The sequence below is a fragment of the Asparagus officinalis genome, chromosome 9 (genome assembly GCF_001876935.1).
Source record: "Asparagus officinalis chromosome 9, Aspof.V1, whole genome shotgun sequence".
Lineage (NCBI taxonomy): Eukaryota > Viridiplantae > Streptophyta > Magnoliopsida > Asparagales > Asparagaceae > Asparagus > Asparagus officinalis.
This window is the reverse complement of record NC_033802.1, coordinates 18,346,347-18,418,435: the sequence shown is the minus strand read 5'-3', so window position 1 is coordinate 18,418,435 and position 72,089 is coordinate 18,346,347. Positions and strand designations below refer to the sequence as shown.

The 72,089-nt window shown below is 38.3% G+C and overlaps 2 protein-coding genes across 3 annotated transcripts; one reads left to right on the top strand and one right to left on the bottom strand.

Annotated features, from left to right (window-relative positions):
• On the top strand, positions 20,912-28,316 carry LOC109823996 (bromodomain-containing protein 2-like). 2 transcript variants are annotated; one of them, XM_020390486.1, is made up of 9 exons: positions 20,912-21,358; positions 21,701-21,749; positions 21,857-21,935; positions 22,023-22,068; positions 22,157-22,255; positions 25,349-25,417; positions 25,511-25,823; positions 25,940-26,097; positions 27,455-28,316. In XM_020390486.1, exons 1-9 carry the CDS (start codon positions 20,993-20,995, stop codon positions 28,094-28,096), a joined length of 1,821 nt encoding a protein of 606 aa, XP_020246075.1. In that variant the 5' UTR covers positions 20,912-20,992; the 3' UTR covers positions 28,097-28,316. The 2 variants fall into 2 exon arrangements, with proteins under 2 accessions (XP_020246075.1, XP_020246074.1); XM_020390485.1 differs by having other exon boundaries at positions 21,698-21,749.
• On the bottom strand, positions 28,866-52,408 carry LOC109823254. The gene is given in 15 exon segments (XM_020389538.1): positions 28,866-29,319; positions 29,322-29,364; positions 29,602-29,672; positions 29,675-29,701; positions 29,704-29,824; positions 29,827-29,868; positions 29,871-29,891; positions 29,894-29,955; positions 49,009-49,086; positions 49,205-49,283; positions 50,333-50,554; positions 51,487-51,494; positions 51,850-52,023; positions 52,129-52,224; positions 52,305-52,408. Coding segments are annotated over 15 exon segments (1,257 nt in total). The 5' UTR covers positions 52,339-52,408; the 3' UTR covers positions 28,866-29,140.

The following is a 72,089-nucleotide window of genomic DNA, read 5'->3' as shown; positions in this document are numbered from 1 at the left end:
TCTTGTACTCTTTGGAGTATTGAGGAACAGTTTATACTCTTGTACTCTTTGGAGTATTGAGGAACAGTTTATACTCTTGTACTCTTTGGAGTATTGAGGAACAGTTTATACTCTTGTACTCTTTGGAGTATTGAGGAACAGTTTATACTCTTGTACTCTTTGGAGTATTGAGGAACAGTTTATACTCTTGTACTCTTTGGAGTATTGAGGAACAGTTTATACTCTTGTACTCTTTGGAGTATTGAGGAACAGTTTATACTCTTGTACTCTTTGGAGTATTGAGGAACAGTTTATACTCTTGTACTCTTTGGAGTATTGAGGAACAGTTTATACTCTTGTACTCTTTGGAGTATTGAGGAACAGTTTATACTCTTGTACTCTTTGGAGTATTGAGGAACAGTTTATACTCTTGTACTCTTTGGAGTATTGAGGAACAGTTTATACTCTTGTACTCTTTGGAGTATTGAGGAACAGTTTATACTCTTGTACTCTTTGGAGTATTGAGGAACAGTTTATACTCTTGTACTCTTTGGAGTATTGAGGAACAGTTTATACTCTTGTACTCTTTGGAGTATTGAGGAACAGTTTATACTCTTGTACTCTTTGGAGTATTGAGGAACAGTTTATACTCTTGTACTCTTTGGAGTATTGAGGAACAGTTTATACTCTTGTACTCTTTGGAGTATTGAGGAACAGTTTATACTCTTGTACTCTTTGGAGTATTGAGGAACAGTTTATACTCTTGTACTCTTTGGAGTATTGAGGAACAGTTTATACTCTTGTACTCTTTGGAGTATTGAGGAACAGTTTATACTCTTGTACTCTTTGGAGTATTGAGGAACAGTTTATACTCTTGTACTCTTTGGAGTATTGAGGAACAGTTTATACTCTTGTACTCTTTGGAGTATTGAGGAACAGTTTATACTCTTGTACTCTTTGGAGTATTGAGGAACAGTTTATACTCTTGTACTCTTTGGAGTATTGAGGAACAGTTTATACTCTTGTACTCTTTGGAGTATTGAGGAACAGTTTATACTCTTGTACTCTTTGGAGTATTGAGGAACAGTTTATACTCTTGTACTCTTTGGAGTATTGAGGAACAGTTTATACTCTTGTACTCTTTGGAGTATTGAGGAACAGTTTATACTCTTGTACTCTTTGGAGTATTGAGGAACAGTTTATACTCTTGTACTCTTTGGAGTATTGAGGAACAGTTTATACTCTTGTACTCTTTGGAGTATTGAGGAACAGTTTATACTCTTGTACTCTTTGGAGTATTGAGGAACAGTTTATACTCTTGTACTCTTTGGAGTATTGAGGAACAGTTTATACTCTTGTACTCTTTGGAGTATTGAGGAACAGTTTATACTCTTGTACTCTTTGGAGTATTGAGGAACAGTTTATACTCTTGTACTCTTTGGAGTATTGAGGAACAGTTTATACTCTTGTACTCTTTGGAGTATTGAGGAACAGTTTATACTCTTGTACTCTTTGGAGTATTGAGGAACAGTTTATACTCTTGTACTCTTTGGAGTATTGAGGAACAGTTTATACTCTTGTACTCTTTGGAGTATTGAGGAACAGTTTATACTCTTGTACTCTTTGGAGTATTGAGGAACAGTTTATACTCTTGTACTCTTTGGAGTATTGAGGAACAGTTTATACTCTTGTACTCTTTGGAGTATTGAGGAACAGTTTATACTCTTGTACTCTTTGGAGTATTGAGGAACAGTTTATACTCTTGTACTCTTTGGAGTATTGAGGAACAGTTTATACTCTTGTACTCTTTGGAGTATTGAGGAACAGTTTATACTCTTGTACTCTTTGGAGTATTGAGGAACAGTTTATACTCTTGTACTCTTTGGAGTATTGAGGAACAGTTTATACTCTTGTACTCTTTGGAGTATTGAGGAACAGTTTATACTCTTGTACTCTTTGGAGTATTGAGGAACAGTTTATACTCTTGTACTCTTTGGAGTATTGAGGAACAGTTTATACTCTTGTACTCTTTGGAGTATTGAGGAACAGTTTATACTCTTGTACTCTTTGGAGTATTGAGGAACAGTTTATACTCTTGTACTCTTTGGAGTATTGAGGAACAGTTTATACTCTTGTACTCTTTGGAGTATTGAGGAACAGTTTATACTCTTGTACTCTTTGGAGTATTGAGGAACAGTTTATACTCTTGTACTCTTTGGAGTATTGAGGAACAGTTTATACTCTTGTACTCTTTGGAGTATTGAGGAACAGTTTATACTCTTGTACTCTTTGGAGTATTGAGGAACAGTTTATACTCTTGTACTCTTTGGAGTATTGAGGAACAGTTTATACTCTTGTACTCTTTGGAGTATTGAGGAACAGTTTATACTCTTGTACTCTTTGGAGTATTGAGGAACAGTTTATACTCTTGTACTCTTTGGAGTATTGAGGAACAGTTTATACTCTTGTACTCTTTGGAGTATTGAGGAACAGTTTATACTCTTGTACTCTTTGGAGTATTGAGGAACAGTTTATACTCTTGTACTCTTTGGAGTATTGAGGAACAGTTTATACTCTTGTACTCTTTGGAGTATTGAGGAACAGTTTATACTCTTGTACTCTTTGGAGTATTGAGGAACAGTTTATACTCTTGTACTCTTTGGAGTATTGAGGAACAGTTTATACTCTTGTACTCTTTGGAGTATTGAGGAACAGTTTATACTCTTGTACTCTTTGGAGTATTGAGGAACAGTTTATACTCTTGTACTCTTTGGAGTATTGAGGAACAGTTTATACTCTTGTACTCTTTGGAGTATTGAGGAACAGTTTATACTCTTGTACTCTTTGGAGTATTGAGGAACAGTTTATACTCTTGTACTCTTTGGAGTATTGAGGAACAGTTTATACTCTTGTACTCTTTGGAGTATTGAGGAACAGTTTATACTCTTGTACTCTTTGGAGTATTGAGGAACAGTTTATACTCTTGTACTCTTTGGAGTATTGAGGAACAGTTTATACTCTTGTACTCTTTGGAGTATTGAGGAACAGTTTATACTCTTGTACTCTTTGGAGTATTGAGGAACAGTTTATACTCTTGTACTCTTTGGAGTATTGAGGAACAGTTTATACTCTTGTACTCTTTGGAGTATTGAGGAACAGTTTATACTCTTGTACTCTTTGGAGTATTGAGGAACAGTTTATACTCTTGTACTCTTTGGAGTATTGAGGAACAGTTTATACTCTTGTACTCTTTGGAGTATTGAGGAACAGTTTATACTCTTGTACTCTTTGGAGTATTGAGGAACAGTTTATACTCTTGTACTCTTTGGAGTATTGAGGAACAGTTTATACTCTTGTACTCTTTGGAGTATTGAGGAACAGTTTATACTCTTGTACTCTTTGGAGTATTGAGGAACAGTTTATACTCTTGTACTCTTTGGAGTATTGAGGAACAGTTTATACTCTTGTACTCTTTGGAGTATTGAGGAACAGTTTATACTCTTGTACTCTTTGGAGTATTGAGGAACAGTTTATACTCTTGTACTCTTTGGAGTATTGAGGAACAGTTTATACTCTTGTACTCTTTGGAGTATTGAGGAACAGTTTATACTCTTGTACTCTTTGGAGTATTGAGGAACAGTTTATACTCTTGTACTCTTTGGAGTATTGAGGAACAGTTTATACTCTTGTACTCTTTGGAGTATTGAGGAACAGTTTATACTCTTGTACTCTTTGGAGTATTGAGGAACAGTTTATACTCTTGTACTCTTTGGAGTATTGAGGAACAGTTTATACTCTTGTACTCTTTGGAGTATTGAGGAACAGTTTATACTCTTGTACTCTTTGGAGTATTGAGGAACAGTTTATACTCTTGTACTCTTTGGAGTATTGAGGAACAGTTTATACTCTTGTACTCTTTGGAGTATTGAGGAACAGTTTATACTCTTGTACTCTTTGGAGTATTGAGGAACAGTTTATACTCTTGTACTCTTTGGAGTATTGAGGAACAGTTTATACTCTTGTACTCTTTGGAGTATTGAGGAACAGTTTATACTCTTGTACTCTTTGGAGTATTGAGGAACAGTTTATACTCTTGTACTCTTTGGAGTATTGAGGAACAGTTTATACTCTTGTACTCTTTGGAGTATTGAGGAACAGTTTATACTCTTGTACTCTTTGGAGTATTGAGGAACAGTTTATACTCTTGTACTCTTTGGAGTATTGAGGAACAGTTTATACTCTTGTACTCTTTGGAGTATTGAGGAACAGTTTATACTCTTGTACTCTTTGGAGTATTGAGGAACAGTTTATACTCTTGTACTCTTTGGAGTATTGAGGAACAGTTTATACTCTTGTACTCTTTGGAGTATTGAGGAACAGTTTATACTCTTGTACTCTTTGGAGTATTGAGGAACAGTTTATACTCTTGTACTCTTTGGAGTATTGAGGAACAGTTTATACTCTTGTACTCTTTGGAGTATTGAGGAACAGTTTATACTCTTGTACTCTTTGGAGTATTGAGGAACAGTTTATACTCTTGTACTCTTTGGAGTATTGAGGAACAGTTTATACTCTTGTACTCTTTGGAGTATTGAGGAACAGTTTATACTCTTGTACTCTTTGGAGTATTGAGGAACAGTTTATACTCTTGTACTCTTTGGAGTATTGAGGAACAGTTTATACTCTTGTACTCTTTGGAGTATTGAGGAACAGTTTATACTCTTGTACTCTTTGGAGTATTGAGGAACAGTTTATACTCTTGTACTCTTTGGAGTATTGAGGAACAGTTTATACTCTTGTACTCTTTGGAGTATTGAGGAACAGTTTATACTCTTGTACTCTTTGGAGTATTGAGGAACAGTTTATACTCTTGTACTCTTTGGAGTATTGAGGAACAGTTTATACTCTTGTACTCTTTGGAGTATTGAGGAACAGTTTATACTCTTGTACTCTTTGGAGTATTGAGGAACAGTTTATACTCTTGTACTCTTTGGAGTATTGAGGAACAGTTTATACTCTTGTACTCTTTGGAGTATTGAGGAACAGTTTATACTCTTGTACTCTTTGGAGTATTGAGGAACAGTTTATACTCTTGTACTCTTTGGAGTATTGAGGAACAGTTTATACTCTTGTACTCTTTGGAGTATTGAGGAACAGTTTATACTCTTGTACTCTTTGGAGTATTGAGGAACAGTTTATACTCTTGTACTCTTTGGAGTATTGAGGAACAGTTTATACTCTTGTACTCTTTGGAGTATTGAGGAACAGTTTATACTCTTGTACTCTTTGGAGTATTGAGGAACAGTTTATACTCTTGTACTCTTTGGAGTATTGAGGAACAGTTTATACTCTTGTACTCTTTGGAGTATTGAGGAACAGTTTATACTCTTGTACTCTTTGGAGTATTGAGGAACAGTTTATACTCTTGTACTCTTTGGAGTATTGAGGAACAGTTTATACTCTTGTACTCTTTGGAGTATTGAGGAACAGTTTATACTCTTGTACTCTTTGGAGTATTGAGGAACAGTTTATACTCTTGTACTCTTTGGAGTATTGAGGAACAGTTTATACTCTTGTACTCTTTGGAGTATTGAGGAACAGTTTATACTCTTGTACTCTTTGGAGTATTGAGGAACAGTTTATACTCTTGTACTCTTTGGAGTATTGAGGAACAGTTTATACTCTTGTACTCTTTGGAGTATTGAGGAACAGTTTATACTCTTGTACTCTTTGGAGTATTGAGGAACAGTTTATACTCTTGTACTCTTTGGAGTATTGAGGAACAGTTTATACTCTTGTACTCTTTGGAGTATTGAGGAACAGTTTATACTCTTGTACTCTTTGGAGTATTGAGGAACAGTTTATACTCTTGTACTCTTTGGAGTATTGAGGAACAGTTTATACTCTTGTACTCTTTGGAGTATTGAGGAACAGTTTATACTCTTGTACTCTTTGGAGTATTGAGGAACAGTTTATACTCTTGTACTCTTTGGAGTATTGAGGAACAGTTTATACTCTTGTACTCTTTGGAGTATTGAGGAACAGTTTATACTCTTGTACTCTTTGGAGTATTGCCGTTTTCAATCGGCTTACCCTAGCGTTATAACGCCGGCTTCAACCAAGGTCTGAATGTTATTCTTGAGTGCAAAGCATTCCTTGGTGGGGTGGAGGATCCTTCTGTGGTACTCGCAGTACGTTGGATCCGCAGAATCGCCATCTTCCTCTTGATGCGTGATGGGCGGGAGTTTGATTTTGTTGTTTTCGAGAAGGGTCTCGAAAATAGCTGGAACGTCTTCGTCTTTGAACGAGTACTCGTTTTGGAGCTCCTCGTCTGAATTCTCCTGTTGTTCCCAGGACTGCTGTTGTGACGTTTGATCATCGTCAATAACTGCTGCAGGTACGTCCTCTTCATCATGAGGTACGAGATCCGAATCCAGAGGATTAACCATCGGTTGGTTTCTCTCGACCTTCCGCCTTCTGATGAAGCGTTCAGCCTGTTCTCCTCGAGCCTTCAACTCTTTCCAGGTATTGAGCGGCTCTATTCCCATCACGTCCAAGATGTTAATGGACAAGTTGTTCTGACAAGTCTGCAAGAGGAATTCCTCCGTGACGGGATCCCTGCAGTTCATTGCCTGATTGCGGAAGCGTTTGATGAAGGTATCTACCGACTCTCCGCCTTTTTGTTTCTCGTCGAAGAGTGTCCTGATCGACACCTCGGTGTCATCATCGAAGAAATGGGCGAGAAACATGCTTTCCAAGTCCTCCCAGCTGTTGATGCTTCCGGGCTTGAGACGGCGGTACCAATTGAAGGCGGGCCCGCGGAGGGGGCCAACGAATGACCGAACCATCAAAGGCTCGTTGCCCGAGATTACTCCCAAGTGAGACTTGAAGTAGATCAGATGTTGAGTGGGCGAGCCCTTTCCGTTGAACGGCGTGAAGTTGATCAGGTTGAACTTCGCCGGATACGGGATCGAATCCCACTTTCTCGGGTAAGGACACGGAATGCCGGTCCTCTTCACCTCCCGAACAGACATCAGGGCTTCGATTTTTCTTTCGAGCTCCTTTATCTTTTCGGCCTCACCCATATCCTGTTTTGGATAAGTTTCGAGAGGAATCATACGGCCACCCCCAGTGTTGTCACTACTGGTGGGTCCACCCCCAGCGCCCACCCCCAGTGTTGTCATTACTGGTGGGTCCACCCCCAGTGTTGTTATTTTTAGTGGGGCCACCCCCAGTATTCTTGGGCGGTGCGTCGGCCATGACGATTTCGACCACCTCCGGATTGCTGCCAACTGCGGCGTTCTGGATGCGATGGCTGGATTCCACTAGCTGATTTGACAAAGCTCGGATTCGTTGGTCGTGCATTTGTCTCATCTCTTGCATAGCCATTTCCATTTCGAACTTGAAGATTTCCTTCTGCTTAGCCAGGGCCTCTTCAATGATTTTGGCTATCTGTTCGGTGTTGGCCATGCACACCTCTCGAGCTTGCCCTATGCTAGGAGTTGTGTCGTCGGAGGCGAGCGCGGAATGAGAATCCGAGAACTCATCATCGGAATGGACTCCTTCATGGACCCCACGGGAATTGTCATATCCGACTGTTTCTAGCCGAAGCTGAGCTATTCCCGAATCGACCCTGTTTCCTGAAGAGAAATTAGGGTCGGAACCACCTGAAATGATTGGGGATTTTCCCTTGTTGACCATGTTGATAGCTAGGAGTTCATCATCTCGATCAACCGATCCTCTTTGGTGGGAATGCCTTGATTTGGGCTCCGTCATTCCGTCGGAAATTCCCTCGAATATCGAGACCCTCTGCGGAGCGGTCTTGGGGCAGCTACAGGCTGATAATACTGCCCTGATGAGTTTGGTACATGGACAGTGAGAATCCGCTTCCCGGGTGTTTCTCTTTCGAGATTCATCCACACCCCCAGCTTGATAGTACAACTCACTGACTTTGCAGTCGGAGTAACCTATCGGCTGCTCACAGGGGTTCTCAGGTATAACGCGTTCGTCTGTCCGACGCGTCTTCTTCTGAGTAAACATTGCCTTGTTGGCCTTTGCAAGAGTCGCACGTTTGGAATCACTCCTTTGTGAGGGTGAAACCTTAACGGGCTCTTGGTCCTTTGCACGCACCGCCGAGCTGGTTGTTGCAGAGATCGATTTGTTAGGAGATTTGTTAGGAGGTCGTGTACAACCCCCAGTCTGAATGTTGGCTCGAAGCTCCTTCAACGATCCCCAGCTTTCCTTGACAAGCGCTTTTCCTCGATTCTCGGGTAGAGCATCGATACGGTTGTTCAGAGGATTCCTAGACTTGGGGAAATCCACACTGCGGTGGGGCTTTACCGAAGGTTCGGGACCTGAAATGGACGAAGGTTGGAGAGCAATATTACCTGCTTTTACCTTAGGCGTTGATTCGGCCTTTGGCATCCAAACTCGTTCGGACCTCGGCGATCTCTTAACGGCCTCTCCCTGGACCAGGGCTCGGGCATGCGTACGCAAGGCGCGGCGCTTCTGGACTCGCTCCTCGAGAGTAGAACGGGTTCTTTTGACATGAACCCATTTGTTCGTTTCTGCTTCGGAGGAGGGGCTGGTTGTTTGCCGTGGTTGCTCCTGGCGTTGCCTGGATTTTAGATCTACGTTATAGCGGATCCCATCCATCGGCTCCAAAGCCTCGGCCAGCTGTCGAGCAAGACGTTGACGCTGTCTTTGTCGTGCTCTCTTTGATAATGCCGGAGCGTCTTCAGAAGCCATCTCCTCGGCGGAAGAGGAGTCCGGATCTGCGATCTCGACCACGTTGGACGAAGCCTCGGCCAGCTGTCGAGCAAGACGTTGACGTTGTCTTTGTCGTGCTCTCTTTGATAATGCCGGAGCGTCTTCAGAAGTCATCTCCTCGGCGGAAGAGGAGTCCGGATCTGCGATCTCGACCAGGTTGGACGACGTGGGGACGTCGCGTGGTGCAAGTGCAGAGGCGGCAACGGGGTCTTGGATTTTTGAACCGAAGGACCTGCAATCATTTATGAAAGAGGTTACCTTTCTGTACCCGTTTGGAGAGGCGGATCTGGAGGAGGAGGAAGAGAGGCCTTCTTTGAACCGTTGTTGATCGAGCTCGTGTTCTTCATTCGCCCCGATCTTGAGTGCTGGTTGCGTCACGACGGCGTCGGTTGCGATGCCGTTGGCTCCCACTGTGGTCGCCAGTCTGTTTGCGGAAAAAGTTGCTGTATTCATTGCTGCATTCATTACAACTTCAATCGTTACAATGAAATAAAAAGATAGCCTTTTTATAAGACCGGTACACAATGAAAACAAAATAGATACAACTCTTTTCAAACAAACGCAAGATCTGTTTGTCATCTCTTGCTTGCGTGGGTCTTTTGCCTGTGACGGGGATGTTGATATCCGTGGACCACCGGGGCACTCAGATCTGGTCCGAGAAAATCGGGCAGAGTTTCGTCTATCCGCGGGGGGATTTTAGAAACTCTGAACTTCGTCGATCTGCGTGAGATCTAGAAGTTTATAGCTCCTATCTCGGATAATCGAGATATTCGCTCTACTTAGTATCACCGCTAAGGGGCAACACTAAGGAAAATAGAAAGGGGAATGAAGAAGGAGGCTCCTTTGCTGCAGAAGGCTCGCTCACTCCTCGATCCGGCAGGGCTTCGCCGCTCTCTTAGAAAACCCCGACTCCTTCCTCCGGCAGGGCTTCGCCGCTCCTCTCTGGAATTTCAGATCTCAAAGGCTAGAGCTCTAGATCTGAAATTCCTCTCCCAAAACCAAGGCCAAGAGAATGGAGGCCCTAGGGGCCTATTTATAGGAAAAGCAAGGGGTAGGGGGCTGGTTGAGGACACCCCTAGGGGGGTGTCTCGGCTCCAAAACCGAGACACCCCTTGGGGTGTCTCGGCCATGGCCGAGACACCCCCAAGGGGTGTCTCGGTTTTGGAGCCGAGACACCCCCCTAGGGGTGTCCTCAACCAGCCCCCTACCCCTCTCCTTTTCCTATAAATAGGCCCCTAGGGCCTCCATTCTCTAGGCCTTGGTTTTGGGAGAGAAATTTCAGATCTAGAGCTTTAGCCTTTGAGATCTGAAATTCCAGAGAGGAGCGGCGAAGCCCTGCCGGAGGAAGGAGTCGGGGTTCTCTAAGAGAGCGGCGAAGCCCTGCCGGATAACTCTGCCCGATTTTATCGGACCAGATCTGAGTGCCCCGGTGGTCCACGGATATCAACATCCCCGTCACAGGCAAAAGACCCACGCAAGCAAGAGATGACAAACAGATCTTGCGTTTGTTTGAAAAGAGTTGTATCTATTTTGTTTTCATTGTGTACCGGTCTTATAAAAAGGCTATCTTTTTATTTCATTGTAACGATTGAAGTTGTAATGAATGCAGCAATGAATACAGCAACTTTTTCCGCAAACAAGCTGGCGACCACAGTGGGAGCCAACGGCATCGCAACCGACGCCGTCGTGACGCAACCAGCACTCAAGATCGGGGTGAATGAAGAACACGAGCTCGATCAACAACGGTTCAAAGAAGGCCTCTCTTCCTCCTCCTCCAGATCCGCCTCTCCAAACGGGTACAGAAAGGTAACCTCTTTCATAAATGATTGCAGGTCCTTCGGTTCAAAAATCCAAGACCCCGTTGCCGCCTCTGCACTTGCACCACGCGACGTCCCCACGTCGTCCAACCTGGTCGAGATCGCAGATCCGGATTCCTCTTCCGCCGAGGAGATGACTTCTGAAGACGCTCCGGCATTATCAAAGAGAGCACGACAAAGACAGCGTCAACGTCTTGCTCGACAGCTGGCCGAAGCTTTGGAGCCGATGGATGGGATCCGCTATAACGTAGATCTAAAATCCAGGCAACGCCAGGAGCAACCACGGCAAACAACCAGCCCCTCCTCCGAAGCAGAAACAAACAAATGGGTTCATGTCAAAAGAACCCGTTCTACTCTCGAGGAGCGAATCCAGAAGCGCCGCGCCTTGCGTGCGCATGCCCGAGCCCTGGTCCAAAAAGCACGAGAAATGCTAAAGGGAGAGGCCGTTAAGAGATCGCCGAGGTCCGAACGAGTTTGGATGCCAAAGGCCGAATCAACGCCTAAGGTAAAAGCAGGTAATATTGCTCTCCAACCTTCGTCCATTTCAGGTCCCGAACCTTCGGTAAAGCCCCACCTCAGCGTGGATCTCCCCAAATTCAAGAATCCTCTGAACAACCGTATCGGTGCTCTACCCGAGAATCGAGGAAAAGCGCTTGTCAAGGAAAGCTGGGGATCGTTGAAGGAGCTTCGAGCCAACATCCAGACTGGGGGTCGTACACGACCTCCTAACAAATCGAACTCTGCAACAACCAGCTCGGCGGTGCGTGCAAAGGACCAAGAGCCCGTTAAGGTTTCACCCTCACAAAGGAGTGATTCCAAACGTGCGACTCTTGCAGAGGCCAACAAGGCAATGTCTACTCAGAAGAAGACGCGTCGAACAAACGAACGCGTTATACCTGAGAACCCATGTGAGCAGCCGATAGGTTACTCCGACGGCAACGTCGATGAGTTGTACTATCGGGCTGGGGGTGCGGATGAATCTCGAAAGAGAAACACCCGGGAAGCGGATTCTCACTGTCCGTGTACCAAAATTATCAGGGCAGTATTATCAGCCTGTAGCTGCCCCAAGACCGCTCCACAGAGGGTCTCGATATCCGAGGGAATCTCCGATGGAACGACAAAGCCCAAATCAAGGCGTTCACACCAAAGAGGATCAATTGCTCGAGATGACGAACCCCTAGAAGTGACTATCAACATGGTCAACAAGGGAAAATCCCCAATCATTTCAAGTGATTCCGACCCTAATTCCTCTCCAGGAAGCAGGGTCAATTCGGGAACAGCTCAGATAGTATGGCTAACCCGATTCAAATGGTGATCGGTAAAGGCACATCAAACCCGTTGATAGCTGAGGATTTGCTAAAAATCCTAAGAGAAATCGAAGGCACTTGCTTCGCCAACAATTTCTTCATTCAAAGTATTCCAGACCACACGCGAGCCGGTTTAGGTCTGAAAACTTTGAAGGGGGTCTTGTAGACGGTAAAAAATACCTCTATGGGTCTACAGGAAATTTGCCTACGAGAAGAGTTCGCACGCCCAGTTCTCTGGCACGGACCTAAACCGCGTAGACGTCGACTGTACTCAAGTCCAGGTTCGCCTAACGGTCGACTCGCCAGCATGAGTCAGGGTCGATCAGGATGGCGGAAATTCGCTCTTCGCTCAACTCGCCTGCCCGAGTTCGGAGTCGAATCCGCCAGCAAGCCCCAAAACCGTCAGTACAGCTGGGTATCCACTACCCCACGTGCTGAGATGGACCTTCCCATCTCTCTCGACCCGAAGGGAGAGAGAGCACAGTACCCCAGGACCGTCAAACGGCCGCTCGCAGTGCGCACAGTGCGAAGGGACTGGACAGGTGTCGAGTCAACCTGAGCATTCATAAATGCGACTCACCTCGGATGTCTGAGCCAAGAGCTGGATCCGCCGGCACTCGGCAAGCTGGCTAGACCCACTCGAGTACTGTACACCTACTTCACCGCCTCTCCTGACCGGAAAGGAGAAAGCACCGTGCTCAAAGCACGCCGGGCGGTCACGCACAGTACAAGTGATCGGACAGACACTTCATCGATCTGCGAACTCATAAATGCGGTTCATTAATGCTGGTCAAATCCACTCGGATAGCAGTCATTCGTTGCCTCACACACAAGATGGGCCTTCCCATCGTAGGTGACAGGACATAGAGCACAATCCCTGGAATGACCATTCATGGTATCGAGGAACGGCGAGACGTCTCTGAAGAGGATATGGTCACATCCCACAATTCAAGGAGAATTCGAGCTGTCCTTCTTTCATTTAAAAGCCCCTTCCAGCACGATGGAAGAGAGGTCGCAAAACTTGGAGAAAAAAGAGTTGAGACCAAGCTGTTAGCAAATCCTTGCATTACAGCACTGCTGCCTAGTTCCGAGCTCCGATCGCCGACGAACTAAGCAGACCCGAACTCCATTGCCCCGAGCTTCTACTGCGAACTGAAGCTCTCCAGCAACCTCATTCAAACGGTCCAAGGGAAGCAGACTCGACCCGAGCATCGAGCGAAGCGTCCAATAGCCACCTAAAGTCCCCACACAAAACAAAGAGGGCCTTCCCTCTGCTTCTGTTGTAAACATTTGATTTATTAGTTTGTAATAAGCTTTCTTATAAATACAAACGAAACTCCTTTCTTCGGAAGAATCAAATTTTCACCCTACATTGATCAGGTTGAACTTCGCCGGTTACGGGATCGAATCCCACTCTTTCGGGTAAGGACACGGAATGCCGGTCTTCTTCACCTCTCGAGCAGACATCAGGGCGTCAATTTTTCTTTCGAGATCCTTCATCTTTTCGGCCTCATCTATATCCTGTTTTGGACAATTTTCGAGAGGAATGATACGGTCACCCCCAGTGTTATCATTATTGGTGGGTCCACCCCCCAGCGTCGTTATTTTTAGTGGGGCCACCCCCAGGATTTTTGGGCGGTGCGTCGGCCATGATGATTTCGTCCACTTCTGGATCGCTGTCAACTACGGCGTTCTGGGTGCGACGGCTGGATTCAACTAGTTGATTTGACAAAGCTCGGATTTGTTGGTCGTGCATTTGTCTCATCTCCTGCATAGCCATTTCCATTTCGATTTTGAATGCTTCTTTCTGCTTGGCTAGAGCATCCTCAATGATTTTGGCTATTTGCTCGGTGTTGACCATGAACACTTCTCGAGCTTGCCCTATGCTAGACGTTGTATCGTCGGAGGCGAGTGCGGAATAAGAATCTGAGAGTTCGTCATCGGAATGGATTCCTTCATGGACCCCATAGTGATCGTTATATCCGACGGCTTCTGGCTGAAGCTGAGCTATTCCCGAATTGACTCTGCTTCCTGGAGAGAAATTAGGGTCGGAACCACTTGAAACAATTGGAGATTTTCCCTTGTTGACCATGTTGATGGTAACTTCTAGGGGTTCATCCTCTCGAGCAACCGATCCTCTTTGGTGGAAACGCCTTGATTTGGGCTTTGTCGTTCCATCGGAGATTCTCTCGAATATCGAGACCCTCTGCGGAGCGGTCTTGGGGCAGCTACACGTTGATAATACTGCCCTGATAAGTTTGGTACACGGACAGTGAGAGTCCGCTTCCCGGGTACTTCTCTTTCGAGATTTATTCGTACCCCCAGCCTGATAGTACAACTCATCGACGTTGCGGTCGGAGTAACCTATCGGCTGTTTACATAGATCCTCAGGTATAACGCGTTCGTCTGTCCGACACGTTTTCCTCTGAGTAATCATTGCCTTGTTGGCGCCTGCAAGAGTCGCACGTTTGGAATCACACCTTCGTGAGGGTGAAACCTTAACGGGCTCCTGATTTTCTGCATGCACCGCCAGAATCACACCTTCGTGAGGGTGAAACCTTAACGGGCTCCTGATTTTCTGCATGCACCGCCAAGCGGGCCTTTGTAGAAATCCATTTGTTAGGAGGTCGCGTACGACCCCCAGTCCGGATGTTGGCTCGAAGCTCTTTCAACGATCTCCAGCTTTCCTTAACAAGCGCTTTTCCTCGATCCTCGGGTAGAGCAGCGATACGATCCTTCAGAGGAGTCCTAAACTTGGGGAAATCCACGCCGCGGTAGGGCTTTAACGGAGGTTCGGGATCTGAAGTTGATGAAGGCCGGAGAGTAATGTCGCCTGCTTTTGCCTTAGGCGCTGATTTGGCTTTTGGCACCCAAACTTGTTTGGATCTCGGCGATCTCTTAACTGCCTTTTCCTTTTGCATTTCTTGTGTTTTTCTCACAAGGGTCCGGGCATGCGTCCACAAGGCGCGGCGCTTCTGGATTCGCTCCTCGAGAGTAGAACGGGTTCTTTTGACACGAACCCATTTGTTCGTTTCTGTCTTGGAGAAGGAGTTGGTTGTCCGCCGTTGTTGTTCCCGGCGTTGCTTGGATTTTAGATCCACATCATAGCGGATCCCGTCCATTGGCTCCAAAGCCTTGGCTAACTGACGAGCAAGGCGTTGACGCCGTCTTTGGCGTGCTCTCTTTGATAATGCTGGAGCGTCTTCAGAAGCCATCTCCTCGGCGGGGGAGAAGTCCGGATCTGCGGTCGCGGGGACGTCACGTGGTGCAAGTGCAGCGATGGCAAGGGGATCTTGGGTCTTTGAGCCGAGGGTCCCGCGAACGTTTCTGGAAGAGGATGCCTTCCTGCGCCTGTTCGGAGAGGCGGATCTGGAGGAGGAGGAAGAGAGGTACTCTTCAAACTTTTGCTGATCGAACTCGTATTCGATCTCTTCATTCACCCGGATCTTGAATGCCGGTTGCGTCACGATGGCCTCGGCAGCGAGGCCGTTGGCTCCCACTGTGGTCGCCAGCTTGTTTGCGGGAAAAGTTGTTGTATTCATTGCTGTGTTCATTACAACTTCAGTCGTTACAATGAAACAAAAAGATTGCCTTTTTATAAGACTCTTACACAATGAAAACAAAAAAAAAAGTTACAACTCTCGTCCAAACAAATGCAGAGATCGTTTATCGGTCTTCTGCTTGCGTGGGTCTTTTGCCTGTGACGGGGATGTCAGTATCCGTGGACCACCTGGCACTCAGATCTGTTCCGGAAAATCGGACAGAGCTTCGTCGATCCGCATGAGATCTAGAAGCCTGAAGCGTCTATCTCGGCTAAAACGAGATATCTGCTCTTCTTAGTGATTACCGGCGAAGGGTAATACTAAGGAAAGGGGGGAATGGGTGATGAAGAATCTGATGAAGACCTCTCCTCCTCGGTTGAATCGCTCGACCACTCTTCACTGCAGCAGGGCTTCGCCAAGCTCTCCAAAAATCCAGCCTTCAAAAATGAGGCCCAAAGGGGGCTATTTATAGGCAATGGGGGGCACCTAGGGTGCCTAGACACCCCTTGGTGTCTCGGATTGGCCGAGACACCCTTGGGGTGTCTCGGCTTGGTCGAGACACCCTTGGGGTGTCTCGGCTTGGTCGAGACACCCCTGGGGTGTCTAGGCTTTTCCTAGACACCCCCGGGGTATTTCGACTTCCCGAGACTCCGTTTGAGGTGTATTCGATTGTTTTCCCCGTAAATTCTCCGTCCGAACTCGGATTTGAGTGATTCCAAGTGCGTTGGATGCTTGACGAAGAGTTCGATCCGCTCTGGTGGTTGGATTGTCTGTAGAGTGATCGAGGCATGAAGGGCGTCGTCCTTTTTGTGAACACCGCCGGGTTCCCGATTGGCCCGGGTCTTCGTTGTTCCGAAATCCTATCAGCTCACGTAGTTCGTCGATTCACTTCAATCGTTCATCGACGTCAATTGGACTCCTGTGGATTAGATAGTGACGTTTATCGTCGCTCTTTAACACTGAACCGTTCGTGGAGACCTATAGGCAATTTTCGATACCTACAGTTATTTAGTTTAATTAATTTGTCTAAGTAAGCTAATTTTAGTTTAATTTTGTTTAATTTTAATTAACTTTAATTTAATTTTGTTCAATTTTAGTTTAATTATGTTGACAAACACTAAAGCCTCATGACATGAATTATGTTCTTACATCATTTTTATATTCTTTATTGTTGAATTTAGTTTAAAATTCATTAATTATAATGTAAAAAATATCTGATTCATGATAGTCCATCACTCCTAATTATGATGTAAAAACTATAAGTATGTGTGATTATTTAAGTTTGTGATGTGAAAATATGTGAAATAATTTTTCTTTTAAAAATAGAGTGCTATATAACACATTATAATTTTTAATAATGTGTTATAATCCAATTTAGGTGAATGAAAAAAATAACATTATCCCTAGACTTCCGTCCAATAATTACATCTAATTTTTTGCACTTATAATATAAGATAGACGACTCATATTTGGGTAGGAGACGAAGTTTTCTCCCGTAAATGATCGTTTATTTTATATTATATGGATAAAGATTGGTACTGAAATTCGTAATTATTGGATCTGTCTTTCTCGGACGGGCTAGGAATATAGTAGTGCATACATCAAATTTTGTATATTTTCATTCTTAAAAGTTTGGCAGCATGTATTCGCTGTTCTCAGTGTACAATAAGCGTATGTTGTTTTGTATTTCGGACGTTTACTGATACGCATATAACATCTGCACAGTGTACATGGAGAATAACGGGTAGGTGTTGTCGAACTTTTCCAGAAACAAAAATATACAAAGTATACGGAGTTGGGTGTAAGCACTACTATATTCTTAATGGATAAGAGACTTCCTATGACAGCCGTTAGATTGGTGTAATTAGTTTCTACGTACGTTTTAGATATATTTTATGTAGAAAAATATTTATATTGTTAAATGATAAATGAACGTATGTTTGATGTGTGTTGTATGTATAAGATCGTCATGAATATACTAGTAGTTGTGATATTAATTGTAGTTAATAATTATATATAATTTAAAGATAAGGATAATTCATGACAAATCATGGATAGATATCTCACGGCTTTATAGATTTCGTGACACACGATACAAGGAGGGATGTAGTGTCTTCATGTGTTATGCTGAAATGAATCCGAGGAATTTAAGAAGCGGTGCTATGTATTATCCTTGTTGTAGGTGTAGGAATATGAAGATGCTGAATAGAAATGATATACATATCCACCTAATAAAATCAAGTTTTGATGAAAAATATAAATATTGGTCATATCATGGGGAAGGTATCACTGAAGATGAGAATCCAAATGTACGTGTTGGTACGTCCGGTGGCCTACAGATAGATGACACAGAAACAATATTGAATGATATTTTTCCTCGACTTACAGAATATGATGTTAATGATAATGTCGAGGATGATACCAGAGATAAAAGTGAAGATGATATCGAAGTTGAAGTTGAAAAGGTAGATGTCGAAAGTGCCAAAAATACTGATGATATGCATTCCTCCACAGAAATAAAGCGAATAATGGAGATACTAGAAGATAGTGAAAAGGACTTATATGAGGGATGTACTGAGTACTCCAGATTTTTATTTATGGTGAAACTCCTACATATTAAGACACTTAGCGGTATGTCATATAATTATTTTTCGAATGCTTCTTGATTTTCTTCGGACGATAATTCCTAGACGAGAGAATATCATACCCCAAACAACTTATCAAGCTGAGAAGATTGTCTCCGTTTCGGGTCTTGATTATAATAAGATTGATGCATGTCCGAATAATTGTATTTTGTACCACAAAGCTAATAAAGACCTTCACCAGGGTGTTAGAGCTTCACCAGGGATAAGCATAAGATCACCCACAACATCCTCCACACCATCTACAACAATGAGAGCAGCCCCAAGTAGTTTCCAAACTATATCATTTGTCCTACGTATCTCTGCGTATTTGCTTCACAAGATTGGCCCAGAGCTGCATATTCAGGTGACTAACGAGATGAGAAATATAGCAAGGAGGGCCAACTCGATGGGAGATGTCATGGCTTACGTTGTAGAATATTTAGGCGGTGTGATTCCCTATAGCGTGTATGGTGGTATCATACAGCTCATAAGCATTGGTGTCGATAATTCAGGTGTTAGACAGAGCAACGCTCAGGTATCTTATTTTTCTGTATATTTATAAAATTATTTTTGTTTAATATGTTATCAAATATCACATAATTATTATTCAATTGGACCATTATACCGGAGATATTAGAGGGAGCAACACCTGTCCTCGTTCGAGGAATAGAGATGCTGCCGACAATGACGATAACTGAGTTTTTTTTATAATGTAATAAACAATTTTTTATTTGTTATAGCACTCTACTTTTATTTATGTCGTGTACTCTATCTTATTCATGTGTATTGCTAGTGTATATGTTGTTGGATGTATATATTAGACGGAATTGTTGGAATTGTATTTTGGATTGGATGGTTGGAACTGTATTTTGGATTGGATAGTTAGATTTGATTATATTTGGTTATGGATGGACTTGTTATGAATTTTGATTATATTTGGCTGGATGTAAATATATGTGTATAATGTAATTGTAATTAAATGTACAGGGAATTGATAATTTTAAATAAATTTTTTGTTAAAAAATAGCTACCTAGACACAATAATTGTCTAGGTTGACCCAACCTAGACGGAATTCCGTCTAGGTTGCAACCTAGACGGAATTAGGTTGCTTTCCGTTTAGTTTGGTCAATCTAGACATAATTTCGTCTTGTTTGAATCAACCTAGACGGTTCAATCTAGACGAAACTCTGTCTAGATTTCTCAAACTAAACGGGAAATGAAGCAACCTAGATGGAAAATTCCGTCTAGTTTGACCGTTTTTCTACTAATGTACCTAGCAAAATCTACCACTATGGACTATTAGCTTCTGTAACTATCATAATTTGTTTCAAATTAATCCCTTCAATTGATATTTTTATTCTTGAGTGGAGTGACTAATTTCAAAGCAAATCAAAATTGAGGAACCTAATAGCACTTTCCATGATTTAGTGGCTAATTTTAAACTAGTTGAAGAATTGAGGGATGTAGTAGCAATTTTCATACTTTGAGGGGTTAGTTTCAAAATATGAAAGTTTTTTAGGGACTAATATCGAAATCCCCCTTTTTTAAAAAAGGGTTATTTAGATATGAGTCCCTCAAATATTTAATAATGTCATATTAGCCCCTCAAATCTTAATAATTGCTCATTAGTCCTTCAAATTCAAGTGTTATTATTTGGTCCCTCAGCGGATGTTTTTTTTGAAGGGTTATTCGCAATTTGACACTCTAAAGTTTGCACCTTTTTAAACGTTGATATTCTAAAGTTTTTTGACACTTTGACACCTTAAAGTTTCATCATTTTTAACTTTGATACCCAATCATATTTTGACAGTTTGAACCCCAAAGATTCCATATGTTTTAACTTGGGTGCATCAAAGTTTACTTTTTTAACTTCGTATCGAAAGTAAGAAACATCACAATCCATAAGGGGCATTTTTTAAATTCACAGAAAACAATATTCGAATCTACGAAGGGATAACCTCGAATCCACATAGTAATATAAAAGAGAATTTTATTCTGCTAAAATAGAAAACAAACTAGATTTCCTACTAGGACAAAAATAGAAATAATAAAAATATCCTTAAAATACTCCCTAAGACTGAGGAAACAAATTAGAATGAAAATGGATTTGTTTCCTAATCAAAACAAACTCTAGAATATTATCCAAAATAATAAATAACCGACAAAAAGGCTAACATCTCTCAATTCGAAGGGAATTTTATAAAACAAATAGCGGCAAACCAAACACCAATCTGTTTGGTTGGTCTGTCCAAAAAATACGTGATTTTTGTATATTATTCATTCAATTCAGATGCACAGTTTGGGAGATAAGACTTGTTCTTTGTTGTAAGTCGATTTCTTCTGTCAGACCCTTGTTTAGACTTCTGACGATCTAGTTTCCCCATGAATGCATGTGCAATGCGCTCTATATCACTTTGATACCCTCAAGTTTAGGATATCGAGTGTTAAAAACAAAACTTTGGGGTATCAAGCGAAACAGTTATAAACTTCATCGTAACAAAAATGTTGGTAAAAACTTCGTCGTAACAAAAATGTTGGTAAAAACTATGAGATATCAAAGTTTAAAAAGATGTAAAGTTAGGGGATCAAAGTGTAAAAAAACTTTGGGGGTATTAGAGTTAAAATGATGTGAACTTTAAAATACAAAATGGAAATAAGCCTCTTGAAGAAGAGAAGATGAGTCTTAACATAGAAATCATAAATAAGGTGTATTTTGTCCACCAAGGGACCAAATTGCAAGACCCTCTAGGATTTGAGGGGCCATAGAGCAATTATTGAAATGCGAGGGAGTAATATGGAACTGTTGAATATTTGAGGGACTAATATCAAGGTAACCCTTTTTTTAAAATGTAAAATAACCTTTTTATTTAAAAAGCCAAAAAAAATCGCCCACCTCTTCCTAGAGAGAGAAAGGTAGGCGGGGAGAAAGAGGAGAGAGAAAGCTTTTCCCGAAATGGGAAACAAGAGGCAGCCAGTAGAGAAGAAGAGGAAGAAGAAAGGACGCCCTTCTCTTTTGGATCTCCAGAAGCGCAACCTCCGCCTTCAAAAGCAGCAAGAAGAGCACCAAAACCCGATCGCTCGAAACCCTAATTCTAATTCCAGCCCTAACTCTAACCCTAACCTCAAATTCGCCACTCGTCGGAGCACTAGACGAAACCCTAACCCTAACCATAACCCCAGCGATGATGATGATGATGGGGACGAACGCAAGCAGAAGAAGCTCAAGCTCGTGGTGCGGATCCCTAACGGGTCGGATTTGGTTGAATCGGGATCCGATTCCGAGGGATCGCGAAAGAGGAGGAAGATCGAAGCAGTTGAGGTGCGAATTTCGAGGCGATCGGATTTTTTTGTTGCTTTTTATGGAATCGAAGGTTCATTGAGTGCGAATTTATGCTTTTTATGTTTCCAGATTGGGAAAGGTTTGGTGATTTGACTCGGTCAACGTTTCTTGAAATCTGAGGGCTTTTATTTAATTCCAACTGTTTTCGCACTTTATTTGTTGAAATTGAAATTATCGCTTGCGAAAAGTTCGAACGTTGTCCACTTCCTGGCTTTATTTTAAGTTTCCCCCAATTTTGATTGCAGCTTTTAAAAATTACGCCTTTTATACGGATCGGGATTTTTTTTTGACTGATTTGGGGATTTGTTACCTTGTCAGCAGACAGCAAGACAAATTTCCAACTTGAAAGCGACGGACGAAACTCCTCCAGGTTTTTTTACGGGTTTTATGCATTTATTTCCTCAAAATTATCTTATGTTGAAGTAAATTATTGGGTGTCTATTAGTTTTATAATTAATTTAGTTGGTTTTGGAACAGGAGATGCATCAGATTCGGGGCCCACAACTCCTCTTCCTGACAAAAAATTGTTGGTGTTCATCCTCGACAGGCTACAGAAGTGCGTAGTTGGTGATTTCTTCTCTCAAGGAAATAAAAATCTCATCTTTTATGCTTTTGATGCGTTATTGTAGTTTGACAACTGCAGGAAAGATACTTATGGCGTGTTCTCGGAGCCAGTGGATCCCGAAGAGGTGAGTTAGAGGGAATTTTGAAGAGTATCTAGTTGGGTTTTTGTTCTGTGATTGTAATTAATTGATGTGTTGTCTTTGATTTATGTAGTTACCTGATTACCATGATATTATTGAGAATCCCATGGATTTTGGAACTGTTCGGAAAAAGCTGGAGAGCGGTGCTTATGAAAACTTGGAGCAATTTGAGGTTGGTAACAAGTAGCAAATTTAGCATATTTTTGATGATTTAGCTGGTCATGTAAGGATTCATCAATTAGCAGGTCATTTAAGGATTCATCAATTGTTACAACTACCATCTTTTATCTTGTCTACCTCCTTGCACTCTGCTTGCAAAATGTTGGTATCAAATTTGTAGTTGTACTGTAATTGGTAACAATGTTTAACTTGTGAATTTTTTTTTTTTTTTTTTTTGCGTCTAAGCGAAGCTAAGAAAAATGTGAATATGTAGCTTCATCTTGAAAGCATATACTTTCTTGTCTGTTGTACCTTAGTTTTCACTATTTCTTGATGATTAACCTTCATTATTCGGTATTCTATTGCTTATTCTATTGCTTATGCTGATAATTTTCGTTCAGATGCTAATAACTTTGCATCTCATGCTCATGGTTACATCGTTGAATATCGCTTTTTCTATTACTCGTTGATCATAATGGTTGTTCGAGGGCTTGATTGTTCACCTTTGTTTTGAAATGCTTTCTTATGAACATTGCTAATCATATGCTTGGTACAAGTATTTCAATCTTTCATTTTGGGGTATTTGCAGCTCCTTATGCATACTTGATAACTGTATTCATGATGATGTTGATGGCATTCCAGAGGACATTTGTATTAACAATATTGGGAGCTTATCTCTTGGTTTTTTTTTTGGTATACCTTTATTCATTTTCAGTAAATAATGATTATTTTTTAATTATAGGTCAATGGTGCACATTATTCCTTAAAGACACTTTCTTAGAGTGGAACTCTGAACACTGGGAACCTTTTTTATCACCTTAATTAATTAATTAATTAATTCATGTATCTGGTGGTGATGTGATAGTGTTGTTTATTTTTCCTTAAAACATAGTTGAAGACTATTTCTTCATCTGCTACTGTGCTACCTATGGTTAGAGGCGTAATTTATTGTGCTTATGGAAACACATATCTTCATCAACTAATCTTATCTTAAGCTTGGGGAAGAAAAATGATGAGTCCATTACAGACTTATCTAATGTTCCCAGGTGGCATATATTACTTGGAGCATGCTTCAGGTCTCATCGTGGATCAAAGGACTATAGGAATCCTCACATTTTATTCCATCTGTTGAAGTGTTTTTCAAATTTAAGAGGTTTCTTAAGGTCATCTTCACATGATGTTCAATCGTTTATTCACTTAGTTTACTCTGCCTACACAATATTGCACCCCTGTCATATGGATTTGGAGTTGAGTTTTGCTTTTTGATGGTAAACATGTCGCGTCATGTGTTGTAAGAATTTGATGTGTTGTCGATTAAGCATCCGGCTCTATTAACAAATAGGTAATTGAAACATAATATTAAATTTTGAGGGTAGTAATCTTATTTTTCTATTTATTTCACAAATAGCATGCATTCTTTATCACCTATTAAGCAGTACATCCTTTGATTTAGGTTACAAAACACGTCTTTAACACAAAGGAAGGCCACAAATCTAGTTTAAGATTAAATCTTAGTCATTAGCATTTGTTATCCATAAATCAATTTTACCTTCTCACCTGGCCCTGGTACACATTAACACATGCCTTTTACTGCTCGCATCTAAATAATGGGTTTGGTATCCGTTTCCAAGCTAGAATTTTTCTTGCTAAGGTTTTCAATCCGGCCTTGGAAAATTCTTGGAAAATTAAGTCTTCATTAATGTTTTCAGGGATGCTAGTTTTCATTAATTATTGTGCCTTGATGGGAAATGACTTGTATAGCTTATTGATAGAGAGGCAGCGGATGGAATAGTAGGTCTATCAGAACGCCACACTGTGCGGACGTTCTTTGTGCCAAACACGCCGTGCGCGCGGGTGGTGGTGGGGGTTGAAGATCCAAACTGCCCCTCCCAATTAAATTGTGAGGTTCAGATTGCCCTGCACGGTGTGCAGTGTTCTGATAAAATTCCTATTGTAGTATGTGGGGTGAATCATAATCATTACCTGATTAAATCGATACAGTTGGCCCATGCCCCAGGCAGGAACTCAGGTAATTTGAAGCTTGTTGACTTGGCATTTAAAAACAGCGTCAAGAGAGATAGGTGAGGTTGGCAACTCTAATTGCATTAATATGGTCATGGAAATGGTAGAGATTGATATGACAGACATGTCTATCTTGTAAAGCTAGAATACGAAATGGCATGAATATGAACATTAAATAAATATACATGAATATATGAATACATACCGCAATATGTTTTAGTTAGTGGGAAAGGAATAATCTCTCTCTCTCTCTCTCTCTCTCTCTCTCTCTCTCTCTCTCTCTCTCTTGTTTGGATTGCCATGAAGAAGAAAACTACTTTCAGTTTTTATAGGAATTACGGTCTAGAAGAAGTAGTGGGAAATAGAGAATGGATACATTGCAATAGGAAATGCAGGTAATGAAAATGCACTTGCAGTGAGGCCATAGTATCTCTTCAGCATTTAAAGTTCATTGAGTTAAGTGGATCCTGTAAATTTTAAGTTAAGAGTTTTATCTTAAATTTCAAAACTTAAATTTCAAAGTTCAGAGGGGCCAAATCCATCTTTAGATTTCAACTATGGATGAGAGCACCATTGGGATCCCTTCACCCACTATATTGAATGGGGTTTATAGCGAAGCAGAAAACCAAGCTTTATTATATATCACAGTGGAAAGTTGACTTTTGATGTATTCACTTACTCAGTCCTTGGCTCCCTTCTGGTCAGTGCAGGTCAAATCTGAAATTTGCTGGAGGCCGTTAAAAAAAAGGAATAATTAGAGTGCTTATTTTCACATATCCTTGACTTGTTACTCTGTTATTTGCTTGGTATGACAAAAGAAAAAAAGTGCTGCCAAATGAATTATATTCCTGAGTACATAACTATTTTTTTCATTGTTAAGTTCATGTCATACAATCTGGTCCTGTCACCATACTTCTTTCAATACTGATAAAGCTGTGAAGCACAGAACATGTTGTATAATTGTGAAAGTTCTAACTTTGCATCTTCGTTGTAATCTGTTTCTTGCATGTCTGATTTTATGGCTGGCAACTGATGTTGCTTTAAGTTTACATCCATTTGACTTGATTTTAATGTTTATTTGCAGAGCGATGTCTTCTTAATAAGCTCAAATGCTATGCGCTATAATTCATCTGATACAATTTACTTTCGGCAGGTAGCTGTTGTGCAGGCATTTTCTTTGAATTTAATTTGCATTTACTAAAAGATTGATTCCTGGAATATTGACATTATGGTATATCTTCTACAGGCAAGGTCCATACAAGAACTCGCAAAAAAGGACTTTGAAAATTTAAGGCAAGAAAGTGATGATAATGAAGAGGAACCAAAGGCTGTACGGAGGGGTAGGCCTCCAATTAAGGATGTTATGAAGCGAATTGGCAGACCACCAGCTGATCGCAGTGGTACTGATTTCTCCTGTGAGGCAACACTTGCTAATGCTAGAGAGAATATTCACAAGTCAAATTCGGTACGTGATGCATCGGGGAAAGGATCATCACCCTTTGACAAGTCCAGCATGGGGAATGTGCAGCAAAGATCAGAGAGAAATGGAGAATATTCAGGTCTACATACTGACTACGCCTTGATAGAAAAGTTCTCTGAGAAGTTCAAAATTTTGTCGCGTTGCTAAGAATTTCTGAACCATTTTTTTTTTCCTGGCAACTGCTTGTTTTTCTAGGTTCCCTGCTGAAAGGAATTCCAGTGAGAGATTGGAAGAAATTTTCAGTTATAGATGAAAACCGCCGAAATACATACACTCAGCCTGTTCAGTCTACTTCTGTTCAAGAACCTTCATTTTTAACGGCCTTCGAGGGGGGAAGGAAGCTTTTGATGCCAGTAAGTGCCTAAATATTAACATAACTTGCACATCTCTTTTTCATTTTTTTTGTTAAGCATATGCGTGCTATTTTGTCTAGTTTATCTCTATATTGATACAAATATGCATATTATTTGTTTATGTTGATACTGCGTTGTCAATCACTTAAAATCTTTTATAGTCTCTTGCTGGAGATACTTATATCGCATTTGGAACATATTTTCACTATCTTCTTTTGCTTCCCTGGTAAAATTTAATTCCTGTAAGTTTTAATGGTAAATTACAAATAACTTAAGGAAACTAATTGTCACCTAGCATCACCCTTTAATCATTAGATTGTGGGTTTTTTTTCCGGTGGGGTTGGGGTCCAATTTTTCTTTCCCAAATTGTCAATCTAGGTTTACAAGTGCCTACAAAAGTGTTGAGCGGTGATAAGTGCTACTTAGACACTGATGAGAAGCGTTATGTTCAGTATACGTGCAATTTCAATTACATTCCACTCCGTTACTTTATGCTCTTTGTTCAGAGTTATCCAGAGATCACTGAGTTATGGTCTCCTTTCCGGTCTGTTACTTTTATGCTCTATGTTAAGAATCAAGGATTCCCCGACACGTCAATTGGGCTGCTGTACCTGTGTTGGGTACGTTTTGCGTGTGGTTCCGCACCAAAATGGCGGGGATATGTGAGAAATTTCTTTCTCATACGTGGGATGATTTAAAGACGTAAAATTAGGTTCATTTGGCAATTGGGTCAGTTTTTGGACCAATAACCCAAACCTGCTTCTTAAGTATTCTTCCCAACCGCTGTTTCACGTGCTTATCTTTCTTCCTCACCTCCGACCCATCTACTGAAGCATCGCTTCATTAGCATAGACCATGACGCCACTGGAAGACGTAGAAAATCCTCTCGATAGTGGTTTTCCGGGGCTACAACAATGGAAAAGATCACTGACGAATACTTCCGTGACATTTTAAAGTCAAAGGATTAAGTATTGTAGTTTTTAATCTTTTTTAGGGTTTGTTTTCGGGATCCTTTTTTTTGGGGGGTATTCTGAATCTATTTTAGGTTTTTTATTCTTTTTTAGGGTTTTTCTGAATGGATTTTATGGTTATTGATATCTGAATTAGATTTTCCAGTGAGGCATATACTTTAGAATTTTATGGAATTTTAGTGTTTTTTCAATTTAAATTCTATTTTGTCATATCTTATTGAGAAAACAATTTTAAGGATCTGAAGTGTGTATATATAATCAGCTGTGCCCCCGTACCCTATCTTTTACAAATTTGCAGTGTCCGGCACCCGCACCCGCGCCCATGCAACTTAGTTAATAATTATTCAGACATTACTGACTTGTGGTCTCCATTGAAACAACACCAGGTTGGGGTTTACATGGAGGAGGCATATGCCAGAAGTTTGGCTCGGTTTGCTGCAAACCTTGGTCCTATTGGTTGGCAAATTGCTTCCAAGCGAATCGAAAGAGTACTTCCTCCAGGGACAAAGTTCGGTCCTGGGTGGATTGGGGAAAATGACACAGCAAAAAAATTTCAGCCCCCAGTGCTATCATCATCATCTCAAGCAAAACCCATAAACAAAAGTGGATCAGGATCAAATGTCTCAGCTTCGGCAGCACCATCTACGAGTAGTAGACCTGTTGACTCTGTGCAGTATGGAGGTGAATTTCAGCCCAGGAGTCCCTTGCAAACTTGTGAGAACTTGGCAACGAAGTGTAACACATCAAATGGTTTTAATCCTGGGTATGGATTAAATCTTCCATCTAAAGCAGTGAAGATCAACAATTTTGTGACGGCTGGAAATTCAAATGCAACAGACCCTAACCCTAGTTCTGAAGGGCTATGGAGAGGTTTGACACACAATTCAAAACCTAGCTCAGTTCCGCCGGACTTGAATTCTGATTTCCATTCTCCTGGATCACCGGTCTCAGGCGGGCTTGTTGATTCAAAGAATCAGCAGCAGCAGCAGCGAAAACCGCCACAGCCGCATTTGGCATTGCAGCTGTAGCATATTTTTGTGTTTTTTTGTGGGAAATGTATCCTTAATTTGGTTGAGATGCAGGAATTGCATCCGATGTGATTCATAGAGGGAGAGGGAGGGGTTTGTACAGTCTAATTGATGTTGTTGAATTAGGCAGTTTCCAGCAGAATCATAAGGGGGGAAAGTTCATCTATATAACTAGCCTGAGTCGGTTGAGCACAAATCACAGTCTCTCATCTTTTGTACCTACTTCATAGATTGTTATACTTTACGCGCAAGTATGATGTCTTGCATATCCTGTAAGTATACGTGATGTCTATCTTTACTTAACACCGTCTGTCCTAAAGAATAAAAGAATAGGATTTATATTGCCTAATTGCTTAAGTAAGAGATTAAGATTTTGCTTTAGCTGCTTAACTACTAGAACAAGAAAATAAAGTCAAGTGTGGGGAGCTCGATCCATGTCGGTCAATTTCATCACAGTAACCTTTTTCCATCCTTCCAAATCATTATTCATTGCTACTGGGTTAAGAAGTTTCCAGGCTTAATTATGAGCTAGGGTGTTTACTTCACCTTTAGATTCGTCATGATTCAAAACTCTTACGTGTACTAAGCATATGATGTCTGTATATTTTTACGCAGGTAACACATTATTAATGAAAGTCCAAGAAGCACAGAAAATTACCTTTCAAGAAAAAAAACAGCGCTAACAAAAGAGAGTTCAGATATACATACGTATAATACACACACACACAATATGGCAACAGGTTTTAATTCTCTAAAATATTCACAAAAATTTAAACAACATTGGCATACATTCCCGATCAACTGAACCCATGCATGCACGTACCTACTTCCATCAACATTCCTCTTATCCTCCACCCATGCTCTCCTTCCATTCCAAATCCAAATTTACACCCGAAAAAAAAAAATAAGGGGAAGAAGGAAAAAGAAAAAATCTCAAAATATTCCTAAATCCTCCATCATTTTTACAAAACAACAAACAAATTCAACGACACCAACAAATCATTCCAAAAAACCTCCACCAAAACCCTAAACTACAATTCCCAGTCAAACCTCCCCGTTGGCCTCCTGAACCACCTCTCCACCACCCTCTTCAGCCCTCGTCCCTCCTCTCGCACCCGTCCTGGCCCACCACTCCGGCTCCACGTCGTCAGTGAACCCCAGCCCGGCGTCCTGGTACCTGGACCCCACGTTCCTCCTCTCCGTCCAGTCGGCCACGTAGGCGACACCCTCCGCCGGAACTTCTTCCTGAAGCTCCCCCACGCCTGGTACTTGTAGTTGGTTCACCGGCCGCATTGCCCGGGCTTTCGCACGTGCCACCCGGCCCCACGCAAGTGGCTGGACCGAGTTTCTCAATGCGGCCACGCTGCTTCCGGCTTGACTATCGATGTGCCTCTGGCGTCCCGTCGGCGGTCAGCGGCAGGTGTAGCCTTGGGTCACGCGGCGGGCGGTGTGGCGCGTTGACGCTTAGGCCGAGTCAACGCACGTGATCTGCACCTGTCCTAGGTGGGGGAGTCCGGGCCGATGATGGACCGGATCATTGTTTTGTTGGGCCGGGCTGAGCCGGCCCATGAAGGGAGTAGAGGAACTCGTCGACGTCGAGAAGGCTATCCATGCGCAGTCGCCGCTAACGTGCGCTGCCGCGGCGCAGTGGGGAGACCCGGCTTCTTGCGTCTTCTGCCACGGCCAGTATATGGTGCTGACGTTCAAGCCCGTCGTCAGCAAGCTTGAGTCAGCACGTTAGAGAGATCGTCATCGCTGCCGTTATCGATAATAAAACGAATTTATCGATTCCAATCTCGCGAATGGGAAAGAAACCCATTCTCTAAGAAGCTTGGCGGCGTTATACACCATCGTGCACGCGCACGTTTAGCGGCTTCGTCGGCTCCCGCTACGTTCGCCGGTTCACGGCGGCGCGTACACGGCGACTGATGGGATCGCTGAGCTCTCGCTGGCGATCTTGACGGTCACCCTTACGTCTCCGTTCAAGATTGACGGTGGGTGTGGGACAGCGGAACACCTCCTGCGCCGAGACAGTGGCGTTTGTAACGGCAGCGACAGCGCGTTGGCAGAGGAAAACGCAGGTGACGTCACGTGCCGGCCCGATCCCTGCCCTGGTTCTTGTTAACCCCCTGGCGAAGACGATGCGACGTCATCGGCGGTGACATCGACTCGTAAGCGAGCCGGTTCCATCTCATCATCTCCGTCATCCGATCCGAGCCCGACCCGATGACGGTAGAGCCCGATACGATCAGCTTCGGAGTGTAGAAGGGCCGCAGCCTCTGAACGCTTCTGGGCATTTTGCAGAGAAACCATCTTCGGGCTGAGGAGGGATTCGACCGCTGTAGTTGGCTGCCGACGTGGCGCCGTTTGAGAAGAGGCAGACATATTGTTACGCCACCGGCGGCGGTTTTATTGGGGAGGAGAACGAAGACGAACCAATCGGGGAAGAGGACGGACTCGGTCGCCGGCGGTGAGAATAAGGGTTTCCGCTCGATGGGTGAGGCGCTGAGATAGGTGTTCTGGTTTGTTGAGGAGGGAGGAGTAGGCGGTGACGGGATCCGGGGGAGGAGGGGGGTTAACCTGTACAGGCTATCGAAGTTGGTTGAGAGAGAAGAGTAGGAAGGATTGGGAGGAAGGTTAGGATCCCTGCGGTTCATTTTACCGCTGGAGGCGAGTTTCTGGTATAGAGCAGGGGAAGACGAATCGATCGGGATGGAGTTTTAAAGACGAGGTATTTTCTCATAAACCCGAAGTTTTGTGATTATTTATGTTCAATCCATATTTCATTCGAAATCATTTCGAACACAAAGTACTTATATTGAGGTAAAAACGGGTATAGAAAGAAATCTTAATAATCTTGCGTTTAAGAGTGAGTTTGTAGTGGGTTGGGCTAGGGAAAAAAGTTTTTCTAAACTGTGGTTTAGAAGGAAAACTCCATGAAGTTTTGTGATGTTCAAGATTGGCGAATACGAACGGGACTGTTAGTTTCTGTTATTGAAATTTGCACCCACTTTTTCCTTGCGGGTCCCCACTTTCGTATGTGAGAGGGTGAGTGGAGTGGTGAAGAAAGTCTTGAAAAGAGGCGGAAAGGAAGGAGGGAGGGTCAAATGAACAGGCGCTACACGGTTCGTTGTAATCTTGTTTCTTTCTCGTTATATAATCCCGCGTTTTTTCTATTGGGCGTCGTTGAAAATCCATTTTCATGGGATTTTGAAATCTTTTAAGGGGTGTTGATTTTTGACTCTTCGCTTTCTTAATTGGTGATATGGATATGGAGCGGAAAACGAGGAATGTTTTCGAGGAGGAAAAGGAATATACAAAAAGAGTAATTCTATTTATTGCCAATCTAATTAATAATAATTGGTTATCATATGAATTTCGAGAAATGACCATACAAAAGACTATATTCCGCATAAAATACTATCCTTTATTCGCATATTATGTTATCATGTACATTTAAAGTATTAGAATATTAAAAATCAAAAAATAATTAAGACATCGTGTGTGTAATTCATTAAAGAATGAGTGTTTCTAAAGATCCCGAAAATGGGACAGATAGGGGGGGCATGTGAGGTGTCCCCCCTTAATTGTATAATGATCTGGCCCATGACCAGCTCATTATGCAATCAGAGGGGCGGACACCTCACTTGTCCCCCCTTTATATGTCACATTTTCAGCTCCGTAAGACATTTTCTTAAAAAAATTTATGTAGAATTATAATGAATTTTATAAATTGGGATTTGTTTTCTTGAGTTTTCATAATGTTTGAGAGATGATTGGTTGCCATCAATCCAAATATAAAATAGATCCCTACCCGGCCCAAACTTTTTTATTCTCTAATAGATCATTGGTTTTTCTATAGAGTGCCCATGGGCACTATATAGAGAGGAGAGAGATAGAGAGAAGTTGAATTGCCCATAGAATTTAGTGCAAATCAGGGGCCCATGGGCAATTCACTTCTCTCTATCTCTCTCCCTCTCTTATAGAGTGCCCTATGGGCACTCTATAGAAAAACCCTATATTCTTATCATCATCAACCAAACAATCACTTCAACAAATAGTTATGAGTTGATAAAAATACCAATATAAATTCCTTTAAGTTCAAGATATTTATAAGATGAGGAAAAAGAATTGTGAAATTTTAACCATCAATCAATTTAGTGTACGAAGATTCCTTCTTTTGCATAGGGGCCTGTTTGTTTCGTTTCTCCCAGAATTCAGAAACCCACTTTCCTTCACTTTTTCACTATCCTCACTTCTTTAACCACTTTCATTCACTTTCTCCACTTTTCCCCAATAATATTGTGACAACTATCCATCACACTCATTTCTTACTTTTAAAAATAAACTAAACACAAGAAATGAGTCACATCAATCAACTCATCTAACTCACCTCACCTAATTTTTCTTTATTTTCTATCATCTCTAAAAATTACTCACATCATTCAATTAATATGGTGACAAATCATCACATCTCATTAAAATTTTTCTTCATCCATTTCTCCAAAAAATAAGGAAATTGATTTTACTAAGTATGTGTCACATCATCCAATAATATAATGACAACTCATTTTCTCTTATTTATTTTCTTAGTTTTAAGAATGAACCAAACACAAGAAATAACAAAAAATAAAAAAAGTGGAGGAAAACATCAAAAATTACTCTGTCATCAAATAATATGGTGACAACTCATTTTCTCCCTCACTTTCTTTCCGAATTTTGACGAACAAACATCAAAATTAGAGAAAAACATCAAAATTTATTTCTTTCCCCCACTTTTCTGTAATTTTTGTGGAAACAAACATGCCCTAACTATTATTCTACAAACTAAGGAATTTGTGGTACCTACAATATAACCCTCAATTTGTTCTCCAATATTACTTCAAACCAATGTTTAAGATTCAATTTCGTTAACGATATTTATTCCTCCTTTACAGCTAGTAGCATTCAAGTGAAGCTCCAAGAAATTGACATATAGGTCCAAGTCCACATGGTCACTACAACATTGCAACTTGATATCCTTAATTAGCTTAGAATGTTTGTTAGCTTCTCTCATCATAGAGTGGTCAAAGGGAATTTCTTCTCATTTACGCAAAAAAAAAAATTATTTTAACTACTCCTAAGATACATCATTGATAATGGACATGTGGTTTCTTCTTCTATAGACAATAAGAAGTGTTGAATTATATATGTGCGCATTCATACAATAATTTAAGACTGGTTCCTTTATCTAATATACTAAAAGAATGGGTCTACACTGTTCCTAAGCACAGTGGGCACTCAATACTTGGTTATGAAAAAGAAATTAATTTTACTCATTAGTCCAAACTTATATAATTTAATTTTTTAGCCCCAAAGAACTATACTGTACCAACTCCAAAGCATTTGTAGGAATAGCAGCCGCCAACTAGCACAATATAATAATGTATATTGAAGGTTTTTCACTAAAGATCTCACGTTTCACCTAAATTTATTTTTAAGCCCGAAATCTCACATAAAGCGGCTTTATTCCTTCAGAAATTAAAGATTTACTTCATCATATTGTAAAGCATTATATGCTTCTAAGATCACTCTTAGTCCAAAAAATCTATTATTAATATAACTATTACTATTTATATTATTTATACTATCTAATAGTAGTTATATTATATGATATAATTTCAATAATTTTTTTTGCATTGCGACATAATTACTTCATAGATCAGTTAGTAAGAGAGGCTATATTTTGAGCCCCAAGGTCCATGGGTCCAACTCTTGCGTTGCCCATTTTACCTCCAATGTTAATGTTAGCTCTCTCTACAGTCAATTTTTATTTAGTTGAGAGTGATCCGATCCTCTCTTCATTCAGATATTTTATGAAGAAGGAAAACCAGAAAAAAATGGGAGAGCCATATTTACTTTAAACTCAATCCTCACCTCCACATTACTCCTTCCTCACCTCTGAAACTTTGTCAATCTTGTATTTTACACAGTGATCTCAACATACATCTTCAAACCTAACATATTAAAAAAAAGAAAAATTTCCAACCAGAAGAATAAGCCTATATTTCTCTAGGAACCTCTCTTCTCCCCTTAATATTTTCAATCAACTATAGATAGACATTTTTATATCTACAGGCACGTCCAAAATAAACATAATAAAAAAATTCCATCCACAAGCATAAATCTATAGTTATCTAGAATCTCTCTTCTCCTCCTAATATTTTCAGTTAAAAATCCTATTTTGAATTCTCAGCTCATCACCTCTCCACATCATCTCAAAAACCCCTTGAATTTAAAAAACCGAAACAAAATTCATTGATCAAAAAGTGGAGGAACAAGGAAAAATTAACAAACTTAGATCGATGTCGAGCAGTTGTGGAGGAGGAATTAGAGAGAGGGGATGAGTAATGTGCGATGACATCAGCTTTCATTATAGAGGATTGTCTGGGGACGTTGTAGGATTTTGTTGAAGTGGAAATTGTGATAATTTTGGAGGGCGTAACGTTTTGGTAAGTTAATTATTTGGGAATTATTTATTAGGGCCTGTTTGGTTCAAGCAAAATTTTGGCATTTGTAATCAATTACAAATTTTAGGATCAATAAGTTGGATTTTTTGCTGTTGCGTTCCATATTTGGTGTGTCAAGAAAATTTTTTAAAATATTGAATTTAAAAATGCCAAAAAATAATTATGTAGAATTTTCAAATACTCTCAATTGGAAGAGAAAAAAAAAAAAAAAAAAAAAAAAAAAAAAAAAACCGATTTCACAAATTCCATTAAATTGAGGTACTGCTTATCTCTCTTTTTATACCCTTAGTATTTTATTTATTTTTATGCAGAGGAAACATCACCAAGATACGTATAAATCCATGTCCTTTCTTTCTAAAGAATTTGTATCCTATAATTTCACAAGTAAAAAATTAGACATCCTAGATGAAAATTCCATCTAGGAAAATTAGATTTCCATCTAGGATGATTAATCCTAGACGGAATTCCGTCTAGATGCGCGCTCTAGGAAGTTTCCATTCTAGGATTGTAGTATTCTAGACTAAAATTCGTCTAGAAACATCCTAGACGGATTATTCTAGCCAGAATTTAAAAACCGTCTAGGATATCCTAACATAATTCCATATTAGGATGAGCAGTCTGGACTAAAATTCTGTCTAGCATGTTTAGGTACCCTAGCATGCGAATTCCGTCTAGGAAACTCATCGTAGACGAAAAAAATTCCGTTCTAGGATGAAGTATCCTTAGACGAAAATTCCAGCTAGGGGAACCCAATAAACATCGCTAGATGGAATTTTCGTTCTAGGATGCTCATCTAGACACAAATTCCCCGTCATAGGGTATTTTTATTTTTAATTTTATATAATTAAAAATCACATTCACTTCATATGTATTACATCCATATACCATTTAGGTTTTTTCTTTCATATTCAATCACATAAATTATTTAAGAAAACATAACATGAACACAAAAAATATATTCAAAAAAGATAAAAATAATTGTATAAAAAAATAGAAAATATATCATTAAAACAAACAATTACACATTGAGAGTTCTAATACTAATCAATGCCACATATCCAACCTAAGGCTGCAAATTTTTTAAAAAAAATCTCATCTTCATGACTCTCCTCTTTTGATGCCTACTCGAGACTCAAAATTTGAAGATGCCCAAATAGATTGTGATTTGTTATGAACCAACTTCAATCTCTTCTTGTAGCTCTTGATCCTTTCTAAGCAGCTCCTCATGTAGTCAATAGTAATCTCCATAGTATTAAAGTCCAATCCATGAGCAATGAACTTTGATGGTAACAATAGTTTTTCCAATTAACAGTAGCGTTTTGCCAAACAACAATGCATTAAATGAATGCACAAACCTTGAATCACTTATCAGAATAAACAAAATAAGCTTTAAATAATACTCAAACCACAGTTAAGTGAATAATCACTGCCTAAAGACTTGCTAAAAATTAGGATGAAATATAATGAATAAAGGACTAAGAGAACATCTCTCGAATCGGGGAAGAGGACGGACTCGGTCGCCGGCGGTGAGAATAAGGGTTTCCGCTCGATGGTGAGGCGCTGAGATAGGTGTTCTGGTTTGTTGAGGAGGGAGGAGTAGGCGGTGACGGGATCCGGGGGAGGAGGGGAGGTTAACCTGTACAGGCTATCGAAGTTGGTTGAGAGGAGGAAGAGTAGGAGGATTGGGAGGAAGGTTAGGATCCTCCTGCGGTTCATTTTACCGCTGGAGGCGAGTTTCTGGATAGAGCAGGGGAAGACGAATCGATCGGGATGGAGATTTTAAAGACGAGGTATTTTCTCATAAACCCGAAGTTTTGTGATTATTTATGTTCAATCCATATTTCATTCGAAATCATTTCGAACACAAAGTACTTATATTGAGGTAAAAACGGGTATAGAAAGAAATCTTAATAATCTTGCGTTTAAGAGTGAGTTTGTAGTGGGTGGGCTAGGGAAAAAGTTTTTCTAAACTGTGGGTTTAGGAAGGAAAACTCCATGAAGTTTTGTGATGTTCAAGATTGGCGAATACGAACGGGAGCTGTTAGTTCTGTTATTGAAATTTGCACCCACTTTTTCCTTTGCGGGTCCCCACTTCGTATGTGAGAGGGTGAGTGAGTGGGTGAAGAAAGTCTTGAAAAGAGCGGGAAAGGAAGGAGGGAGCGGTCAAATGAACAGGCGTACACGGTTCGTGTAATCTTGTTTCTTTCTCGTTATATAATCCCGCGTTTTTTCTATTGGGCGTTGAAAATCCATTTTCATGGGATTTTGAAATTCTTTTAAGGGGTGTTGATTTTTGACTCTTCCGCTTTCTTAATTGGTGAATGGATATGGAGGGAAAACGAGGGAATGTTTTCGAGGAGGAAAAGGAATATACAAAAAAGAGTAATTCTATTTATTGCAATCTAATTAATATTAATTGGTTATCATATGAATTTCGGAGAAATGACCATACAAAAGACTTATTCCGCATAAAATACTATCCTTTATTCGCATATTATGTTATCAATGTACATTTAAAGTATTAGAATATTAAAAATCAAAAACATAATTAAGACATGTGTGTGTAATTCATTAAAGAATGAGTGTTTCTAAAGATCCGAAAATGGGACAGATAGGGGGGGCATGTGAGGTGTCCCCCTTAATTGTATAATGATCTGGCCATGACCAGCTCATTATGCAATCAGAGGGGGACACCTCACTTGTCCCCCTTTATATGTCACATTTTCAGCTCCGTAAGACATTTTTCTTAAAAAATTTATGTAGAATATAATGCAATTTTATAAATTGGGATTTGTTTTCTTGAGTTTTCATAATGTTTGAGAGATGATTTGGTTGCCATCAATCCAAATATAAAATAGATCCCTACCCGGCCCAAACTTTTTTATTCTCTAATAGATCATTGGGTTTTTCTATAGAGTGCCCATGGGCACTATATAAGAGAGGAGAGAGATAGAGAGAAGTGAATTGCCCATAGAATTTAGTGCAAATCAGGAGGGCCCATGGGCAATTCACTTCTCTCTATCTCTCTCCTCTCTTATACAACGCGGAGTTGAAGAACAGAAGAGGCAAACAGCCTCAATCACCAATGAACGGCGACTCTTCCAAGCATCCAAAGAAAGAATGGGTCCGCGTCAAACGGAACCATTCGACGCTCGAGGAGCGCATTCGCAAGCGCCGCGCGATGTCAGCGCAGGCACGGGCTCAAGCTCAGGAAGCCCGTAGTTAATTGTATAATGATCTGGCCATGACCAGCTCATTATGCAATCAGAGGGGGACACCTCACTTGTCCCCCTTTATATGTCACATTTTCAGCTCCGTAAGACATTTTTCTTAAAAAATTTATGTAGAATATAATGCAATTTTATAAATTGGGATTTGTTTTCTTGAGTTTTCATAATGTTTGAGAGATGATTTGGTTGCCATCAATCCAAATATAAAATAGATCCCTACCCGGCCCAAACTTTTTTATTCTCTAATAGATCATTGGGTTTTTCTATAGAGTGCCCATGGGCACTATATAAGAGAGGAGAGAGATAGAGAGAAGTGAATTGCCCATAGAATTTAGTGCAAATCAGGAGGGCCCATGGGCAATTCACTTCTCTCTATCTCTCTCCTCTCTTATAGAGTGCCTATGGGCACTCTATAGAAAAACCCTATATTCTTATCATCATCCAACCAAACAATCACTTCAACAAATAGTTATGAGTTGATAAAAATACCAATATAAATTCCTTTAAGTTCAAGATATTTATAAGATGAGGAAAAAGAATTGTGAAATTTTAACCATCAATCAATTTAGTGTACGAAGATTCCTTCTTTTGCATAGGGGCCTGTTTGTTTCGTTTCTCCCAGAATTCAAAACCCACTTTCCTTCACTTTTTCACTATCCCTCACTTTCTTTAACCCACTTTCATTCACTTTCTCCACTTTTCCCCAATAATATTGTGACAACTCATCCCATCACATCTCATTTCTTACTTTTAAAAATAAACTAAACACAAGAAATGAGTCACATCAATCAACTCATCTAACTCACCTCACCTAATTTTTCTTTATTTTCTATCATCTCTAAAAATTACTCACATCATTCAATAATATGGTGACAAATCATCACATCTCATTAAAATTTTCTTCCATCCATTTCCTCCAAAAAATAAGGAAATTGATTTTACTAAGTATGTGTCACATCATCCAATAATATAATGACAACTCATTTTCTCTTATTTATTTTCTTAGTTTTAAGAATGAACCAAACACAAGAAATAACAAAAAATAAAAAAAGTGGAGGAAAACATCAAAAATTACTCATGTCATCCAATAATATGGTGACAACTCATTTTCTCCCTCACTTTCTTTCCGAATTTTGACGAACCAAACATATAATATGGTGACAACTCATTTTCTCCCTCACTTTCTTTCCGAATTTTGACGAACCAAACATCAAAAAGTAGAGAAAAACATCAAAAAATTTTGACGAACCAAACATCAAAAAGTAGAGAAAAACATCAAAATTTATTTTCTTTCCCCCACTTTCTGTAATTTTTGGTGAAACAAACATGCCCTAACTATTATGCTACAACTAAGGAATTTTGGTACCTACAAATATACCCCTCAATTTGTTCTCCAATATTACTTCAAACCCAAGTTTAAGATTCAATTTGTTAACGATATATTCCTCCTTTTAAAGCTAGTAGCATTCAAGTGAGCTCCAAGAAATTTTGACATATAGGCCAAGTCCACATGGTCACTACAACATTGCAACTTGATATCCTTTAATTAGCTTAGAATGTTTTGTTAGCTTCTTCTCATCAATAGAGTGTCAAAGGGAATTTCTTTCTCATTTACGCAAAAAAAAAAATTATTTAACTACTCCTAAGATACATCATTGATAATGACATGTGGTTTCTTCTTCTATAGACAATAAGAAGTGTGAATTATATATGTGCGCATTCATACAATAATTAAGACTGGTTCCTTTATCTATATACTAAAAGTAATGGGTCTACACTGTTCCTAAGCACAGTGGCACTCAATACTTTGGTATGAAAAAGAAATTAATTTTACTCATTAGTCCAAACTTTAATATAATTTAATTTTTTAGCCCCAAAAGAACTATACTGTACCAACTTCCAAAGCATTGTAGGAATAGCAGCCGCCAACTAGCACAATATAATAATGTATATTGAAGGTTTTTCACTAAAGATCTCACGTTTCACCTAATTTATTTTTAAGCCCGAAATTCTCACATAAAGGGCTTTATTCCTTCAGAAATTAAAGATTTACTTCATCATATTTAAACATATATGCTTCTAAGATCACTCTTAGTCCCAAAAAATCTATTATTAATATAACTATTACTATTTATATTATTTTATACTATCTAATATAGTTATATTATATGATATAATTTCAATAATTTTTTTTGCATTGCGACATAATTACTTCATAGATCAGTTAGTAAGAGAGGCTATATTTTGAGCCTCAAGGTCCATGGTCCAACTCTTGCGTTGCCCATTTTACCCTCCAATGTTAATGTTAGCTCTCTCTACAGTCAATTTTTATTTAGTTGAGGAGTGATCCGATCCTCTCTTCATTCAGATATTTTATGGAAAGAAGGAAACCAGAAAAAATGGAGAGCCATATTTACTTTAAACTCAATCCCTCACCTCCACATTACTCCTTCCTCACCTCTAACTTTTCAATCTTGTATTTTACACAGTGATCTCAACATACATCTTCAAACCAAACATAATTAAAAAAAGAAAAATTTCCAACCAGAAGAATAAGCCTATATTTCTCTAGGAACCTCTCTTCTCCCCTAATATTTTCAATCAACTATAGATAGACATTGTTTATATCTACAGTGCACGTCCAAAATAAACATAATTAAAAAAATTCCATCCACAAGCATAAATCTATAGTTATCTAGAAATCTCTCTTCTCCTCCTAATATTTTCAGTTAAAAATCCTATTTTGAATTCTCAGCTCATCACCTCTCCACATCATCTCAAAACCTCCTTGATTTAAAAACGGGGAAACAAATTCATTGATCAAAAAGTGGAGGAAACAAGGAAAAATTAACAAACTTAGATCGATGTCGAGCAGTTGTGGAGGAGATTAGAGGAGAGGGGATGAGTAATGTGGATTGACATCAGCTTCATATAGAGGATTGTGGGGACGTTGTAGGATTTTGTGAAGTGGATTGTTGATAATTTTGGAGGGGTTAACGTTTTGGTAAGTTAATTTTTGGGAATTATTTATTTAGGGGCTGTTTGGTTCAAGCAAAATTTTGGCATTTTGTATCAATTACAAATTTTAGGATCAATAAGTGAGTTTTTTTGTGTTTTGGGATTCCATATTTGGTGTTTGTTTCAAGAAAATTTTTAAAATATTGAATTTAAAAATGCAAAAATAATTATTTTTAGAATTTTTCAAATACTCTCAATTGGAGAGGATTTCACAAATTCCATAAATGGGTATGCTTATCTCTCTTTTTATACCCTTGTATTTTATTTTATTTTTATGAGAGGAAACATCACCAAGATACGTATATCCATGTCCTTTTCTTTTTAAGAATTTGTTATCCTATAATTTCACAAGTAAAAAATGAGACATCCTAGACTGAAAATTCCATCTAGGAAAATTAGATTTCCATCTAGGATGATTATCCTAGACGGAATTCCGTCTAGGATGCGCGTCTAGGAAGTTTCCATCTAGGATGTAGTATTCTAGACTAAAATTCCGTCTAGAATACATCCTAGACGGATTATTCTAGCCAGAATTTAAAACCGTCTAGGATAATCCTAGACATAATTTCCATATAGGATGAGCATCCTAGACGAAAATTCTGTCTAGCATGTTTTAGGTACCCTAGATGGAATTTCCGTCTAGGAAACTCATCGTAGACGAAAAAAATTCCGTCTAGGATGAGTATCCTAGACGAAAATTCCATCTAGGATACCCAAAACATCCTAGATGGAATTTTCGTCTAGGATGCTCATCCTAGACAGAAATTCCGTCTAGGGTATTTTTATTTTTTAATTTTTAATATATAAAAATCACATTCATTCATATGTATTACATCCATATACCATTTAGGTTTTTTCTTTCATATTCAATCACATAAATTATTTAAGAAAACATAACATGAACACAAAAATATTCATTCAAAGATAAAAATAATTGTATAAAAAAATAGAAAATATATTATTAAAACAAACAATTACAACATTGAAGTTCTAATACTAATTCAATGCACATATCCAACCTAAGTGCAAATTGTTTTAAAAAAAATCTCCATCTTCATACTCTCCTCTTTTGATGCTACTCGAGACTCAAAATTTTGAAGATGCCCAATAGATTGTGAGTTTTTTATGAACCAACTTCAATCTCTTCTTGTAGCTTCTTGATCCTTTCTAAGAGCTCCTTCATGTAGTCAATAGTATCTCCAAGTATTAAAGTCCAATCCATGAGCATGAACTTTGATGGTTAACAATAGTTTTTTCATTAACAGTAGGTTTTGCAAACAACAATGCATTAAATGATGCACAAACCTTGAATCACTTCAGAATAACAAAATAAGCTCTTAAATAATACTCAAACCACGTAAAGTGAATAATCACTGCTAAAGACTTGCTAAAATTAGGATGAATATATGAATAAAGGACCTAAGAGAAACATAATGAAATTAAATGTATTTCTTCTATCTATAGGTAGTAATCTAACACCAGTATCTGATATTGAAGTTAATCTGAGGATAGATTCTATAAGTAAAAATTTTTATTCAATAATTACAAATATTAGTCAAATACTCTCATCTACCATTTTACTATCTCATGGCTGTTGAACATGTTAAAGGGCTTCATGAAGGACAATGTCTGTCTTGTAATTGATGGACCATATACTAACTAATTAAACATAACTAAAGCTTCAGTAGACAAGAAGCATAATATTTTGTAACGAGTGATGATCGTGTTTTATTCGATGCATTTTACCACGGCCTTGCATCATAGAATTTTCTCCGACTGGTGTACATTATTAGCTGACAAAGTTAATCCTATAACAATCTAGCCCTACCCGAAATAGAATTCCTATTCTCATTTATACCATGTTTTTCAATGTTAAAACAATAAAAATCAGATATGTAATAAAGTACATAAAAGGGGGAAATCATGAACCATGAAATAGTTATTTGTATGTTACCAATAACAGAAGTTCGAAGGGTTTATACCGAAACATCAAAATTTTTGGATTAACTACATAAATATTTTCTTCTATTCAATTCACTTGAGTACAGAAAAAGAGAGACCATGAGACAATTATTTGTGTGTTAGCAAGAGCTACAATAACCAAAGTTTTAACCCAAATTTTTTTGGATTGGCAACCGTCGGCAGCAAACAAAGTGCATCTAGTCAAAACTCTTTTCAACCTCAAGATGGCAGAAGGACGGTCCTTCACGATGCACCTCAGCGAGTTCAACACGATTGTTGATCAACTTATCTCCGTGGACATCACGTTTGATGACGAAGTGCAGGCCCTTCTACTACTATCGCAGTTGCCGAATAGTTAGGCATGTTGTGTGACGGCAATCAGCAATTCGACGGGGAAAGAGAAGTTGAAGCTGAATGAGGTTGTTAGCATGATTCTATCCGAGGAGGTTAGAAGAAAATCGTCCGAATCAGAAGGTTCAGGTTCAGCCCTAAGTTTCGAGCAGAGAGGCAGAAGCTAGAAGAAAGGAAACCAGAACAGGAATCGGTCGAAATCAGCGAAGAAGAGGCCGAACTCGAAGGTTAGGTCTATCAGAGGGAAATGTTGGAACTGTGGCCAGGAGGGCCATATGTCTTCGGTCTGTAAAGCACCAAAGAAGGATGCGGGTGAGCATGAGGCTCATATCGTGCAGGATGCCTTGATCCTTGCTATGGATAGCGATTCTGATTCTTGGGTCATCGACTCAGGAGCTTCTTTCCACGCCACTGCTAATAGGAAACTACTTCAGAACTATGTAGCAAGGGACTTTGGTAAACTATACCTGGAGAACAATGAACCTTGCAATATTGTTGGAAAGGGCGACGTTCAGATACAGATAAATGGCTCTAAGTGGAATTTGAAGAACGTGAGACACGTGCCGAAGCTGAAGAGGAATCGTGGGACAGAAGGCTACGTTTTGACATTCACCGGGGATTCGTGGAGAATCTCTAACGGTACGATGGTTGTTGCCCGAGGCAATAAAACAGGAACTCTCTACCTCACTTCACATGCGAGTGACACCCTCGCAATTGCAGCTGGCAAGGAGAGTATAGATCTGTGGCACAACAGGCTGGGACACATGAGTAAGAAGGGGATGAAAATTCTACATTCACAACGAAAGCTAACAGGGATCGACGCCATGGAAGTCGGAGTTTGTGAAGACTACATCTTTGGGAAGCAGAAGAGGGTTAGTTTCCAGAAGGATGGAAGGCCACCTAAGGCTTAGAAGCTAGAGTTAATTCATACAGATGTATGGGGCCCAGCCAGTGTGTCTTCTTTTGGTGGTTCGAGATACTACGTCACCTTTATCGACGATCACTCGAGGAAGGTGTGAGTTTACTTCATGAAGCACAAGTCAGAGGTGTTCGAAATCTTCAAGAAGTGAAAGGCCATGGTCGAGAACGAGACAGATCTAAAGGTAAAGTTCTTGAGATCAGATAATGGTGGAGAATACGAGCTGGAGGAGTTCAAGAGGTTCTGTGCTACGAATGGGATTCGCTTAGAGAGGACTACTCCAGGGACGCCGCAGCAGAACGGCATTGCAGAGAGGATGAACAGGACCTTGACAGAGCGTGCGTGGAGCATGCGACTACATTCAGGTCTGCCTAAGATATTTTGGGCGGATGCGGTGCATACGGTAGCCTACCTGATTAATCACGGGCCATCAGTTCCATTAGATTTTAGGATTCTAGAGGAGGTTTGGAGTGGAAAGAAGATAAATCTCTCACACTTGCGGGTATTTGGTTGCGTGGCTTATGTTCATATCAGTGACCATGTCAGGGACAAGCTAGAAGCTAAGTCACAGAAGTGCACATTCATTAGATACGGCATTGATGAGTTCGGGTATCGCCTTTGGGATGAAAAGAATAGGAAGATCATCAGGAGCTGGGATGTGATATTCAATGAGAAGGTGATGTACAAGGATAGGGACAATGCCAATGATAGCCAAAGCAGTGGGAGCAGCACTACGGATACAGGTGGATCCGAGTACATGGATTTGGAGGAACTTCCAGATGGGGGCGACAATGTCAGTTCTGACCGTAGAACGGAGGAGACTACAGGTGCAGAAGCTACTACCCAGGGCGTGGAGCCTAGGAGGTCATCTAGGGTACCCAAACCAAATCCCAAATACCTCTCGTCACTTGATTATCTACTCTTAACAGATAGCGGAGAGCCGGAGTGTTATGAAGAGACAGTGCAAGTGAGTGAATCTTAGCAGTGGGAGCATGCGATGCAGGAGGAGATTGATTCTCTACTCACTAATGAGACATAGGAGTTAGCCCAGCTACCTGCACAAAAGAAAGCCTTGACAATAAATGGGTCTACCGGGTCAAGCAGGAGAGTGATGGAAGCAAGAGATTCAAGGCCAGATTAGTCGTGAAGGGGTTTCAACAGCGGGAAGGAGTAGACTACATGGAGATATTTTCCCCTGTTGTGAAACTCACAACCATCAGAGTGATGTTGAGTTTGGTAGCTGCAGAAGACCTCTTCCTTGAGCAGTTAGATGTGAAAACTGCCTTTCTTCATGGTGATTTGGATGAAGAAATCTACATGAAGCAGCCTGTTGGCTTCATTGAAGAAGGAAAGGAAGAGATGGTGTGCAAGCTCAAGAAGAGCTTATATGGTTTGAAACAGGCTCCGAGACAGTAGTATAAGAAGTTTGATAACTTCATGGAGAACAATGGCTACAGAAGATGCAACTCGGATCATTGTTGTTATTTCAAAAGGTTCGAGTCCAGCTTCATTATTTTGTTATTATATGTTGATGATATGTTGGTAGCAGGACCGTGTTTAGAAGAGATAAACAATTTGAAGAGGCAACTAGCAAAGGAATTTGCAATGAAGGATCTGGGTGCAGCGAAGCAGATTCTAGGGATGTGAATCAGTAGGGATAAAACTAAAGGGACATTGAGATTGAGCCAAGCTGAATACATTGAGAAGGTACTTCAGAGGTTTAATATGCAGAATGCTAAAGTTGTTAGCACACCCCTTGGAAGTCAGTTCAAGCTATCTGAGGAGCAATCGCCTAAGACAGATGCAGATAGAGAGCATATGAGCAGTGTGCCATATTCTTCGGCCATTGGGAGTCTCATGTACGCGATGGTTTGCACGAGGTTGGACATCGCCCATGCAGTGGGAGTTATGAGCAGATTTGCAAGCAATCCAGGGAAGCAGCATTGGGAGGCCGTGAAGTGGATAATGCGGTACTTGAGGGGAACAACGAACAATCCACTATGTTTCAGGAGGAAGGAGTTGGTGCTGCAGGGATACGTGGATGCGGACTTAGCCGGTGATCATGATACGAGACGAAGCACCACGGGTATGTTTATACCTTAGCGTCGACAGCAGTGAGCTGGGTCTCACATCTGCAGAAGATCATGACTTTGTCTACAACCGAGGCTGAGTATGTCGTGGTGACTGAAGCAAGCAAGGAGATGATCTGGTTGAACGGGTGCTTGGAAGAGTTGGATCTGAAGCAAGGGAGAGGAGTTCTTTATTGTGATAGCCAGAGCGCTATACATCTTGCCAAGAATCCAGTATATCATGCTAGAACGAAGCACATCGACGTCAAATACCATTTTATACGCTCGCTGATCGAGGACGAAAAGGTGCATTTAATGAAGATTTTGGGGAGTTAAAATCCGGCGGACATGTTGACGAAGGCAGTCACCATTGAGAAACTGGAGTTGTGCGTAACTTCAGTTGGCCTTCATGAGTAGAAGACGAAGGCGGAGCCACACTACGAGGATCGGTGTGATCGTCGGAATATTGTTGATTGAAGGAAGAATTTTTTCGGGGAAAGATACATGCAAAGAAGGGGAGAGTTCAGGGGAACTCATTGCAGGCACTTTGGTCTCCAAGTGGGAGATTGTTAGTCTAAGGTGTAGACCCAAAGTTCGAGACAAGAGCTGGAATAAAAAAGACAGAAAAACACGCAGACAGATCTGCGGTCGACCGGGTCGGTCGACCGCGAACGTGCACAGGGGGCTGGGAGAGCCTGGATCAGGTCGCGGTCGACCGACCCGGTCGACCGACCCGGTCAACCGCCAAAACCCTGTAAGAAAACTGCTCTCGGGTTTTCACATCGGTCGACCGCGCCGGTCGACCGTCAAACTCTCTGGAATCTGATCGGTCGACCGGACTGGTCGACCGCGAGTATTTTTGATAGTGTCCTGTTCCTTTTAGGATTCTGTTTCAACCAGGATTCTATATATACCCCAAACGATTTTAGGGTTTGTACTACATCAAAAAGAGAGCTTTTTGACTGCAAAGAGAGAGAGAGAATCTCAGAGAGATTAATCCCTTATTTGAGAGCTTGTATTTTCTTCTTCAATTAATAAAGAGATTGTGTGGTGTGGCTCCCGAGGACGTAGGCACGTTGCCGAACCTCGTTAAATCTGTGTGTTCTTCTCCTTTACTGTTTTTGCAAGGTTAGATCTTTATTTGTGGTTTTATTCCTACTTTCCTACTTTCAACACAAGGTCCGGAAGGGCAAATGTTCGATTAATTGTTTCGAATCCCCAACAGGGTCAACTAGACAAATAATCAAACACCTTATCAGCATCAAAGAAACAAACAATACCATGTTGGTCGTGAGAGCGTTGAGGAAAGATGGTATGTTGAGGATCGTGGCACGAGCGTTGGCTTTGCCTTCAACCAGAACCTGGATCCATCAAATAAGTAAATAAATAAAATAAATTGAAGAGAGAAATGGAATTGGAAAGAGAAGAGAGAGTCTGACTTGGTTTTGGAGATCATCGTCTTGGTCGGCGATCAGAGTGACCGAGAAGCTCCAGTGGTGAGAGAGAAGGTCGAGCATTTGGCGAGATCGCCTCAATAAAGACGATGCCTATGGGCTCTGCATTTCTCTCTCTTCCCTCTCTCTCGATTGACTTTGAAACTTGTCTCTTCACTACAACAAAATACAACATTGCCGATGAAACAAAAATGTCGGCAAATGTTTAAAAAACGTCGGGAAAAATATTTCCCGACGCAAAATACAGCGTCGCTAACACGTCGCCAAAAGTACGTCAAGGAAAGTATTTGGCGACGAAAATACACTGCGTCGCCAAAAGTACACTTTTAGCGACGCGACATACGTCGGGAAAAGTACATCTTTTAGCGACGCATATTATTTTGCGTCGGCAAAAGCATGCTGATTTTTTCCATATGCGAAACGGCGTCGGGAAATCTTGCACTTTTGGCGACATACTTAACGTCGGCAAAGGGTAATGCGTCGGCAAAAGTATACTTTTAGCGACACGGAAAGGAGTGTCGCTAAAAAGCTTATCTTTGGCGACACATGATTTACGTCGGCAAAAGTGTAGCTTTTAGCGACGCTCTATTCTGCGTCGCTAAAAGCTACACTTTTGCCAACGTAAACCATGCGTCGCCAAAGATTAGCTTTTTAGTGATGCTCCATTCCGCGTCGCTAAAAGTGTATTTTTGCCGACGCAAGATTGCGTCGCTAAAAGATATTACTTTTTTGCCGACGCAAGATTGCGTCGCTAAAAGATATTACTTTTGGTGACATAATATGTCGTCGGCAAAAGTGTTACATTTAGCGACTAAATATAGATATTACTTTTGGTGACATAATATGTCGTCGGCAAAAGTGTTACATTTAGCGACTAAATATAGCGTCGGTAAAAGTGTTACTTTTACTGACGCTTATCGACACTAATTTGCTTCGCCAAAAATAATATATTCTCTGTGAAATACAAGCCTACACTGAATCTGAACATCCAAAAAAAAATTTGATCCCATTCACATCAACATAAAAGTCTATTTTTCCATTTCCCCTTGAGCGCTAAAAGCGTTAATTTACAAACTTCCTCTTACATACCCAAGTACATAAAGTCTCTCAAAAACAGATTACATCAAGAAAACTAGAAACAACAATATCAAATTTGTATTATTAATTACAAAGAACAAATGGATTTGAGGAAGAACATGGCCCAGTTTAGATAGTGCATCTACAACAGTGTTTGTCTCTCGCATACAGTGTAGGACAGGAACTTCTTGGTAGGAATGTACAACAAAACCAATAACAACAACATAATCTCCCGGAAAGCATTTCCCCGTCTAGGCCATAGGAAACAAATCCAAAACAACAATATCCAGAGAAATGTACTGAATAGAGCAAATTCTACATACCCGAGTGTAACTGATTCTCCTCACCAAGCTGAGCAAAACATGCTACTCTGGCAAACATTAGCTGAATTCCATGATTCACTGCACAGATAAAAAGAACATTCAAATAGTGATTCAATTTTTGGATTATAGATTTATGGAGGATATTTGGCTGTGAACTAGAAAGATAAAAAGAACATTAAGTATGTATTTGAAACACTTCTGATGCCAAATGTCTTCAAACTTGTATGAGTTACACTTCTGATGCCAAAGGTGGAAAAAACATTCAAAATAGTCCCCTAAAGATCAAAAACCTATAAGACAATGTCAATGGAGTTAATGTGATCAAAGCACTGGAATGTATATCATAGTATGGTTAGGGGAGTGGAAAGGACTATGAAAAGCTCTAGTCGTCAGACTTTAGATGCTTTAGTTTAAATGATGCCCAAGCTATTAGCTATATGTAGATTTCGAATTTGAATTCAAATAGGAAGAGCTTCTCCCACTCTTCACTTTGCGCATTTATCCTTAGGATATGTCTTCTTACCAATGCAAACTTGACAGAAGAATAGTCGGATCAGGATATGAGACAGTTTAGAGACGCAGAAGACATTCCTTCAAACAAACAATCAACATATAATCGACATAAATATCCAAGAGTTTATACATCACTATTTAACTGAAGCTATCCCACCACGCAAATATAAACATGCAATATCTCACACTATATTGAATAAACAAAGTTCAGATAGTCTCCAGAGTGTAGTATTTATGAAGTATTCACATATTCCCGCAATGTCCTTTTTGAATAAACAAAGTTCAGATAGTCTCCAGATTTTGCGTGATCTTTTCTTTTCTTTTTTTGTATTTTCTTCTTGATCTTGCATTGGTTTGATAGTAATTTATCAAATGGAAAGGGTAATCTTAAGGAAAAGGTTGTAGGTAATCACAGTTAGATCAACTTTGTCCGGACATGAAGCTAATGAGGGGAATTGCACATATGAAGAAAGCTTTAGCCTGCATTTTATCACTTTTAATTGTTTTCAAATACTTCGTGTTATACAAAATAAGTAAACTAATTAGTGAACATATATTGTAATTTCATTAAATGAGTGTACTGAGGAAAAGCTTGAACAACTAAACAAGGAAAATTATTCTACTTCATATCTAAAGTAGAATAATTTATTTTGGTAACATGCTCAATATTTGCAGAAAATATTTTAGAAACCGTGCTTTGCACGGGTCTAAATACTAGTAAGTCTAATAATGAAAAATTAAATGTAAGTCTGACCTCATCTCGATTCTAAAATTAACATGACAATTTAATAAAGTGATTTGAGATCTATACCTTCCATTCTTCAGTTTCCCACACATCGATCATCGATACCCAATCATTAGGCTCCACACGCTTCGGTGGATGGTTCTTGGGATCAGGTACTCCCTTCTCTATTAAACCAAGATAATAGGCGTGCAACTCATGCTTCCAATTTCTATATATACTTCGACACTTTTTCTTTATGGAATCTTGGATGACTAGGTCGTTCTCATAGTCCCCGACATCAAATCTTTGCTACAAGTACAGTTAAGCATGAATATACATATAAGCATGAGGTCAAATGGCTTTAAGCAAATCAACTGCATTGTCGTGCAAAATAAGCAAGACGGTGGTTCCTGAAATCAATTGCATTGTCATGCAAAACATGTACATGCACTGTTTGTTTATAAAAACTGAATTTTATAAACAACTAAAAACATACGCTAATAAACAAGTTCCATATAAAGTATCTGTCGCGCGCCTATGTGGAAGCGTTGCACGCACACACAATGAACTTGAGATCACGGAAGAAGAAAGCCACACACTTGCACAAACCAAGCCAATTACAACAAATCAAACCAAACACAGAGATATACGTGGTTCGGCAATTGCCTACGTCCACGGGGAGAGGATAGGGAGATTTCACTATATGGAGGAGAAATACAACGGGTTACAACTCACAAAATCACTCAAATATAACCCTAACCAAAGCTTTTAACTCCCTCATAATATCTCCCTCTCAAAGTGCTCAAAACAATGCTAATTTTCTCCTTTTCTCTCCTTAAGAAACCCTAAAAATGTGGTCCTATTTATAATAAAACACAATCCCAAACAAAGGAGGATTCCCAAACAAAGGAGGATTCTAAAAACGAGTCTGCCATACCCTGCACCATGGGTGTGGTAGAGGGTATGGTGCAGGACAGATTCTGCCACACCCTGCATCGTGGGTGTGACAGAGGGTGTGGTGCAGGACAGATTCTACCACACCCATGGCAGATACCACACCAGGGTGCGGTGGAGTCTGTTTTGGGTTATTCTTTACGTTTTTCACAATTCCTTCGCCGTTTTCACAGTATCATCTCTAAGAAATTACATAGAGCTGTTAATATATTTACAAAGGTTATAGACAGATCTATACTGATTTATGTAAATGATATAAAACAAGCATCAGAACTTTGTAGATATACAGGAAATACTGCAATGGATTGCTGCAAAAAACAGCACAACTAAAAGAATAATAAATCACAACTAGAGGCGGAAACAAGATAACCAAGACCTTTCTGTTTGAAAGAATAGTTCTCCATAAATAATTATGCTCACTTATAATCAAGATTCATCTACAGACTTATGAATATAAAACATTTGTGGATCAACTGAAAAAACATAAGTTCACTTATTTTTTAACAATGTTATAATAAATAGAGATAACAAGCATTTATTCAGCCATAAACTTTGATCCTGTAAAGTACATCTTTTCACTCATAGCAGTTTCTTTTCATGAAGTAGCAAAGTTTACAATTCTCTAAGAAGCAACATTCAGAATTACTCACAGCAATTCCTTTGAGGTTGAAGATTTTTTTCTCTCCTGTTGAATTGAACCATGAGATTGGCAAGCTGAGGAATGTAGTGACCTGCATAGCTTTCTCCAGCTATGTAGAGATCCCTATTCTTATATTGTGGGAATTTCTCAAACCAGCGTTGAAGAAACACAAGATTGTCCATAGCTTAAGGATCAAACCAAAAAAAAATTTCAGAATTCCTCCAAATTATTATATATCTGGCAAAATGCAATGATACAATACTAAATTCTACTGAAATAGAGAATATACCAGTCATGTTATCATCAACTCCACCATAATAGGAGTTATCAGAGGAATAAGAGAACCCAACTCCTGCTGGTGACTCCAAAAACAACATATTCGCTTCTGCAGAATCACGATTAATTTTTTATATTTTCCAACAATTTTAGATCAAAGTAGAATGTAAGAGATATCTACTTTGTTACCTCTGTTCCAACTGTACTCATTTCTGACTAGCATCTGCCCACTGGGTCTAAAAGGCCCATTCTCTGAGAATGCACCAACCCCAACTGAAGAACAACCAGGTCCTATTCAATAATCAAACAGAGCAATAAAACCCATGTCAAATCTTTATCAAAATTCTAGTATTTTTGAGTTCCTGAAAGAACCCGCCTGCATTTACTTTTGCAAATTTAATAAAAGCATCAACTCCGGCCCGATACCCCAGACTTAATCTATCCCTAATCAGTGTCATCCAACTCTTATCCATACCTGATTACAATTGATGTGAATATAAAATCATATTAATTTATTATCATAAAATAAAAAGTAGCATCTCAAATGAATATGCAATAACAAATAAAAAATCGGTAACCTTTCATTCAGTCTTATTCTCTCAAAAATTAACTTCAAGTGGTAACTCAAGGCAACAGAGGGATTGACTCGTCGACGGCTAGCTAATTTTATGCATCGCCTGTAACTCATCTAAGTTAATTAAGGTGATAATTAATTTCATACTCGTAGCTGGCATGGCTAATTAACTCATCTAATAGGATTTTGTTCTATCCTATTAGAGTTAGGATAATGCAGTTGGTATATGGTTTAGATAATTAGTTAGTTTTATTTTGCATTTCTTTAGATCTGATGTTGTTAGGAACTTATTCATTTTTATCAGATTATGGTTTGTTGGTTTCTTTATAAATAACTTGTATCCTCTCTTTTGGAGGCAGACAATAATTAATAAAATTTGATTATGAGAAATCTCTTTTGAGTGCATGTCAAGCGCTAGGCATGTGAGTTGCTTTTGGGTGTGGAGCCTTTGGGTGTGAAGCCCTCCTCTGTCTGTAATTTTATTATTCTTATTCTTTTGTTTATCCAAAATCATCCACTGTTCATTCCTACTCAGTTTCCTGCAGCTATCAAACAGCCCCCAATTACCATGGCTAAATAACTTCAAAATCTTGAGTGAAGAATCATGATATAGGATGAGAACAAGGCAAAACATCAATCATACAAATGTGGTTAGATTTGATCTTCACAATGTTCAAAAATTTCATATATCAAATACCAGTCCACAAAACATGAAAATATCTAATTGTTCTAGCTTATTCTAAGGATGTTTCCATCTAAATAATAGTAATTCCTTTCTTATATCACACTAAATCAATACATTACCAACACAATGAATCAAAACCATCCCCATAGTTAACATAATTCATGCTGCCCTGAAGCTTGGTTTTTTGTGCTGTTGGTGGCTAAACACATTTGTCAATGCAAATATAAAGAGAGAACCAATGGAAAGAGTATGGAAGAGACTGTGAGGGGAAAGGGTTAATGGGAAATTCTGTTTCAAATAAACCAAGTCCACTTCATTGTTCATTTAAGACAGAACATACACTTCACACCACTTCATTGTTCATTTAAGACAGAACATACACTTCACACCTTAGCCTTTGAATGGGCAACAATATAGAACCTGAGCCAAACTTCCTAAGCTATCTTTACACTTCACACCTTAGCCTTTGAATGGGCAACAATATAGAACCTGAGCCAAACTTCCTAAGCTATCTTCAGATGTAAAAAAAAGTTCTCTTCCATGCTAAATATTGGAATAAGGCTTTTGGTTTTATCCAAAAATGTGGTGAAATTTACAGCCTTTTCTTTTGTCTATATGGAAATTTCTTCCCTTTAGTTCGATATATATATCCCAATGGATATTTCCTTGTGATTTTTGGTCATATACAGATCTGTTATCATTGGATCGTACCTTAAATGATTGTTCTCCTTTATCTCTTTATATTCAGCTCAATTGGGTGACTTATTTATTACTCCTAAAGATATCTGTTGGATTCGAGAAAACACAGACACAAACATAGGCATGTTGATACATACAGGATACACTGAGATATCAAAACAGGTACATAGGAAAGAACGTCTATAGCTATAAGTGTCAAGTCTGCTTCGTGTATCCGAGCTGCACAACTTCATATCGAAATGGCCATACTTTGTCCATATTCATCGATAACAACCCAAAGTTGTCTGAAATTTTTCGAGATCTAACTCTTTGCACATTCGATCCCTCCAAAAGCTGGAATTAAAAGTAAAATACTAATTTCTAAACAAGAATCTTAATAGATAACCTATTAAATCTAAAGTGTCATCAACTAAAATGTTTTCCTTGTCCTTCAAATTTCTCATTATCTTAAATATCTACTTTTATGCCTACAAATTCTCACTGTGTTTGTGAAACCTTTACAAGGAGACAAAAAATGATGTGGATGTCAATGATTTATGGAGCCTATCATTTCAATGAAGTACTTTGATCACAAAAACTCACAATGAGAATTATATCGAAGGTGTATATATTATATCATTTTCAATTGCATTTGTATTTGCATGTACCCAGAAGGAACAAGAAATAACACAAGATGCTAACATCCTTAGAATATGCACAACTTCAGTTTCTTAATAGGGGTTCTCTGGCTAGAGCATAAGTAAGTGAATCAAATACTCTAAGAAGGTAAGATGTGTATAATTAAAGAATCAACCCATGAGATGAAGTTAAAAACTCACTTGTTTCCTCAAATATTTCGTAGACAATAAAAGCACAGATTCAAGAATCATGCCCCAATAGAAACCCTAGGGTTACAACTCAAAGCAAATGAAAACTAATAAGATACCAAAAAAAATAGGGAAAATTCAGTACCTTGAAATGTTCCTGCAGCTCGATCTCACGATCCTCCTCGTTGAGCGGGAGGAGGAGGAGGAGAGGCGGCGAGATCCGACGGAGACGGCGGTGAACTTCGACGAAGGCGGCGATGAACTTCGACGGAGGCAGCGAACTCCGACGGAGGCGGCGATCTCTGACGATGGCGGCGGTGAGCTTCGACGAAGGCGGCGAACTTCAGATCAGAGAAAATAAATGGGGGGAATTTTCTGATGAGAGAGAGAACGGGGGTGGGGTATTTTTAGCTCTTCGTGGAAATAAATGGGGGGAATTTTCCCTCCTTCGTACGAGTGGGGGAAATTTCAGGGGGGGGAGTGTGTTTGGCGACGCTGATAAATAAAGAAGCGTCGTAAAAATATAACCTTTAGCGACGCCAAGGAGGAACGTTGGGAAAAGAATACTTTTAGCGACGTTAGCCTAATACGTCGCGATAAATGCACACTATTAGCGACGCTAATCCTAAAACGTCGCTAAGAAGCTATATTTTTGCCGACGAAAATAAAAAAACATCGGGAAATCCATAACTTTTACCGTCGCTAAGTTAAAATGTTGCTAAAAATATACACTTTTAGCGACGTTAATTATAAACATCGGGAAATATATATTTTTTGCCGACGCTAACTAAAAGCATCGGGAAAAACATAATTTTTAGCGATGTTTTTAACCATGCGTCGGGAATAAGCGTCAGGAAAAGTGCAATTTGTTGTAGTGGATCTTTCAAGTTTTTACCTTTGGTTGCTGTTCGCGTGTGATAGGGTTTTAAAATGGAAGTGAGAGCCCGAATTGCGTCCATCTGCTCCTCAAAATCCCTCTTTCTCGCCGCCACATCCTTCAGCCTCTTGACGATCATCGTCATCCCCTCCTCGAGGATCTCCACCGACGCCCGTAGTGTTGGGTTCTGATACCATTTGTTGTGCACGGCAGAAACCAAAATCAAACCGATGTGCTTCGAGAGACCAAATCAAACAAACACCGAGAGAAGGCCAAACAATACAAAATAATGACACAAACTTAAACAACCAATTTTAACGTGGTTCGGCAAGTTACCTACGTCCACGGGGGAAGAAGGAGATGAGATTTTCACTAATAAAGAAGAAGAGTACAAACTGAGATTACAAAATCACATAAACTCACCAATTAATCTCACCAACAAAGCTATATTTCTCTCCAAACAAAACCCTAACGAATAGCTCCAGAAAATACCTCTTTTCTGTGCTCCAAATATCCCCTTCGCTACTCACCAAACCTAAAACGTGTTCTTATATATAGAAATCCTAAAACCAAAAGCATACTAGGAATTCTAAAACCAAAATCAAAATAGATTAGGAATCATAATAACTTGTTACCAAAACAGATTAGGAATCATGTTACTAAAATAGATTAGGAATCCTAATAACCTATTATCAAAATATATTAGGAATTCTAATAACCTGGTACCAAAATAAATTAGGAAATGTATTAGGAACTTGCTATTCAATAATTCTCCACCTCAGCGAAGTGTTTCCAAAACTGAGCCGACACCAACCAAACCAAGCGTCTCACTTATTGCGTCAAGTATGAAGTGAAACAATTCACAATAGTGGACTCAATCTATAACAAGTCGAGAACCAAAATAAGAATGCGAACACTCTCCAAATATCGATATCAACTCATCAAACCGGCTGCATCATAACCGACTACCTACGTGTCCTCTTGCCCAAGGAATCAAGCCTCATGTAGTTCACCAAATGGCCTCCAAAGGCCCTCAATCCAATAAAAGAGTTTGCAACCCTTCTCCAACATCATTACCAAATCTGCGACTGATAGCTCTTCTAATGGCTCCAAAGTAAAATAATCTAAACACGTCCACCTGAGGTGAACCAACGACCATATCCAAATCTAAACTATGTCCACCAGCTACACTCGAATCAACCAACTTATCATCTGTATCCAAATCCAAATGATCCCCAAATTGTGTCATCTCAGTTAGAATCCCAAACGATATAGTATAATCTGGAGTATGTGGAGTAATCTCTACCTAATGTGGAGTAGCATCACCCTCCACCCGCTGCGGCATCCTAACGATCTGATCAACACTCTCTACTTGATGAGAGTCAAAAGTGACATACCTGCTCAGAACAAAATCAGAGTCTCCCAACTGATAACCAAATGAGCTTCTGAATCCTAAATATGCAATCAGATCAAATCTCACATCCTCGATATGACCAAATGCTGGGCAACCAAATATCTGACGTAACCCAAAATCTGAAGTAGCTCCATCATATCCAAAATCTTCATACGTAGCAGTCGACAACCTATGACTAAGATGACCCAAATATGTCGAAGCTCCAAAACTTTTCTGCAATACAATGCTCGACAACCAACTTCGATCCTCCTCTAGCAAGGAACGACCCATCAAAACTATCATCTTATCTCGTCGCCCCAATGTTTTCTCTCCAATGAAGTGTCTCAAACTACCGTGAGCTCGACACAAATGCAAGAAAGAACTCCTACCAAAAATAGAACGACGAGTTACCTTTCTGCCAATACACTTCCTCTATTTGTTGTTGACTTCTAGGACTTTCACACCAATGGGACTTGGTTGTAACCTACTAATGCCTAGAACAGTCCCTAACTATGAAAACTAAATACCGATTACCTCCTAATGATGCCTCCTTGGAAGGTCCCTAAATGCCTAAATAAACACCACCTAGAAGACCTCTTAATCGTCGAATAGAAGTGCCAAACTCTACCTCGGTCTCCTTCCTCATACCAATGTGCTCAAAAGACTTCAATAAGTAGGTCAAAACACTTCTCAATAATCCAATATCCCAGCCTCAACTCCTTCTTTCTCGGCCATCTATCTCAAAGCACCAACAAACCAATGCGGAACAAACGAAAATAGATCCAAACTGATAAATGAGAGATTTTTACCTCCAATTGAAATCCTAACAAGAGACTCCGAAAGATCTCACCTCGCACGATGGAAACAAGATTCACAAATAGGAAAAATTCTACCTTTATCACTAACTAAAGCCCTAGACGAACTTCCAAAGCGATCTACTCCTCCAATTAGCTCAAACATAGCTCAAGCTCTAATACTATTTGTTGAGCTCTGATACCACTTGTTGTGTGCGACGGAAGCCAAAACCAAACCGATGTGCTTCGAGAGACCAAATCAAACAAAAGCAGTGTGCATATCAATATTCCTAGGCATTATAATTTATATATGCAAAAATTTTCAGATAATCTATATAGTGGTTAAAAAGATTTTAACATTAATGTACTATTTTTATAAAATCATATTTAATGTGAACCCACCATATAATTTTAACTATGGTAATCATAATTTTAATATGTTTGATTAATTTAATATATATGTATATAGACCATAGATTACTTTACTTTCTCACATGAACTAATATTTGGTGCTTAATAATTTAAATTATTAATTTTAAATTTAATATAAAGAGAAGCTCTAAGAATAGTTATTTATTTACCCACAGCATAATACAATCTCAATTCCTATTTTTTGTTGGAGATTTATTCCATAGTTACGCATATCAAATTAATAACTAAAATAATAATTATTTATTCTTAAATTAGGATGATTGTAGTGTTTACTCACTATGAAATTTTATAAAAATATATACCTTACTTTCTAGAGCTATCTGTACTGCCCATGTGTATTTTATAAATTAGTTCTTAATTTAATATATTAAATTAGTTTTTCTTTGTAGAAATTTCTTATTTGACTTTTAAACTGTGTAATCACTATATCACCATTCTAGCATGGAAAGAACCTCACTCTAAATGACTTCAAGTTAATGTTTGAGTTGCACTGAAGTATATACTATTACTACTATGTGTATATATTTTTTAAGAAAATCATGTCAACACTTTTAAAATAGAAGAGAATATTCTAATCTCTGATATTATAAAATCTAAATATAGCCAATTAAATGATTAGCAAAAGAGAACTTACATCAGAAAAGTATGAATAATATGATAAAGAGGAAAGATAATGACATTACCAACAGTACTATAAATAGCAAACTACAATGTAACGTTAACCTATTTTGTGAAGCCCAACTACTTGCTATAAGCATTGATGTTTTTATATATATACATTATAATTTATTAAAAAAGATTATATAATCTTATATAATAAATTTTATTTAATATTGAATAGTAATACAATTGTAATAATATCATTATTAGGAAAAATTCTCCATGAATCGATATGTTCTTTACGATATATAAACTATGCACCCAAAATTCTTGTGTCTTTTATAGAGCTAAAAAGTTTGAATATGAGCCTCTAACATGTTGCTCTCATAGTAGCAAAATCCACTTAGGAGATATGGATATTCCAAATGAGTTATGTATCCTATATACAATACAATTGCTCTAGGCTGAGTTATAATAGCATTTTTTATTTACATCGTTTGGGATAAGATTTGATAGGAACCTTGCATCAAAGAAAAAAAATTATTTAGAGCACATGGCGAAATATATCATAATCTTCCTGTTCTAATTTTGCAAGAAAATAATTCTTCATACTTTCAGTTTTACTTCTATGATATAGAGAATGAGTTATAAAATTGAATGAGAATATTAGATAATATAAATATGAGTGAAACATTGTAGACGGTAAAAAATACCTCTATGGGTCTACAGGGAATTTGTCTACGAGAAGAGTTCGCACGCCCAGTTCTCTGACACGGACCTAAACCGCGTAGACGTCGACTGTGCTCAAATCCAGGTTCGCCTAACGGTCGACTCGCCAGCATGAGTCAGGAGCGATCAGGATGGCGGAAATTTGCTCTTCGCTCAACTCGCCTGCCCGAGTTCGGAGTCGAATCCGCCAGCAAGCCCCAAAACCGTCAGTACAGCTGGGTATCCACTACCCCACGTGCTGAGGTGGGCCTTCCCACCTCTCTCGACCCAAAGGGAGAGAGAGCACAGTACCCCAGGGCCGTCAAAACGGCCGCCCACAGTGCGCACAGCGCGAAGGAGCTGGACAGGTGTCGAGTCAACCTGAGCATTCATAAATGCGACTCACCTCGGCTGTCTGAGTCTGGAGCTGGGTCCGCCGGCACTCGGCAAGCTGGCTAGACTCACTCGAGTACTGTACACCTACTTCACCGCCTCTCCTGACCGGAAAGGAGAAAGCGTCGTGCTCAAAGCACGCCGGGCGGTCACGCACAGTACTGGTGATCGGACAGACGCCTCATCGATCTGCGGACTCATAAATGCGGTTCATTAATGCTGGTCAAATCCACTCGGATAGTAGTCGTTTGTTGCCTCACATACAAGAATGGGCCTTCCCATCGTAGGTGACAGGACATAAAGCACAATCCCTGGAATGACCGATCATGGTTTCGAGGAACAGCTAGACGTCTCTGAAGAAGATGTGGTCACATCCCACAATTCAAGGAGGAGTAAAGTTGTCCTTCTCCCATTTAAAAGCCTCTTCCGGCACACTGGAAAAGAGGTCGCAAAACTTAGGAAAAAGAGTTGAGACCAAGCTCTCTGCACAACTTTCGTTGCATTGCAGCACTACTGCTTAGTTCCGAGCTCCGATCGCCGGCGAACTAAACAGACCCGAACTCTCTCAAGTTGAGCTTCTACTGCGAACTGAAGCTCTCCAGCAACCTCATTCGAACGGTCCAAGGGAAGCAGACTCGACCCGAGCATCGAGCGAAGCATCCTGTAGCCACCTAAAAGTCCCCACACAAAACAAAGAGGGCCTTCCCTCTGCTTCTGTTGTAACTATTTGATCATTAGTTTGTAATAAGCCTTCTTATAAATACAAACGAAACTCCCTCTTTCGGGAAATCAAATATTCACCCTACAAACATCAACTAAAAGTTAACGTGAATATGAGTCAAACCACAACTAAAATTTTAATTGACATATTACAAGTAAATTTATATGAAAATTTCTTTGTGAATTGAATGATCATCCATCTTTTGAAGACTTCAAGATACTAATAAATAGAGATATTGTACTAGATTAATATGTTTATAACTCACAAATAGTAGATCATGTGATCACTGACTGGGTTAAAGGAAACAATGATAATATCTTATTTGAGAGAGATTATCGAGTTGATGATCAATCCCACCAAAAAATTTGTTTTCTTTTTTCATTTTTACTCTATTTTTACCAATTTAAACAATCATGATATTCAACCACGTGCATTGCACGTGCATCTCAACTAGTAAAAATAAATGTATATCAAGCTTTTATAATAATATTAATTATAATGAGAAAGGGCCACCTCATCATTATCTTATATTCAATCTAAAGAAATTTCTTTAAGGAAAGTTATTTTCAACTAATAAAGATGATAAAGCCCCAAATATCATTGAATCAAAATCCAAAGGTGGAGCTTGGTCCTACACCCATTATTATATCATGAAACTATTGGAAAGGGCTATATCCATGAATGGAGCTAAAAAAATGTCACCATGTTGTTGTAATATATCTCTTCAAGCAAGGTTAGCTTCGTTGGAATCTAGATTGATGCTGCTTTTAGTTTTGTATTTATTCTTGGCTTGATGATTTGGAGAAAGAACCAAAGACAAATGGAATAATGGGAAAAAAATACCATTGGTTATAATATTGAAACTAGATGAAGCTGATGTTGCTTTTTGTTTATTAGTCTCTACCGTTGGCCAATTGGCTTAAGATAATACAAATATGAACATTTTAATAATGAATACAAAATTGTTTATACTACAAAAATTCAATTAATATGAAAAAAAGAAGAATCTAACTAGAGCTCCATTTTGGATTTTTATATATGTTATCCTTTTTTAATCGTCTCAAATATCAACGAATGAACTTTACATATAGAACTCTACAAAGAGAGTAATCATTCTCTATTTGTATCTACTAGAGGCAAATTGAGATTAATAGATAGAATATCAATCTTAATATCCTTTACTAGATGCTCCAAACTCTTGCATTTTTCCTGAAAAATCCTTGTGTTTCTCTCAATCCAAATCCTGTAGATAGTAGCCAAGAGAGCCATTCTTCTAATTCTTTGTTTGAATCCTTTACCTCTCACCCTAGTGCAATACCAATCAAGTAGAAGCCTCCAATCACAATACCTCCAATTAAATTGCAACCAGCTCATAATAGAGTTCCACACCTCTCCAGTGAAGCTACAATCAAAGAATAAATGATTGCGGCATTCCAGATCACTGCCTGAACAAAAACAACATTTGTTTTTATTGATTACCCCTCTAATCAACAATCTATCTTGAGTGAGCAATCTGTTATGAACAGCTAACCAACTAATGAATGAATTTAGGATAACACATATTCTCCCAAATAGTATTAAACCAAGGCACTCTTTGAGCAGGTGTGGAGAGGGCATTTGAGCAGGTGTGGAGAGGGCATGATATAAAGCAGAAACCTGAATTTTTGAATCCTTGGAATAGGTTTGTAGAAGATGCAACAAGCCCTGAATTCATCCGCAGAATTGAATTGCTTTATCTCTTTGTTTCAACATTTTCTTCCAATTCTAAGAATCTCATTTTTTAACAGATACCTGCCATATATCACTTAGATTCTGATAATAGCAACATAGCTCAACTCGATAAAATACATAAGCATATGTGGAGGTTATTTCTCTAAATTTACAACATACAGGCGATATGGTCATTTAAACTAATAAATGACAACACATCATAATTTAGTGTGAAAAATCATATGATAACAAACTAAAATAGGACAAATTTTCAAAACAAACTCTTTTGCAAATTTATTCCCAAAAAACAACCCATTTCTCTCTTATTTGTAAAAACCGACCTGGTTTCAGCCTCAGCGTTGAAACCAGGTCGGTTTTTACAAAAAAAGTTCCGAAACTTCACGGGAGTTGAGCTCCCGTGAAGTTTAGTAGCTTTTAATTAAGCTGCTAAACTTCACGGGAGTTCAACTCCCGTGAAGTTTCATAGTTTAAAAAATTTGTTTTTGAACTAAGAAACTTCACGGGAGTTCAACTCCCGTGAAGTTTCAGAATTTTTTTTTGTATAAATCGACTTGGTTTCAGCGCTGAGACTGAAACCAGGTCGGTTTTTACAAATATAAATTAAAGGGGCCGTTTTTTGGGAATAAAATTACAAAAGAGATTGTTTTGAAAATTTGTCCAACTAAAATAGGAAAAATCCATGAAACCATTTTAACAAACCTAAGAAAAATCATGATAGTTCCATTTTGAAAAAGATGTTTAAAGTATCTCTATATAAAAATTGATAATTGACACTTGCAGTTCCTTTTCTCTTAGAGGAAGCAAAGTAATGAGGTGGATTATATGCTTGGCAGGCTAAAAGGTTTAAGATTGCGTAAGCGTGGATGAGTTGAAAGCCAAAGAAAATGATTTTTTTTAGATAAAATTGATATTTTATAATTAATTAGTTTGTGTTTTCGGACAGAAGCTTAATTTAGAATCCACACGCAAACTTTAGGGATTTGCCTCCCATTTGACTTGACGAAAGCCTAGCTTCGAGGCACTGCATGCCTCATTTCTTTTTAAGTTTTCTTTTTTTGAGTGAAACCAAAAATCTGCACCTGATATATATTTAAATTTTTATAAGTTTGTTTTTAATTATGCACTCAATTTCTAACATGGATTTGGGCAATACTCTTTTATTTTCCTTTATCTGTTTTTAATCAAAAATCACCATATTGTTCCCCCCCAAAAAAAAAATCACCATATTTCAAACTGATAGTTCCAAGATTATATTATATCGTATTTTTGCTATCAAGCATGCTTCATGCATGACATATATCTTGCTGTTCCTACATAAGAAAAACCCAAGTGTTACAATCATGCGGTGAAAGGGTACCTTTAATTAGATTGTTATTAGTTTAAATTAACCACTTATCAGAGCTTCTATTGGAGAAGAATAAGAAGGGTAGCCGCCAACGAGGATTGGTTCCTCCAATTTGATTTATTTTGTTTTATTATGCAATTTTTGATCAATCAAAACCCCCAACTTAATTTTAGTGATTCTCTACATTTTTTTTTGTTTACGCGAGCACTCACCTATCAAATGACTTCATAATAATCTCAAAGTTTATTCACCACTATTATTGTATTAACTATTACTTAAAAGATCTCTCCTTATTTGCCAAATTCTATTGTATTAGTCAAACTGTAACAAATTAAGAATTCAGGGCATAACTAAGTCTTGTATTGAATGCGTCAAGTTCACAAGATCAAGAGTCTATTTGACAACTTCTCAAATTGGGACTAGATTTGGCTTTAGTCCCATTTTGAGGAGAAAAATGCATGTTTGGCTAAAAGTGGGTTAACATTGTCCTAGTTTCTAAGCGAAAAAATGAAAAAAAAAAAAAAAAAAAAAAATCTGGAAAAAAAAAAAAAAAAAAAAAAAAAAAAAAAATCTTAGGTGCTCATGGAGCATCAAAGTGCCTACACCCCTCCAGTAGGAGGGAGACATATATCACTAGAGGGGAGAATATGATGTCACATTCCCCCCTCTAGTGTCATATGCCCCTTTCTTATTGGAGAGGCCTAGGCATCTTGGCTACTTCATGAGCACTTAAGAATTTCTCGAAAAACTGCCTTTTAAAATAGTTCTTTTGGGGACAAAGAGGGTTTTTTTTTTAAAAGTTTAGTATAACCTAGTTTTTTAACTATTTGCCAAACTCTAGTTGGGCATTAAGACTTTCTACAGCCTACTATTTGTTATACGGAGGCCCATATTGAAGTTAGGTGCCCATGTTTGTATTTATATTTATATATTTTATCTACTAGGTTTTATGCACGTACAATGCACGTGATTAAATACTATGATTAAGTATTTTTGATTTATTTTCTTACTAAAATTTGTTTCTTATTTTTTCTTTGCTTGTTTTTGCTCACTTATGTCTTTAAAATTTAGTATTGTGATTATTTATTTTCTTTAATATTTGTTTGAATGGGCTACACCAAAATTTAAATTTTCACGTTAATAATTGAATTGATAAGAAATAAATGTAACCTAAAGCTAATTTGAATTTGCACGTTATTTAGATCGGTTAATAATTGAATTGATAAGAAATAAATGTAACCTAAAGCTAATTTGAATTTGCACGTTATTTAGATCGACATGAAACCAAGCTTGACTTGAGAAAATGTAACCTAAAGCTAATTTGAATTTGCACGTTATTTAGATCGACATGAAACCAAGCTTGACTTGAGAATGTATAATGTTGTAAAAGTAAAAAACACTTGAAGAAATAGCGTCATAAAAGAATGATGAATAATTAAATCCAATAATCCAAGATGATTAATTAAAAATGGGCTACAATGAAACTAAAAAGAATATAAATTTTGTTTCTAATCATTGATAGACTTCAGAAAAAATCATAAAATAAAGATTAATACTAACTCTAGTACACTTTTATATGATAAAAGCATCCACATAACCATATAAAAACATTAAAGAGTTTATGAAAAACCCTTCTAAAGATTCATGATTTTTCCTCAAAAAATTAAGCTATTCTATAAAATATTCAATAAATTAAATTTGTATTGTATTTATAAAGAGCCTTGATGGAGATGCTTTTGTTTTAGCAGTTTGTTCTGAATAAACCCTACATATTAGCTTTGAAGTGTAATATTTTTCTTTATCGTGTTATATGAATGTTTGCTTGGTTTAATTATTATTCCCTTATTTATTCAATAAGTTGTACTTTGGATTGATATATATTATTAACATAATTTATGATGACATACATATCTTTCTTTTACAAATTTGAGACATATAAGGTGAATTTTATGTTTAGTGGCATTTAATAAGAATTTTAATTATAAAATATGTTACATTTATATTTAAAGATCTTGAAATCTAATAGTACTATTACATGCTTATCTTTGATCATGTCCCTAAAAATTGATCATTCGTTGGTAGTCATATCTCCAAATAAGGTTACTTGCAGAGTCGTGTCACTATATAGAAAAAAAAAAATTCAATTTTAACTATTTTTTACTTATGCTGTGGTAATTAAGTATCATGTGCATACTTTTTGTCAATTATAGTAATTTTCCTCATCTATCTAGCTTATTATATCTCACAATATACACTACAAGAAATTACATCTTTAACAAAGGGAAGGGATTTCCCTTCGTTAAAGAGCTGAAAACCTTCGTTATTGTATGCTAACGATGGGGAGAAATCCCTTCGTCACACACAGATGAATAAAAAAGCGTCGTTAAAATAAACCTTTTAGCGACACAAACCAGGGCCGTCGGGAAAAATAGATTTTTAGCGACGCTTACCTACACGTCACGATATATGCACACTATTAGCGATGCCAGCCCTAAAACATCGCTAAAAATATATATTTTTGCCGACGAAAATAAAAAAAACGTCGGGAAATCCATACACTTTTACCGACGCTAAGCAAAAACATCGCTAATAATATACACTTTTAGTGACGCTAATAATAAATGTTGGGAAAAATATATGTTTTGCCGACGCTAACTAAAATCGTCGGGAAAAACATACTTTTTGGCGACGTATTTAACCATGCTCGGGAATAAGCGTTGAGAAAAGTGCAATTTGTTGTAGTGGGTTTGCGTAGATGAGAACGAATGGTTGTCCGCTTCTGGTGCTCCGTACATTGGCCTTATACATTAATGTGAGAGAAGGATAAAGATTAAAACGTGGGGGTAGTTGTAGGGAATTGGAGTTTGGTTTTCTTTTATTAACAGTAATAGGTTAAATTTTAAGTCCTTTTGGTTTTCTTTTATTAACAGTAATAGGTTAAATTTTAAGTCCTATTAAGATTAGCATTATTATCAATGAAGGTAATGGACCCCTTCGTCTTTATAGGTTAAATTTTAAGTCCTATTAAGATTAGCATTATTATCAATGAAGGTAATGGACCCCTTCGTCTTTAGGGAGACCTAATAACTACAGTATTAGGATCAAATCAACGAAGGGACTAGAAAACCGTTATCCCATCTCACATTATTTCTCTAATAATTGTGATAACTTGATGAAGGGCTTTAAAACCATCGTTATTTTACACATATTAATGACGGTCAACTGGTCTCTTCACTAATTTTGGTCGCTAAATACTAGATTTCTTGTAGTGATAGTTGATCAATAACTTCACTTTAGTTTCTGCTGCAAGATTATTTATATATAATTTTATATTAAGTTTATGATTCCTTTAGTATTTTAAGAATAAAGTATGAAAGTTTATAAATACTTACTAATTATTCTTGTATCTTTCATGAAGAATGCTTTTTTAATTAGGAAAAAATTGTTTAATATGTTCTTCAAGGGGAACTCGGTCAGTGCTTCTTTGTCAGATTTGCCTTTTATTAATGTCAATTCAGGTGGTTCATGAATGTTTCCGAATTTTGAGTTTATTTCCTTCACTTCTCCATTTGAAATGAAAACAATTTAGTTCTTTTAAATGATATCTCTAAACTTTCTGATAGCATACATATCTCATTGTATTTTTTACCCTATAAATATTATCAACATTAGATATAAATATTTATACATTATAATCAGTTAATGCTAACCTATTATATTATAGTATTTTATTAATTTTTTTCTATCAATGGATGTTATTATTAAAATTATATGCAGTTCCTTAAATTTATACAGTAATGTTAATTTTTAATCTATCATATATTTTTAAATTCTTATTCCTAAATTAGATAGTTTTAATCTACGGTAATTGCTATTTTTACCGGTATCAACTTAGACTATTTTTAGATGTTGAAAAGAGATGATACATTTTAAATTGAAAGTTAAATTTATATAACTTAATGTTATAATATCAAACATTTCCTCTTTTCTTTGCCAAAATTTCAGTCTTTTTTGTGATTTTGAACTTTTGAGGGTGTGTTTTGTAATTTTTAAACTTTGATAGTATTTTATGAAAACTTTTACTTATAAGTTGGGTGCTTATAATTCATATTTCATGTATTGGTGGTAAGTTTTCAAATGTTAGAATATTTCTTGTAACTGTGAAATTTGAAGGTACTTTTACAATTACTAAAGTTTTGGGTTGTTTTTAAAAAAATTAACTTTTCAATGATCTACTGATAATTTCTAAATTTGATGTGTACAGGTTATAAGTTTTAAAATTTCAGGATTTTTTATAATTTTTTACTTTTGGGAGAGTTTTTATAATTTTTATAACTTTAAGGTTATTTTTTATAAATTTTAAAATTTTAAGTGCTTAATGGTAATTCTTAGAATCCATCTATGTTGTTGCTAAGTTTGGAAATCTCTGAATTTTAGGGTGTTTTTTTATAATTTAAACTTTTGAGGTTGTTTCTATAATTTCTAAAATATTGAGGGTGTTAACTACAAATTTTAAATTTTAGATTTCTTGTTTGTTTATAAGTTTTAAAAAGTCAAGGTGTTTTGTGTAATTTTAAACTTTTAAGGATATTATATGCAATTATTGAAACTTTTGGGTTTTTTTATAATACTTCATATATTATAATATGTTATCCACGTATAATTTCTTTATCTTATTTTTTCTAAATTGCTGAGTTATAGGTACTTAATATAGAGTTAATATAAGATATAATTCGCATTTGGATAGATTAAGATTTAAATAAAATATTTAAAATAACATTTTTTAATTGTTGAGATATAGATAGTTTACGTGGAATTAGATAATATGATTAAAATTTAAAAAGATTAAGATTTAAATAAAATATTCAAAATAGTGAAGGGTAATATTGACCATGAAAAGTTTTTTCTGAACTCGTGCTTTTAAAAGGAGTATGATATGATATGATATGATATACTAAAATTTCTGGGAGTTTCAGTGTAGATAACTACTGTTCATATCTACAATGAACTGCCAAAAACCCCAACTCACGACGAAATTTTTTCCAGCGTAAAGCTTTTTGGCTCGCGGTCCACCCGCCGCGGGTGGACCGCGAGCCAAAAAGCAGGACTCTTTTTTCCAACAAAAATCTCTACTCTAGAGTTCTCTCAAACCATTCCTCTTGCTCCTGACATTTTCAGCCACAAAACCAATCCTCGTTTGTGTGATCAGTAGCAGGCTCAACCAGTCGACCTCTCCGTGGGCCTCCCTATATTCCATTAATAAGTCGGCTTTTATTTCTGAAGTTTTGTGTGGTGTGTGCGTGTGTGTTTGTTTAAGGTGATAATAGTGAATTTCTTTTCATTTTTTGCGTAATTGTTTTGGAATGAAAAGCTTAGAATGAAGTCTAATTTAAAGCACAGGTTCTTCCAAAAGAGGCGTGCTAATTTTGTTTGCGGTTATTGCATCCTCTGTGGCTATTTAGATATTAGTCTCTCAAATCTTCAATAAGTTTATTTTAGCCCGTCACATCTTTGAAATTGCTAACAGATCGCTCAAATTCTACTGGGTCTTGTAATGTGGTCCTTTAATTAGTGATCAAGATACCCTAAGCTACTCAGCTAACATTGTTTAACACTACTAATCAGGCTCGTGCATGGCACGGCCGGTTACTATTCAGTAGCTCAATTCAATATATTCTCTTGCCTCTTGGGATATTTCCTTTTTATGTTGTCAAATCAATATTTCTTATGTTGTCAAATCAATCAATACTATACTAATAAAGTAAAAAAAACTTAGTTCCGTATGTTACTTGGCAAACTCTGAGGGTTCTGATGGTTAATAATTACTAATAATTAATAGGTTTTTTCCATCGTCTTTGTCTTAAAGACTTAATCCACTCCCTCCACATCTTGGAAATCTTTTTTTTTTTTTTCAATTTCTATGAATCATGATTTGTAACTCTCTTTCCTAAAATAAAAAAGAAAAAGAAAGAGAAAACTCTTCTCTCTTTCTCAAAGTTCTAATATACATACAAAAAGGTTAATATTGAAACTCATGCGTTGCACGGATTACAACTAGTCCTTTAGTTATTTTATTTTCCACAGGTTTACTTATATTGGGAATAGTAGATATCGATCACTTGTGTTAATATCGATTTTTACTCTATTACCACAAAGTCCAATCTCTTTATAAATATCTCAGAACTTCAATTGTACGTGTTACCATGTTATGCCTTATCTTTTACTACTTAAGTTATAGAGGTACTCTCTTATGTCGTTTATTTTTTCTATGTTTATCTTATTGTTCTAAATTTGAATTAAACGACTGTTTCATGCATATCTTATAAATTTAGGTAATTTTATTTCCTGATTTTATGTTATTTATGGTTTTATTTGTAGCTTTAAATTTATAATATCTTGTTTCATTTGCAAGTTTGATTATCAAAGTGACTTCAAGAGAAAAAAATTTCTGGCGAACCCTCATCGGTAGCGAAGCGCGGGCTTTAACTTTCATGCGCCTCGCTGTTTAGTGCAATTTATTTACACATTGTTTAAATATTTTTATTGTTTTTTGATATCTCATGGGCCGCCACTTACAATGTAAAATGAATCTTTATGTTGTTGGTTATGGGCCTCCATTAAAGATTTAGTTAACATATATTAATAAATTTAAGAGAAATCAAGCTTCCACGTAAGGAATTTCTTTACACACTCTAGTTTGCTTTCACGCAAAAATTTATTTACACATTGTTCAGTGTTGTTGATCCATCCACTAACAAAATTTTCCAGTACCGCATGCTATGATCTGCTACATTCCAACATCACAATCATGTAAAAATCAATATTCTAGTTTGCTTCCATACATAAAACAAATTTTTACATGAACAGAAATACTGAAGAATCTATCTAAAAATACAACTGCATTCGTTTCTTCTTCCAGTGCCAACTTCTTTGTTCTCCTTTTCAAGTAGATAGATGCCTGAAAATAACAAAATCCTTTAATATAATCACAAACGTATTATAAAAAAACACAAAGCTGATAGGCATGTAGTTTTATTGTTGCAAATACCCCCTGAATGATTTTTTTTGACTCTTTTTCCCTCAGAAGAAAGAAAAGTTACTTAGACAAATAGACGTCCTATGTGTAAAAAGATTCAAAAAACAACTCACTCAAGGCATCTATCTGCATTAATGGATGCATGATAAGTACCTATATTGTTTGGTAAAATATCAGTTATGGGTATGATATACTCTGACATGAAAACTTACTTTGTGATGTTTGAATCCTATTACTTTGTGACGTTTGAATCCCATGACTATTAAAATGTGGGAAAATGATAGGGGCACACCTCCAACCACATCCCCTCTCTTGCTACAGTGCACTGGGACCCATATGAGATTTTAAAATAAAATCTCATGTGGGTCCTAATGCACTGTAGCAAGAAAGGGGGCGTGGTTGGAGGCGTGGTTGGGGGTGTGCCCCTAGTGCCTCTCTAAAATTTAAACTTGGGAGAGTAAAGATTGAGAGCCAGCAGAGTTGAGTAACGCCTTATAAATAGCTCTTTATTTTGGTTCACCGTTATAAAATATTGATCATTTATACCAGAGTACATGATTTCATTGTCATCTTTGAGGTGCAAGTTGTTCTTTATCCTCATACAAAAAGATCTACTTAGTTATATGTAACATGTTTCAATAAGATATATGAAAAGAGATAATTTCAAGTACCTGATTGTCGTGTCATTCTGTTTATTATACACATATGATAGAGAGTATGAACATCAATTGACATCATAACTTGATATTCAATGGTTTTTTTTGGTTGCTCATCAGAGAATGAGCATAAGCATGACGGGAGTTGGTCACTGCACTCAAGCAAAATATTTCTTTAATCTTGTAAAATATCTTAGTCACATAAAAGAAAAACGATTACTTAGAGTATCAATTATTGATATGATACCCTGCATTACAACATAAAAAAAATTACCTAAATGTGGTTGGAAGTAGTTCGCCATTGCAAAAGACCGATAATTTAGGCCAGAGTTCATTTATCTTACCTATGACTAATAGGGGCAAAGGATGGAGCGCGAGACGAGGCAAGGCGATTCGAGGGCGGCGGCGCGAGTCTCTAGGCCACGTGTGGTCACCATCATCAACGGTAAAATCACCATCACCCCAACGTCTTCTCCGACTACAGTGCCTGCCATCCCCCCTCCCCCACCACTCTCTGCTTCTCC

Coding starts and splice junctions, on each gene's coding strand:
- LOC109823996 (XM_020390485.1), top strand. CDS start 20,993: ATGGGAAACAAGAGGCAGCCAGTAGAGAAGAAGAGGAAGAAGAAAGGA. Junction 22,256..25,348: donor AAAACTTGGAGCAATTTGAG/GTTGGTAACAAG, acceptor GTTTATTTGCAG/AGCGATGTCTTCTTAATAAG. Junction 25,418..25,510: donor ATACAATTTACTTTCGGCAG/GTAGCTGTTGTG, acceptor TATCTTCTACAG/GCAAGGTCCATACAAGAACT.